Raw genomic sequence first — 72,089 nt, 5'->3', positions numbered from 1 at the left:
TGATACTTTCTCAAACTTTGTTTTTTCGGTCGCCTTTCCATAAGAGAAGCCTAGAGATATGAAGTTTTGACGAAAACTTAATTTCTCTTCGAAAGTTCCATTTTGCAAACACCTCCTCTTTGGGGGAAGAGAGGAGTATTTTCAACTTCCCATTTAGGTAAGGGCTAAGCCTGAGTCTCTCTTTTTTGGGGAAAAAGAGATGAGAATTTTGTCGTTGACGTGTCAATTCAATGTCAAACAATTACTTTCATCAAAGATTTCAAGAATATTTTGCCAATTTGCTATCAAAAGTCATCGTTGATCTCAAAGCTTTCATCGCATAAAGAATTTCCTCCAACTACCTTTAGTATTATTTCCAAAAGAGCAAGACTTTTGCGAAATAAGAACTGAATTCAAAGCTTTTCTGTTGGTCAACCAAAAGGATGAAGAAAAATCTTCTATATGACCGGCAAAGGAAAATTGCAATGATGTTAAAAAGCCATAAGCGGATTGATATTGATCATAGCCATGACACATTTCTTAAAGATCATTCTTTCGGCAGTAAGCCAGTGGAAATATCTTGGGCAGTAAAAAAAGAACCTACCCAATCCATATCTCTTCAGTCATTCAAGCTGCAATCAAATATCCGCAAAAGGGATCTCTCAATTGTTGTCAAGATGCAGACAAATATGCGAGCTAGACCCCCGGGGCCAAAGAAGATTTGGATCATCTCCAAGATGAAAGAGTTTGTGAAGGATCCTTCCAGGGAACGTTCAGATCACTGCCAAGATGAAGGCGACTGCAATGAACCTCCCGACAAACCTTAAAAGATATTTGATTTCTGCTATCATCCAGAGATTTTTATTAATGAACCAATATCATCAAGCCTAATTTCTGAGCAAGAAAAAGAAGGATTAAAGCATCTCCAAGATGAAGGAGTTTGTGACGTACCCTTCCCCGAAAAAGAGAGAGAAGTCAGAACATCTCCAAAATGAAGGATAATGTAATAAGCTCCTCCCAAAAACCTAAGAAAGCTCAGTGACTCAAAAGAGTGCAAAAGATCATCATTGGAAAAGCCCCAGGATATCAAACTGCCCGAAACTGCCAAGAATCATCTTTATCTATGTGGAATTCTCTTATCAATATCTTTTCACTCAATCGCTTTTAGGAAGCTAAGAATATTTCATCTCCTTTAATATCGAGGAAATTGACATCTTCCTTGAAGAAGCTCAACAGTAACAAAATTTTGAATTTGATTCTTGATTCTACAGAGTTAGCCCAATTAGAGTTAATACTCTAGGTAGAAAGAGGTGATATTTACACATATGCATAATTCAATCATTTTGAATCAACTATAATTTTTGGCATCTTATTGGCAATATTTTTCTCGTTATCCCAACATGAAGTGAGAACTTGATGCTCGTTTTGACGTATCCTGATGTCATCCCTCCTTAAGACTGAAAAGTCCTTTCCTTCCGTCTGATCTGAGCGCTCTCAGATCTGCACCCTTCCCTGTGTTCCCCACTGTTCCGCCATAGACAGTTCCCGCTCAGGATAAGGGTTAAAGCTGAACTTTCTGCAAAAGGTCTGTTATTGTCAAAAGCTATTTTTAGTCTCAACAATGAGGTGCCCAAGATCAACCCCTTTTCAAGCTTTAGGGACCTCCATTTTTATCCTTTTGCAAACCCCTCTTGGACTTGTTGTGCAGAGTCTAGAGGTCCCATCATAGTTTCCCCATTTTTTGAGGATTCTGTATCCATTCAGGCTAAGGATTAAACCTGTTACCTTGCTCCTCGAGGTATCACCCCAAACCTTCTGCGAGAGGTCGTCCGTTTTTAAAAGCTGATTTAGTCTCAGCAATGAGACGCCTCAGATCATCCATTTTCCAAGCTTTAGAGAATCCATTATTTTTTTTCTTCTCGCAAACCCCTTTTGAATTTGTTCGTCTAAACTCCTAAGGTCCCATCATGGTTTCTTTATCCGAGGATTCCGTATGGTTGCCGCTTTCAGGTTAAGGGTTAAGCCTGAACCTCGCTCCATGAGGTATCTCTCCTTTCAGGTTTGGGTTAAACCTGAGTCTCGACTAGGTATCCTTTCTAGTTTCATCACAGTTTCTTCATCCGAGGATTCTGTATCGTCCCCCACTCAGGTCAAGGGTTAAACCTGAATCTTGCCTTGGCGATGCATTTCGTTGTCCCATCACGGTTTCTTCATCTGAGGATTCTGTATCGTCCCCCACTCAGGTCAAGGGTTAAAACCTGAATCTTGCTTTGGCGATGCATTTCGTTGTCCCATCACGGCTTCTTCGTCTGAGGATTCTATATGGTCGTCCCTTTCAGGTTAAGGGTTAAGCCTGAACCTCGTTTCACGAGGTATCTTCCTTTCAGGTTTGGTTTAAACCTGAACTTCGTTTCAACGAGATAATCCTCCCAGTCCCATCATGGTTTTCCCCCACAAAGGAATCCATGCACTTTATATATCCATCCAGGAAAGGATCATACTTAAGTTTGTCTCATGAGGCATTTCCCTCAAAAATGTCCCATCAAGGTTCACTTATATTCCTTTCTCCATTCAATTCATCTTAATATATCTTCGTCCCATCCAGGTTAAGGGCTAAACCTGAGTCATTCCAAAAGGCTGATCTTGTCTCACCCACGAGACTTGATCAAAATTCTTATCTTTCACCATTTTGAGACCTTTACCCAAAGTCTCATCACGATCTCCTCATTTCTATTATTCAGTCATATCATTTTCGAGGATTTCGTCCCCCCAGAACCATTCGGGATAAGGTTTTAAGCTTGAAAAGCCATGTTTTTTAATTCTTCCACACCTAGTTCAGGTTTGCTAACTGGGGCATTTTTCAAAATTTGGAGTGTTCTCTTTGTCACTAAGCTCGGCTTTTAACCGACTTAGTAGCAAAGAGGGGCATCTGTGAACACCCTAAATTTTTCAAAATGTTGTAAACATTTTCTTTTTACCCCTGACCCCATTTTCTGAGTAATCGAGTCAGTTTTAAATCTAAATTTCAGTTTATTTCTCAAATTTTATTGAAATTAAACTCACTCTTATACATCTGACTCAATTTCGGATCCGGATCCAATATCAAAATCCAAATCTGATCCTTGTTGTCCAATTTTCAAATTGTAATTACAAAAATACCAAAAATAGTTTTAGAATGGCTCGGACAGTCCATCCGGCATCCATTTGGATTCATTACTTGATATTCCTCGATTCGAGGTTAAAAAACTCGAAAATCTTCTAAAATTTGGAATCCAAACTCTTATTCTGAAGAAATCAAAACCCAAATTTTTAGAAAACCTCTCTCCTTATTTCCCAAAAATACCAAAATACTTTTGTTTTTGCTTAGATCTTTAGAATTTTATTCAAAATTACAAAAAAAAATTGAAAAATACAAAGAAAAGGAAAAAATAGTTTTGAAGACCCCCTTTTGGAAAACATATTTTAAACTAAAACCATTTTTTTGAAAATACTTTTGAGAAGGACCGCCCTTTTGAAAAAGGTTTTAACAAATTCACTTTAGGGTTTTTCGGACTCTCGCTCCTCTCTCCCCATCACACTCTCACAGGCCCTTCCAGAACCCTCGCTCTCCATCTCTGTCGAGGCATCCATCTTCACTTCCATCCTCCATCGCCAACCGTTTACTTCTTTTCCTCCTCGTTCGTCAATCTCCAACAGCCTCCAGGTCCTCGATTCTTCTTCCCTACTCTATAAAAGAAAGCAACAGAGAGGCAGAAAGGGGGGATCCCATAAACGCCATCATCAATTACGTCCATTGTTAGCAACATCTATTTTCCCTTCCTCTGGTGTATTTTCTTTCAGGAGATTAAAGATCGATCTCTCATCCGCCGAGTTACAAGGGCTCGCCCTCGAGGTCTCCTTCTGGCCTTCTGAAATGGAAAGTTCCCACCGTAGACAAAAGGGAAGGTCCATCCCATCCTTCAGAATTTCTGCAGAGCTACGGTGAATTTCCCCTCCTTTTCTCTGTTTTCTTTCTTTCTTCCTTTCATTCCTCTGGCTTTTCTCTTAATTTTCAATTCTGGCCCCCATCGACGCACTTTCGGAGGTGTTGAGTTGCTTGTGCAACATCAACCAGCCCATGTGCGACAGTAACGAAACATTTGTTCTGACAGTTCCCTTTTACGCTAATTAATTTTCTTTTATTTCATCTTTTTCTTTTCTCTATTTTGTAACCTACTTATTCTTATTTTATTTATGCCATCAGATTCAATAACCCTATACGGTTCATCTGAATCTTAGTTTGATCTTCCTGTTGATTCTCAACATCGCTTCCGTTTTGATTTCTCTATAAATTTTCAAGTGCTTGTTTATGTTATTATCTTTGTTTTGGGAATTCGATTCTCCATTTTCGTTTGACCCTTTGAGGTTTTGTTAACATGGTGATTCCCCCGACTTCTCATCACCATACATGACTATGCCTTGACACGAGTACGTGCATTTCTTTTTCTGGTATCATTAAGTTGTTTTTCATAGTTTTGTCTAAAGAGGTCATCAGTCTCACTTTGGCACTCCTTGTTGTGTTTGTCTTGCTATTGCTTTCTATGAGTCGATCTTTATATACTTCCATCTGCTTCGATTTTAGCTTGTGAATATGCCCAGTTTTCTTTTGTGTTAATGGCTTGTTTGTTGGTTTATTAATGGGTTTTGCTGTTTGATGAACTTACTTCCAATATTCTGGTTCTTGGATCATGGTGATGGTTGTCGATTAGGGGTACCTTGAATTTTAGGCCCATGCCTCTCTCTATGACCCTACCTGAAAATATCTCGATAATCATGCAAGAAAGAGAGAGGAGCCCCTGCGAACTCTTTATCATGTGTATCCTGACATAATTGTGTGATAAGTTGTTTGTGATGCTAGGCATGATAACCAAGGATCTCTCTGTGTAAAGATGGAAGTTGTGTAAGAGAGAAGCGTGGCGTCACCAATTGCAATAATGCATCATGTTGGGTTATCATCTGCTAAGTCCCGAGCAAAGACGAATCCACTGGTTAGAGCATTCTTTCATGAAGTGATGTAAGTCAGATTGGAATAGTAACAACAAATTATGTGCCTTGATTAGGTTTTCCTTTCTTTCATGTTTTAAATTAATGGGTGTAATGGCATGTTATAGTGGCACTTTTATTTGTCATCGTTTACTTTGCATAAGAGTTCGCCATACACTGCTAACATCCACTCTGTAGTCTTCTTCACTATACCCTACAGCAACATGATCATCGTTTATGCACTTGCACACTCATGAACACATTCCACTGTGCTCAGCACCCTTGCCACTCACCTTCATCACTACCCATCAATATGGGCGTTCCACTATCCATTTTCATCATCCATTACATTGGACAACAGATTTTACCATGAATCTGAATTAATTCATGATGAAATCAAGGCAATCAGATATTCCCTGTGGCTACGGAGGAACACTATCGAGATTATGTGAAATCCTATTGTTAGACAATATTTGGGGAATCTTGTGGTTACTTAATCTTATGCATTAATGTCTCTTGAGCATGCCTATGTCATATTCATTATGAATCAGATTTGCCCCACAGTGAATATACATTCACAGTGATAATTCCTGCTAATCTCATTGAACTTCATTGTATATAGTATGTACATTCAGCATTTGCATCCCCTGTACCTGTATATGTATTACAATGTCACTTGCATAGAGCACTTTCAATGCCAGTCACCTCTGCCCTTCACTGATTCATCTGTCGATTGTTGCATATCATGATTCAACATCAACTGGATCTCAACGCCTTCAATAGATCTCCTGTTGCATAATATCTCACTGCCATCCACTGTGGCCTCACCGCATATCATTCCAGCTCCACTACACTGAGCTCAGCACTTGCACCATCCAATCAACTCACCATGAAATCAGGGTTAGATTTTAATCAATTGAAATTTCTGTAATGCTTAAGTTTGGGGTTGACACTTCTTTCATAAGCATCTCCTGTTTTACCATAGCTTTTCCAAAATCACCTGCACATTGCATTTTGTGCACTCGCGTCTCATCATCTGTATCTTTTTGCACACTTCCATACTTCTGCGCTGGTGGTTCATTTGGCTAATAGGCTGAGTGTCATCTTTGAAGTTGCATGGATACTTGAGATTCATAATCTCTCTTCTCAAGATTTCTGATATCTAATGTTCTAAATGTTGCACCCTATGATGGCCTGGTTTGGTCTTGAAAATCTGTGTATAGGAATCTCTTAATTCTCAATATACACGTCACCGTCCATAGCACCTGTGCTATCTAGGCTCCTCCCAGCAAACACCCACTGTTCATACTCATCACCACACCTTTTTTTTACAGCACCTGCATCTATATTCTCCACTATCAGTATATCGTTCATTCATTCATACTCACAGTAATTCACCATCACTAGTCTCATATCCATTGCCTTCACACTTGCATAATCTCTCTATGTACTGCCTGCCACAACCATTCGTTATATCAATTGCTGTTTACTTTACTTGTTTGTGAGATTTTGTTTGTGCTATTTTGAATTTTGACTTAATTGCCAAAATAAAGTTATCTTGAACAAAGGGGCACAATTGGTTCAACTCTCGTTGGGGGGCATCAAAGAATTGAAAGACTCTTAGAATTTGTTAAACGTAGAGGCATTCACAGGTGGGGTGAATCCCATGAAGGGACTTCCATTTACAGATGCAGTTTTGTCCAGCCTTGCAGTGGACTGTCCTGTTAAAAAGGGTTGTGGGATATATCTTTGACAGAGATGTTGCCTTGATAACGTCCTGGGCATTGACAGATGCACCAAGAAATGGGTAGATATATACGTATATGCATATATATATATATATATATATATATATATATATATATATTAAATCTTGGATGTTTGTTTTATAAAATTGGTCATCTGAAGGGTATGTTCCCTTTTCAGACAGGTATCACAAATTAATTGCTAATATTGATTACATGCACAACTTTGTTATTGATTGTGGTGTCGGCCTCTCGGTTAAAGAAGCAGAAAGGTCGGTTCTGGTCTCAATGTTTTGTGACAGTATGACTTGCACTATAGTTATAGAGAGGTAAAGTATCTGCAAAGTTCTGTGAAATTCGGCTTTCTACAACATATGCACTATCTGACAGCTTGTCACATGTAACTGACAAGCCCCTATGCTGTCCACCTCCAGCTTCCCTTCATCCATTTGCAGCAACTCTTGCTATCACCACCTGTATTTATGTATGCATTATACAACACATTTCATTGTTCCCTACCTGTCCTACACTTTCAGCACCATTTATTGTCATCGTTTCCAGCATGCATCTCCCACTTTCAACTTAATTTCATTTCTGTAGCATCACTCCTCATGTACAACCAAAGCACCCCCTCTACCCTGTCTTATAAAATCCACCTCATTTGGCTCTCATTGGCTTCATTCTCAGTCCATCTACTTGTCGCACCTTCCTGTTGTTTACTTTACACCACATCTTCTGGCAGCCATGCTGTCATTCACCTGTATAACCATTGTTGTATTCCTGCACTTCCCTTGTACACAGCCCATAGATCCATCTATACAACACTTTGCCTCTTTCCACTTCATACCATCTGCTGTAGGTGTCTCAACAACACCCTGCTGTTGCCCATTCACAAGCACTGTAAAAACCATAGAGCTAAAAGTTTTTCCAAGTAATTCATAGAGAAATATTGTAGTTTCTCTTCCTTATGGTAGTTCACCAAAATAACTACCATAAAACTGTGATTTCTCACAGTGGTTCACCAAAAGAACTGCCATAAAACTGTTATTTCTCACAATGGTTCACCAAGAGAGTTGCTATATATCCTTCATTCCTACAATGGTTTACCACAAACTGCTATGGCCATTATTTCACAATGGTTCGTCTTGGACCATCCTGGCCCTTGCCTTCACTCATTGCATGTAGATGTTCATTTAACTATGGCATTGTCTATATATATATATACATATATATGTATATACCTATATAGATATTTTCTAACCAATGCAGGGTGTGCCATATGCCTTTTACATTCACAATGAATAAAGCATCTTGTGTGAGATTTAGAATAGTCATTTACATTCATATTTTTTTTAATTTCCCTTTTGTGCTAATTCTTTCTTGCAGGAATAGGTGAAAGCTTGAAATAGATTTTTTTTCTTTCTTTCTCCAAGTGTTGTAATAAGCTAGATATTTAATGAAAATTCTACATTACTAGTCTTATATTAGAATGGATGAGCATATAAATAACATTTGTTTCATTATTTTTCTTTGTTTCTGAAAACTCATAAATGGAAACACGAATGACTCGTGCACGATTCTAATAGGAAGTGATTAATCCTAAGTTGATGATTTGCATCAATGACCATAGTCAGGATGTGAACAAAACTTAGAATTTTCATCTTTTATTTAATAACATTGGATCCACACTGGACCCTCTTTAAAAATCATCATATTTTCAAATATTTTATTCTTTCATTAGAGTTTACTTTAAAATTGGCTCAAAATATATATCAATGGCCATAGTCAGGATATATTGAGAGTAAATTTCATTTTAAAACTCTATAAAAGCACCAAAATATTGTTTTATTCTTCATATGAATTTAAATACAGATTATTATATGATACATTCAATGGCCATAGTCAGGGATGCATTATATTTTCAATCTTATTTTAATTCATTTTAAGAATGAAATATGATTCTCAAATCCATTTTCAAAATTCTTCCATCCATTCATCATTTAGGGAAGAATTGCATCATATTTTCAAAATTATTTTTCAAAAACCCAAGTGATTTTGAATATCTTCTTCATTCCTCAAATCAATCCTTATTCATAAATTCAAATTCAATTTTACCTCATTTTCAAGACTCAAAATTCGATTTCAAGGTCCAATTTGACCTTGAAATTTCATATTCATTTTGCATTCAAGCTTCAAAGAATTGGCTAGGAATTGATCTAACTTCCTAGTCAACTAGTCAACCTTGGTACGCAATTCTAACTCAGACCCAACTTCGAAAATCCCTACTTTCCTAGGACCACTAGACACATGTGTAGTCCTATCGAGTCGTGAAGACAAAGCTTGATGCATCGTATTTTCACTCAAGGTCTCAAATAGAGACCACGCCTCATCCTCACTGTTGAGCATAAAAGTGCCCCTACAAGACGAATCAACCATTTGACGGTGCTTCTCAGTAAGCCCGTCATAGAAATACTGCACCAACTGCCAACGAGGCACCTAGTGATGGGGACACTTGCGGAGAAGATCTTTCAATCTCTCTCAAGACTCATGAAATTGTTCTCCCTCAATTTGAGAAAAACTGGTTATAGCTTTACGAAACTGATTCGTTTTACCAATTGGGAAATACTTTTTGAGGAATTCACGCTGCATTTCTTCCCAAGTAGTAATACTAACCGTATCAAGAGATTTTAGCCAGTGCTTGGCTTTATCCTTGAGAGAGAATGAAAACAAAGTCAACCTCATAGCGTCGTCTCCAAAGTTATTGATTCCCACAGTCAAGCAAATCTCAAGGAATTCGTCGAGATGACAATATGGGTCTTTATTGCTAAGGCTATAAAACAAGGGTAGCATTTGAATCACACTGGCCTTAATATCAAAATGGCTCGCTCATACATCAGGTCTCGTGATGCAAGAGGCGGGATTATACGTATTTGGCATGAAGTACTCCCTTAAAGGGCGGATCAAATGATGATCGTCAGCCATTGCGTACAGCTTGGAGTAGACCGGTGTAGCACACATCCAAATTTGGGTTTTCTACCTAACTAACGCACTAAGTGGTCAAACCACGCAAACCACAAAGCGAGTAAACTAAAAACAACTAAACAAACACCACGCAGTTGCACATAACAGAGATTATGCAAAGAAAGTATAAAATCTATGTGTACGGTACCAATCGTACACCGTCACCTCTAAGGGAATCCTAGTAGGTGGGCTGTGCAGAAAAGTAAGCTCGTCTCTAAGATATGCACATACGTGGTTCTAAACCTAAATGCAACAAACACTAGGCAATAAAGTGAATACTAATATTACGTCGTTCCCCGGCAACAACGCCAAAAATTTGGTGTGAGTTTTGAAAACTGCTTTTTAAAACAATATTTTTAATAAAAACAAGTGTGAAAGCCAGACACCAAATAATAAAAACGGGCTCACACAAGTGGTGGAGTCCGGGTCGATCTCAGGGAACGAGAAATACTTGTATTCAAACGCACAAGCTAAACTACTCTTTATTGCCAAAATAAAAAGAATTAATTAAATAACTAACTAACTAACTAAGAGAGTACGACCCTACGCAGAGGGCTTAAACAAAATAATTAAATGGTTTTATTACAAACCCAATTAATAAAATGAAATAACACCCTAATCTAAAAAGAAAAGAAAAGGCTTCAGTGCTTCTAGTCTTCTTGTCCCTTCTTGAGGTAATGTATGTTTTCTTAAACTTTTGTTTTTCTGAGGGCTCCCTAAGGGCACTTCTGAGAGTCAAAATTGCTTTTCTCGCACGTTTACCGGCTTCCCTGCAAAACACAAAACAAACGCGAAGCAGAAACAAGAAATCTACGAAAAATATCAACAGGACATATGCCAAAAATCACAAAAATACAAATGAATAACACGAACTAACTATAATACTAATTATAACAACTACCCTAAAAGACACAATGGAAGAGCAAACTAAACGTTACCTACAACAACATAAAGAAGTTAACAGTGAACCTATACGGTGGAAACACTAAACGTTTGGGGAAATCACTCACGACTAATGAATAGGAAAATGACTTACCATGAATATGACTATATTTACGTGACTTTGTATGGTAATAGTACTAAGTTAGAAAACTAATCAAATTTACATCTAATGCAATGAGATGACTAACGTCTAACTACAGTGAGTGAACTAACTAGGATAATAACTAGTTAATGAAATATATGTGGACTATTAACCAAAACTTAACAACTTAATCAAATTGACAACTAAGTCTAATGCCATATGCTACTAAAAATTTAATACACTAAGATTAATGCAAACCGAATAAACGCTAAATGCAATGAGTTGTGAAACTGCTATGTGGAACAACGACTAACTAACACAGAAATACCAAAGCAAAGGACGTTGATTCAAGAAAACTAAAACAATTTAAGACCCTATATGCAAAGACCGACTAATAATAATCAAAATTTTATTAACAAAAACAATGCTACATGTAAAAGACTACACCAGCTGAACAAAGAAATAAAAAAAATGTAACATGCGTCTATCACGTTGATTGTCAACAATGGTGGACAGGAACACTAACCCAATGTACTAATAAATAACTAATGCCTTTAGCAAATAATGAACTAACATAATGATGAATCAATAAAATGAATCCAGAAAAGAAACTAATGCAACATTTAAACAATGACTAACTAATGCAGCTACGTCAATGCAATAAAACAAAACAGAACAACTAATGTATGCCCAACACAGAAATCAAATAACGCTGTTGTATGTCCAGCAGCGTCAATCACACGTTGTATGTGTGGTTGACGCTGTTAGGTAAACAAGTTTTTTTTTCTACAGCTTGAAACGCTGTAATTTTTCTTTTGTAAAAACCTAGACCTCTACTAGATCATGAACGACTCAAATAAACCTATGACAAAAAAAAAATATGTAGCAACTGGTTGAACAAAGTAACGACAAAAATGCAGAACATCACTTAGAAAATCTATTCTTTTCATCTACTATCTAAAACGATAAAAGAAAAATTAAACACAAGAACACTCTACGCTACGGAGATGGAGGAAAAGTAGTTTACCTGAGCAGCTGGATGGGTTGAGGAAAGAGCGGACTCTCACGATCTATGCCCGTCATGCTGCACCCCTTGATGATAGACGATGAAGAAGATGCCGGTGAAGAAAAAGGGTAGAGGAAGGAAGGAAAGACGTAGAATAAAGAAGAAGAAGAAGAAGAAGGGAAAAAGAAACTGGTTGGAAGGAGAGAGAGAGAGAGAGAGAGAAGGAGGGGTGCGTGAGCTTCAAAGGGAGAGACCCCTTTCTTCTCTCAAACATCTAATTTATAATGTTTTAATTTGGTTTTGGAAATTTTTTCAAAAGGGGTCTGTATATTTTTCAAATATTGCAAACAATTTCATTTTTTTGAAAGTATTCTCCAAAAACTTAATTAATTTCTCAAAAAGGCTCAGAAAGGGTTCACATTGCTCAATTTAATATCTGATAAAAAAACTTTGAAAACCTTCGCAAACAAGCATTTTTTAAGCAATTATTGACATGATTATGCCTGAAAAATATATGATTTTATGTGTAGAAATTATGCATGATCAAATACCCCCATGCTTATCGTTTGCTAGTCCTCGAGCAAATTGAAGCAAAAATAAAAAGGAGAAACTAACAAAAACAAAAACCTAACTCACTTTGGTAGGAATCACGGTTGCATTTAGTGTATGCAACAAGCCCTTTCAACCCCTGGGTTACCTCAGTGGACGAGTAAGGTCTCGTGAGGGTTTGCAGTGATGCTACCCACAAACATCTATGTCATGTATGCATAAAAATTTTAAAACACAAAGCATTAGGCAGTTAAGGAGTTTATTTTCACAAATATTTCATGCCATTACATTATCAAAACATGATTAGAGTATTTTACCTGCCACCACAGAATAACATATTTTCTTTCACTTTTCTAATTAGCATAATCATTTATGTTTCATTCGTAGAAAATCAAATATATATACATATTATTTACTTATCCTCACTCACATGTGTTCTGCACATGTTTTCTCAATATTTGCTTCTAAGCAGTGAACTTTTCTCTTTTTCGCTCTTTTCTTTTTCTTGATTTTCATTTTTTCACATATTTTTTTCTTTCTTTATTTTAATGAGCACTATATCAAATTTCCAGTTTTTGTGACCCGTGTAACGAGCTTTGGGTCAGTGACTCCCAGACCAAACGACCTTAGGGCACCAGATACAAAGTATCCCTCAGACTTAATTGCTCGAGTCACTAGACCTTCAATTTTTATAGTTTACGTATAGTCTACTTCTCTGTCATGTGTAATGCCAATACCTTTTAGGCTCTCTATAAAGTCCATGTAACGGGCTTTCAGGCCGATGACTCCCAAATCAGATGACTTTAGGGCACCAAGTGTAAACACCCCTCAGGCTCTACTTGCTCGAATAAAATAGGCCACAAATATCAACGTAGACAAAGAATTGACTTCCTTCATTATCCTTTTCGACATGAAACTCAAACACTTCAACTTGTGTTTAAGCCCAACTACTAGGAAGTACGAAGATATCAATCAACTAAATGTATGCTCCTTTTCACTTTTTGAGCTCATAAATGCAATATTGTTCATTTGCTTAGTTTTCAAAAATAAAACTGTGCATATTCATACTTGTGATTCAAAATAGACTCTAACATGCATCTATAATCATTTCTTTGAAATCCACATAAACAACCATGTTTTTTCTAGATCCGTGTTAGATTTTTTTTTTATGGGGCTTAAAAATTCTCTAAAAACGTTAGATGTTGCAAAGGAGTCATATAAGTTCAAACTCATTCTCTAAAAGCCTAATTTTAATGAGTTGACATAAAAATGCAAGTACAAAGACATGAAAAGTTTAGGTATGCAAACTACACCCTCCCCCATGCATGAATGACACTGTCCTCAGTGGCACTCCCCCATGCTGGCATGAAACTTAGTAAATGCATATGAGAATGAAAATAAATGGGAGAAAAAGGAGTAGAAGTCACCTAATTTATACTATGGAACCTTACCTGATACGACATGTGAATAGCTCTGCATAGGTTCCACCTGTCTCACAGTTTACAACTCATAGAAATATGCAAAAGAATGCAATGCATATATGATCTAGGCTTGACGCTCATGAAGGAAAACTACCTAAAAACAGAAAAATACTAAACCTACTAATGGTACATTATAAATATGGGTTGCCTCCCATAAAGCGCTAAGTTTGACATCCCCAGCCAGACGGATCTCTGAAAAAACCTTCATCGTCCATGAGATCAATGGACATGAAATTAGGCTCAATCGGGCTCTATGAAGAAAAGAGTGTCATCTGTGACACTACGCACTGTGTTTCCATCCCTTCTACCTCTAAATGTAATATCATGACTCTCTCGACAAGAAGAACGAAGATTAGTCTCATCTGAGAGACTAGTCAAGAAATGAGAGTCTAGGACCGACTGACTATCAATGAATGCAACTTCAGACAAGTGGTGAATATGATCTGGCTTGACTTGGTCAAGCACCTTCTGCATCTGCACCTCTTGCTTACTAAAAATCGGTGATCCTAAAGGCTGAGAGAATGGGGCTTTATGAATATGTGAAGGATGTAACAACTGAAAGCCTTGCCCCTTCTGTTGAGGTATAATGGAAATCGACTCATCAGTAGAAATGATATGGGGCTCATGAGTTAATTCTTGAATGGAATGATACATCTTCTCGCTCTGAAGGGATGTAACAGATTTGACTTGCTCATAATGTGAAGCAGTGGGTTGCAAGTCAAATGACATGGGCTCCTCTCCCTTGGATGTGACAACAGACTGACTATGAAGGTTCCCCTGGTGTTGTCTACTCAATGTCTAAGCTAACTGTCCCATTTGCGTCTCTAGCTTGGCTATCGACTGCGTATGGGAGCAAAGAGTGGCCTTGATATCAGAAAAGGCCTCTAACATCTTCTCCTGAAATGATGAACTTAGAATGGGATCCTGAAGAGAAGGTAGACTATACTGGGGATGAACCTGTAGAAATATAGGATGCAAGTAACCTTGTGAAGGGTTACTGTGTCTGGGAGGGCTGATGGGATGGGGAAATGGACTGGTTTCGCCAACCTGGGTTATATGATGGTATAAATGAATCAGGCATGGGTCTAGCGAAACCTTGGGCAACATTCACCTGCTCCTTAACGAATTAAGGATATAGCGGTGTTGTCGGACACTCTGAAACACAGTGTGCAGGGCTAACACATAACTCACACACTCTTTCTACTGGACTTCTCGAAGAATTGGCTAGGAATTGATCTAACTTCCTAGTCAACTGGTCAACCTTGGTACGCAATTCTAACTCAGACCCAACTTCGGAAATCCCTACTTTCCTAGGACCACTAGACACATGTGTAGTCCTATCGAGTCATGAAGACAAAGCTTGATGCATCGTATTTTCACTCAAGGTCTCAAATAGAGACCACGCCTCATCCTCACTGTTGAGCATAAAAGTGCCCCTACAAGACGAATCAACCATTTGACGGTGCTTCTCAGTATGCCTGTCATAGAAATACTGCACCAACTGCCAACGAGGCACCTAGTGATGGGGACACTTGCGGAGAAGATCTTTCAATCTCTCTCAAGACTCGTGAAATTGTTCTCCCTCAATTTGAGAAAAACTGGTTATAGCTTTACGAAACTGATTCGTTTTACCAATTGAGAAATACTTTTTGAGGAATTCACGCTGCATTTCTTCCCAAGTAGTAATACTAACCGTATCAAGAGATTTTATCCAGTGCTTGGCTTTATCCTTGAGAGAGAACGGAAACAAAGTCAACCTCATAGCGTCGTCTCCAAAGTTATTGATTCGCACAGTCGAGCAAATCTCAAGGAATTCGTCGAGATGACGATATGGGTCTTCATTGCTAAGGCCATAAAACAAGGGTAGCATTTGAATCACACTGGCCTTAATATCAAAATGGCTCGCTCATACATCAGGTCTCGTAATGCAAGAGGCGGGAGTATACGTATTTGACATGAAGTACTCCCTCAAAGGACGGATCAAACGATGATCGTCAGCCATTGCGTACACTTTGGAGTAGACCGGTGTAGCACACGTCCAAATTTGGGTTTTCTACCTAACTAACACACTAAGCGGTCAAACCACGCAAACCACAAAGCGAGTAAACTAAAAACAACTAAACAAACACCACGCAGTTGCACATAACAGAGATTATGCAAAGAAAGTATAAAATCTATGTGTACGGTACCAATCGTACACCGTCACCTCTAAGGGGATCCTAGTAGGTGGGCTGTGCAGAAAAGTAAGCTCGTCTCTAAGATATGCACATATGTGGTTCTAAACCTAAATGCAACAAACACTAGACAATAAAGTGAATACTAATATTACGTCGTTCCCCGGCAACAACGCCAAAAATTTGGTGTGAGTTTTGAAAACTGCTTTTTAAAACAGTATTTTTAATAAAAACAAGTGTGAAAGCCAGACACCAAATAATAAAAACCGGCTCACACAAGTGGTGGAGTCCGGGTCGATCTCAGGGAACGAGAAATACTTGTATTCAAACGCACAAGCTAAACTACTCTTTATTGCCAAAATAAAAAAAATTAATTAAATAACTAACTAACTAACTAAGAGAGTACGACCCTACGCAGAGGGCTTAAAGAAAATAATTAAATGGTTTTATTACAAACCCAATTAATAAAATGAAATAACACCCTAATCTAAAAAGAAAAGAAAAGGCTTCAGTGCTTCGAGTCTTCTTGTCCCTTCTTGAGGTGATGTATGTTTTCTTAAACTTTTGCTTTTCTGAGGGCTCCCTAAGGGCACTTCTGAGAGTCAAAATCGCTTTTCTCGCACGTTTACCCGCTTCCCTACAAAACACAAAACAAACGCGAAGCAGAAACAAGAAATCTACGAAAAATATCAACAGGACATATGCCAAAAATCACAAAAATATAAATGAATAACACGAACTAACTATAATACTAATTATAACAACTACCCTAAAAGACACAATGGAAGAGCAAACTAAACATTACCTACAACAACATAAAAAAGTTAACAGTGAACCTATACGGTGGAAACACTAAACGTTTGGGGAAATCACTCGCGACTAATGAATAGGAAAATGACTTACCATGAATATGACTATATTTACGTGACTCTATATGCTAATAGTACTAAGTTAGAAAACTAATCAAATTTACATCTAATGCAATGAGATGACTAACTTCTAACTACAGTGAGTGAACTAACTAGGATAATAACTAGTTAATGAAATATATGTGGACTATTAACCAAAACTTAACAACTTAATCAAATTGACAACTAAGTCTAATGCCATATGCTAATAAAACTTTAATACACTAAGATTAATGCAAACAGAATAAACGCTAAATCCAATGAGTTGTGAAACTGCTATGTGGAACAACGACTAACTAACACAGAAATACCAAAGCAAAGGACGTTGATTCAAGAAAAGTAAAACAATTTAAGACCCTATATGCAAAGACCGACTAATAATAATCAAAATTTTATTAACAAAAACAATGCTACATGTAAAAGACTACACCAGCTGAACAAAGAAATAAAAAAAAATGTAACATGCGTCTATCACGTTGATTGTCAACAATGGTGGACAGGAACACTAACCCAATGTACTAATAAATAACTAATGACTTTAGCAAATAATGAACTAACATAATGATGAATCAATAAAATGAATCCAGAAAAAAAACTAATGCAACATTTAAACAATGACTAACTAATGCAGCTACGTCAATGCAATAAAACAAAACAGAACAACTAATGTATGCCCAACACAGAAATCAAATAACGTTGTTGTATGTCCAGCAGCGTCAATCACACGTTGTATGTGTGGTTGACGCTGTTAGGTAAACAAGTTTTTTTTTCTACAGCTTGAAACGCTATAATTTTTCTTTTGTAAAAACCTAGACCTCTACTAGATCATGAACGACTCAAATAAACCTATGACAAAAAAAAAATATGTAGCAACTGGTTGAACAAAGTAACGACAAAAATGCAGAACATCACTAAGAAAATTTATTCTTTTCATCTACTATCTAAAACGATAAAAGAAAAATTAAACACAAGAACACTCTACGCTACAAAGATGGAGGAAAAGAAGTTTACCTGAGCAGCTGGATGGGTTGAGGAAAGATCGGACTCTCACGATCTATGCCCGTCATGCTGCACCCCTTGATGATAGACGATGAAGAAGATGCCGGTGAAGAAAAAGGGTAGAGGAAGGAAGGAAAGACGTAGAATAAAGAAGAAGAAGAAGAAGAAGAAGGGAAAAAGAAACTGGCTGGAAGGAGAGAGAGAGAGAGAGAGAGAGAGAGAGAGAGAGAGAGAGAGAGAGAGAGAGAGAAGGAGGGGGGCGTGAGCTTCAAAGGGAGAGACCCCTTTCTTCTCTCAAACATCTAATTTATAATGTTTTAATTAGGTTTTGGAAATTTTTTCAAAAGGAGTCTGTATATTTTTCAAATATTTCAAACAATTTTATTTTTTTGAAAGTATTCTCCAAAAACTTAATTAATTTCTTAAAAAGGCTCAGAAAGGGTTCACATTGCTCAATTTAATATCTGATAAAAAAACTTTGAAAACCTTCGCAAACAAGCATTTTTTGTGCAATTATTGACATGATCATGCATGAAAAATATATGATTTTATGTGTAGAAATTATGCATGATCACCGACTACCTCCGAAGTCCGAAGGGCAAGTTCTCTCTCTCCCATTAGCATCATAAAAAATCGTTGCATCTTTCTTTTTTTCCTTTTTCTTTCTCACCCTTGACCCGTCCCTTTGATTCAAGGCGAAATGTTTTCTTTTTCTCATTTGGGTTTTTTTTTCTGCTATTTCATTTTTGCTTTTTTCTTGCTTCTTTTTCTTCTTGATTCTCGAATGCTTCTATGATTGTTGACCTCTTGACAGTTGATTTGGAGTAGCTTTTTTCTAGGTTAGAAGCAAATTGTTCAAAGGCTTTGAATTGTACAAATTGAGAAACTGATTTTGATCTGTCAGCTTTCAAAGACTTGAAATTTCATATCCCAATCAATTCAGTCAGCACCTTCCATCTATTTTCATTGTTCAATTTTTTGTAGCATGGAAAAACCAAAAGCAAATGCTAAATAATGTAGGGCCTTTACACATGAAAATCTCAAGTTTTAGGGGTGATATGTCCAAGAAAAGCATCAATATAGCAGTATTGTTAGAATAGTAGAAGGCTTAATTTGGCATCCATGGATACATACATGTGCACACCCACAAACATGTGCACAAGTGCTCATATACGCATAGACAATACACAGAGTTCACTAAATTTTCTTGTATTAAGTAGATCTTAGTAAATATTAGACCTTTTTAACTATTGGTACTTTGCAAATTCAGCAATTTGGTTCTGATTTTGGTGTGATTCTGATTTAGCAGGAATTAGAAAACTAATAGGTATGACCGGTCATCCATGCATCATGCTGACTTACAACTTTTGTTTCATAAATAAAAACATTAAAACAATGTTCTGCAGAAGTTGCTTTCATGAACTTAACTGGTCAGCTGTTTACTTGATTATATAGAACCGTGCTCATACTATATGGTGAGAGAATTTCTTGGTCAACTGCTACTAGATTAGATAGATTATCTGGAAGTAGGTTATTTAATTACATAGTAGTTGACAAAGATCCAGTGCATACAACTCAATAGTGTAATTTGAGGTTGTTCCAATACTACCAAAATTCCAATGTATCTTACCGAATAGCTATGATTCATTTCTTCATTCATTTGTCCATACACTAAATTTCCAACATTTTGACAAAACCTTTTAAGCAACTTTCTGAAGTTACTACCCTATGATTTCTTCGCATTTTATCCTTAACAAGCTTAGCTTGCATATCCGAGAATTTTATGACTCCCAACTTGTGAAATTAAGGAATCTAACATTCAAACAGACACAACAACAACAAAATATCTCAAACACTTTTAGTAAAGGAACACAAACATGGTCATTTCTTTTTCATGGCAACTGCTTTAAAGCAAATTTGTACAGTGCATGACTGGAGCTCATGCTGAAAGATATTGAATCCTCCTTTGCATGAAAAAGAACCTAAAATAACCTGGATTTCAATATTTTCTTAATGTAGAGTTTATACTTCAAAATTAATGTTGTTAGGCTTCCAAAATATTGCATTTAACCTATGTCACACGGACTCGTCTAGGGAGGTGCCGCACCCGAGTTGACACACCCCGACACGGGTGCAGCTTCGGACTCGGCCTGGACTCGGTCAACACCGAGTCAGACTCGGTCAACGCCGAGTCAGACTCAGTCAATGCCGAGTTAGACTCGGTCAACGAGTCGAGGCTAAGTCCATCCACATTTTAGACTCGGTCAACTTTGACCGAGTCAAAAAATGTCCATTTGTCCCTAAAAAACAAAAAATTTTATATTTTTTATTTAAAATAAATAAATAAAAAGAGTCAGTGCACAATCTGTGCTGTGCTGTGCACAGTCTGTGTTGTGCACAGTGTTGTGTTGTGTTGTGCATAGTGCTGTGTGTGCTGTGCACAGTGCTGCAGTCACAGACACAGACGGTGTGTTTGTGCACTTTTTAAAAAAACAATATATATATATATATATATAGCCGAGTCCCGTGTCCAAAAAATTTAAAATTGCGCCGCACCCGTGTCACATCCGCACCCGCACCCATGTGACATAGCATTTAACTGATATCTTACAGGAGAATAGTTGTCCTGCAAACATTGTTTTTAATATGAAAGGACAAATATGTATAGTAAGAATAAAGGACAGCAAAAGTGAGGCCCACTGATCATCCATATAGGTATCTTTATGACCAACAGTTTTAAGTTGCCTATTTTCCACCATTGTAAACAAGCCAGCCTCTGGCTCATGCATTTAATGCGAAGCCTACTTCAGCTAGCTCACTTTGATGTTCCAGATCTTGCCAGCGCTTCCATATATCATGAAAATATCAGAATGTCTATGAACATGCTTCTTTGCTACCTCTTATGGGGTTATTGGTTGCCCTATTTTTGGTGCTGGTTTTTGTGGGTTTAGTGGGATGGGATCTCAATAGAACATGCACAACACTATGGCTTCTTCTATCGAGTCATTGAGTACCATCAATGCGTATCTGCACTGGAAGTTGCAACAACAAAGGATGGAGATGCTGTTGAGTAAAGGGCATCACAAGGAGATGAATATGAGTATCAGTGGTTCTGCGGTTGAATCCCATCATGAAAATGACAATCAACAGCAACAATCACAAATATGTGTTGAAAACCACAACAGTGTGAGAACTGATGGAGTTTGCAGTTTCAGTGGTACCAGAAGATCAAGCAGTGTTGTACAATATCGTGATCTGAGGGAGACTACTAGTGAATGGGTTTTTGGGAACTTGTGGCCTGATTTAGATCAATAGAGTTCATTGCCTTAGCGAAAAGAATCAAATTGCACTGACATTTGCATTTGGTTATTTGTGTTCTACATGGACGAACATATGACTTCTGTATAATCTTTGTAAAAGCCTAAAGCTTTTTATAGGAAAATGGATCCGAGAGTGCTACCTGATGAAGGTTTCATACTGCTGTTACACAAAAATAGGCATTCATTATTGGTTTCTATTTCTGTTCTCAAATTGGAGTTGCCTTTGTAATTCTAATAGTATTTACTTATGGAGTTTTTGTATCTGATTTTGTTGCCAACATTTAACCAGACGTATTACTTAAAATTCATGGAAATTCTAGTGTTCTATTTTTTGCTATAAAACATTTTTTAGTAAAGCAAGTTATTACGATTATTCGAATGTGGTTTGGGTAAAAATATACATACTCGAGGCAAAATCCAATTAGAAATTCATATTCGGGACAAAAATCCAATTTGAGATTCATATTCCGGGAAAAAATCCAAATTAAGATTTATATTCAGGGCAAATATGATTTTGTGGCTTGGGTAAAAATATACATACTCGAGGCAAAATCCAATTAGAAATACATATTCAGGGCAAATATCCAATTCTAGATCCATATTCGAGGCAAAAATCCATATTGGGGACAAAAATCTAATTTGAGATTCATATTGGAGGCAAAAATGCATATTAAGGGCAAATATCCAATTCTAGATCCATATTTGAGGCAAAAATCCAGTTTGAGATCCATATTCAGGGCAAATATTTATATTCATGGCAGAAATCCAATTTCAAATCCATATTCATGGCAAAAATATCATTCAAGATCCATATTCAGGACAAAAATTCATATTTGGGGCAAAAATCCATTTTCAAATCCATATTCATGGCAAAAAAGCATGGTTTTTAGATATAATTTCATAATTGGATCTATATCTGGGCAAAAAAACATAATAAATTGGTTAAAATGTGTCAAATGGTGGACGAATTAAGTCATACGATCCAAAACAAAGTAATTCAACGCATTATCCATGACTATCCAAGTTGTCCTCACATCGTGATCAAACAACGGACATTTGGAACATAGCATTTGAGTACGGTTCAAACAAACGTTGGACTTGGAACACAGAACAAACAGAACTAATGTTTTGTTCCATCTTTTTGTTCATTTTGTCCAACCCTAGATAAGTCATCAAACATACCCTTATGGTCACCACATTCACACTTTTTACCATAGTGACAAAAGTTAAAAACGTTGGCAGGCAAAAACTCGTGAGAAATTGAATTTGTTTTTTAAATCTCATAATTTTTGGCAAAATCTTAGCAATAAAAATTAATTTTTAAAAAAGAAATATAAATATAAATATTAAAAAAAAGCACTTTTTTTTCACGATAAATAGCCGATAAAAACATAAATATTATGTTTGAAACACGATATTTATATTTTGGGCGAAAAACTATCAAGAAATTACCGCTTTTAACTTTTGGGTAATTTCTCGCAATATTTTCATAAATCCCGCGAGATTTGTCACTACGCTTGTTACCACAACCAAATAACTTATTTATTCCTACATATTAATGAGTTTCATAATGGAATGACTCTCGCTCTCCCCCCTCACAATTATAAAAAGCGACCCACTTTTCCAATGTAAAAATTGTTGGTTTTCATAACAGTAAGGCGCACTATCAACAAAATAAGCAAAAATTGCATTTTTGTTTTTATTTTATTGTTGCCTGTCTTCACAACATATGCACTCTTTTGCAGACCAGATAGCCTTAACTTGGTATTTGCCAATGTTCAAAAAGGGGCTGAAATAAAAGGGAATTAATCATGTGGTGAGTTCATTAGATGAATAAGAAATCGAGGGTTTGGATGACACATCTTTCATCTTTTCTATGATCAGAATATCATGACAACTGAAAGAACCACTCACGTAGCATATTACCAAGGTATTTGATGGTTGGTCCCTTGAAATTAATTTTTTTGCAAGATTACTAAGGTTTTTTATATATATTTAATTTTAAATGTTTAGTGAATTTGGTATATTTTTTTATAATGTTATTTTACACTATGTTATTTCCTTTGCATGGTGTTCCCTATAACAAAAAATTCAAGGATTTAATGGATGGAGAGCTACTGATGATTGGCCGATTGTCTAAGTTATTATTTATAGGTTTGTTGTATTATTGTCTCATCTTTTTTACTTTTGTTACTCATAATAAGGGAATTATTCCTCAAGTACATAGCAAGTCACTGATCCATTCTATGCGCTCTTTCAGACACCCTCCCGCTGGTAGGACGGAAAATGGATTGGATATGGTTAGATATTCAATCCAAGACTAACATGTTATTTTCGTAAATTAAACTTTTAAATAAAATTTGAATGTGCATTCAGGTCGGATTCGGATCTATTCAATCAGGTTACTTTTGGATTCAGGTCTGATTGAGATCAGCATTTTAAGTCGGATCTAGAATTGATTTGAACCAAAATTTGACCCACTTGTATTTTTACATGTAAATAGCTTGTTTTTGTTCTATTTTTTTATTCTTTATTACCACATATATTTCAGATTCAGGTTCAATCTTACCTCATCGTGTCTAATTTGGATCCAAATCCAGTTTTGGATCTACTGTTTAAAAGTTGGTTTTGGATTCAGATCTAACAACATCCGACCCAAATCAGTCCCGCTTGCAAGGCCAAAGAATAGTGTTGGTGGATTTGGCTCAAGGTTCTTTGCAAAACAAACTCTGGTCTAGTTGGAGCAAACATGACCAGATTGAGACCTCGGTCAGATTGGAATATCTCTTAGCAGATCCAAATTCGATTAGATCCCTGCCCTTACTGGATAATAGTGGAGCAGAGCTAGCTAATCGGTAGCATGAGTCTTGATGTAGATCTATACTCATTTGGATCAAACTTGATGCACTTTTACCATTTCTCAAAAGGGGTTTTATTTTAGAGTGAAAAGTGAAACTTCTATATAAGATTTCTGGTCTCATTCAAAAAGGGGACCTAACATAAATAAATAAGGAAAAATTCCTGGCCAACCTTTTGCCCTAAATTTCAAATATGGACCTCATGTTTCTGAAATCCAAATATGAGCCAATCTTTTATTGAAAACAATACCTCAGGTCAACATACATCATATTTGGAAAACGTGAGTCCTTTTTAGTTTCTTATATTGTCCCTTGAAAATTGAAGAGTACTCATTCATCCTAATAAAAAAAAAGTAAATGATTTGAACTCTTAATGATGGTCACTGTTGCAATTTAACTTATGATCTAACCTGAGTTAAAGGAGGATAATATAAAATGCAGGCCCTTGTTTGACAGCTTTCAGGAAAACAGGGGCCCATATTTGAAATTTCAGAAGGTGTGGCCCTATCTTGGTTTTCACGAAAATTTTTCATAAAAATGTTATTTCTTTTAAACATATTTCATAAAATATCTGTTATTTTGGAAACATTGCATTTTATTGCGATATTAATGCAATAAAAACAGTTTTTACAATACTTTTCATGACATATATTTCTATTTATATTTGTATATATTATGCATTTTTATATGTTATGCCCATGAGGGCTCCACTCAGGTAGAGGCGACTCGTAAATGCCAACAAGCTTAAGTGAAGTCATGAGTTCGAAACAAATATAAATAGAAACATTATATATTTTTATATATGCCAACATTTTCTGAAGATTTTCCCGAGAAAGACCATTTGTCTTTTAAATGTTCTCTCACTGCAATTTTCCCGAGAATGAGATTTGTGACATTGGTTTTAAGCAACAAACTGTCACACAGGTTTAAGGCATTGTTTCTTCCATTAACAGGCACCACAACCCGGTATGCTACATTTGAATTATCACAAACACTACACTGAAAGTCCAAATGATATCAATGACACACACACACACACACACAAGTGCTTTGCGTGCTTGGGAACAAATATACACAGTAAAGAAGTCATGAGGACTTCAAACCTTTGCAAAGGAAAAGTCATCATCACCATTGTTTTTATGATCTCTTGGATGCTGCTGTGCACTTAGCTGGATGCCATGCTGCTCAGTCTGAGGAATTAAAGCAGAATCAGATGCTGTTCTTGGTGGTTCGTCGGCCTCTACATCAGACATCTCTTGGTCCGAGTAGTATGTCCTGGATGCGCCCAAGCGTACTGAACGGGCTGTGTGGCCAGTAGTCATGAAACGTTGAAGTGGGTGCGCAGGTGATGCCATTGGAGTCTGATTTGGAGACTTCCCCTGGTTCTTCTTCGCAGTCTGTTGCCACTTCTTAATGGCCTTTGTCGTCTGCTCGTCGAAAATGGATTTCTTCATGTGCGAACCCATCTGCAAACAATTCAAGGAAACTAACCTGATGATCTGTGCATGCCATGAAAGATCATTGGCAGAACATGAACTACTCATTAATACAAGAAGTTCATATTATTCCATAATTATTTCTGATTGCTGAAACTATATATTAGAGTTTAACTCCCATTATCAATCCAAGACCAATGAGCCCAAAGCTTCGTTCATGACTCCTGGAACTTCTTCACAGCGGCTCAGTTCCATGCCTCATTTCTTAGGAAAGTTCAAAAGGTCTGGGAGAAAAATAGAGATGCCTCTTACATTAACTGTAATGTATGAAATGAAGCATCAATGTAATTTCATAGAGTTGACTCTGTCCCTCAAAAATTTTTAAATGTAAAATATGAAAGATGAAAGTAAATCAAGAAAGACTAGAAATGTAAAAAAAGTCTTAGGAAAAGCATCGTGATGGTGGCTCATTTTCAGTGAATAATTGAATAAATAGAATTATGTATCCATGTTTTAGGGAATATATAGTAGGTTATTATATTACAAAGTGAGACTATAGAAGTTAGCTGTTTGATTCTTGCTTTCATGCTGGATATGACTTACTAATGAATAGAAGTAATTACCTGAGTCACCAATGCATACAAAGGAAGAGTGATGTAGCTACACAAGAACTGGACAAAGACCCTGCAGAACAAGAGAAATGTCAAAATTATAGTAGTAAGAATCTCTATCACCACTCTAAACAAAAGGTCTACACCAGCCTTTTGATTTGTAAGCGGATTGCATTTCAAACTTATTTCGGTTTTAGGAGCTTAGAAGCACAAGTAGACATTAATGAACTTAGCCAAAAAGAAAAAATCATCAGGTATAAGGTGGGATTAAAAAAACAAAAAATCTAAAGTGCTCTGTTTTGCAAGATTGGATGTGCTTCCTACTGTTAAATTTACATATCTGATTTTCCTTTTGTAAGATTGGATTTGCTTTCTACTGTTAAAATTGCATACTTGGCTTTCCTGTTTGCAAATTGGATTTGCCTTCTACTGCCAAAATTGCACATTTGGTTTCTACTGTCACCATTGCAATTGATCAATTATGTGTGCTTAAATTACTAAAGGCATAAAAACTCTTTAAGGTTTACTTCTCAACAAATAAACCAGTAGGAATGAAATTCTTAACCATAGAGGACTCCAGTATTTATATTTCATAATATATTCTTGCACCTTTTCATTTTCCTCTCAGAGACAACTAAATAAATCAGAATTATTTCATTACCCTTACCAAAGCAAAAAATCATATGAAAAATATGAAGATTTGTATGCATACTTTAATATGAGCATGACCTAATTTGCTTCGCCAATTTTCATTTAAGCAAAATCATACATACCCCATACATACTCTCACAATTACGAGCCCAAATTTTTCGTGGAAGCAGGAATTCAGCGAGAATTCATACTGTCAGCAGAAAGTTAAAAGGTTGAAAACTTGATTAGTACCGACGTGAACACAAAAACTGAAAACGTACACAAATCACAGATGCACCACAACTACACGTATGAATTCTCATGAGAAAAACACACAAAAAAAAAGGTAGAGCCTTACCCATATCCAGAAGAAATATGTTATCTGAAAAGCATTCTGCATATTTCAGGTAAATCATTCAATTAATCTTTCAACAAGATAAGGAAAACATGAAAATTGACAATCCACATTCACTAACATGGTAAATCCACAAGTCTGATGTTACAATAAAATTATTTGGCATACAAATTTCTTCTAGAGTTCTGGTTGACTAATATATGACAAACCTATTAAATACCTGAAACAGTGTAAAATGGATGAGCGAGAGTACCAACTGTGGTTTACAAAACCAAAAGTGCTTGTCACTGAGTTGTACAAGAGGCATCCCTTGTACCACAGCATGTCTCTCTTGGATTTCAAGTGCCATTTGAGCAATGATTGCTTGTAATTTAGTACCAACAGCCAACAGTATCTGTAACATTTGAAAACATCTGACTGGCTGCTGTTGAACTGAAAGAATGCCACATAAACTTGGGTCTTAAGGATGCTTACAATTAAGGGAAGAAGGGTTATCCAGAATAATGCATACCACTCTGTGGAGAGAAATTATAAGCATGTCAGTAATGGAACAAGTTGATAACTTTCAACTATTTAGATCAAATTGAAAATTCAAGGAACTTACCCCTAACATTGATAAGCAAAAAAATCACAGCTGATGCCCAGAGTATAGGACTGTTCAGAAAACATAGCAAATTAATATTGGTATGGCACTAAACAGAAGATTTAAAATGCAAATAGGAGAATGCAGCACGAGACAAAGGGTTTTCCTTTATGAGACCAAGGAAGCTGTTACGGATCGACCCAGTCCAAGATCCAGACCCATCCAAGAGCCTCAATTGGCCAGCCCTGGAGGACGTCTAGCCCTCTTCAGTTTCTTGCTTTTTGGATTAGTTAGGATTCTTGTTATTTTATGCTTCTTGGTTTCTTGGATTAGGACTCTTATTTTCTTGGTTTCTTGATTTAGTTATACTTCTTAGTATGACACTCTATAAATAGGTATTGTATTCTTTATATGGGATTAATGAAGATTATTGAGAGTTTCTCTATTCTTCGTTCTTGATCACCGCTTGAGGGATAGAGAGTCTCCCTTTACACATCCCAGCACAACTCGTAGAATAGGAAGGATTGAGCTTTTCCCTCCTTCCCTGCAGCGCCTTGCCTAGGGAATTTGTGCCCCAGACCAGTCGACCCTCAATTTTCTTTACCGCAGCGCCGTGTTTTAGACGTGCCCTCTTATTGCCCCTCGGTCCCTTTGTAGAATCCGTTCGGCAGATTTGCATTCTTGGTGCTTCATCAGATTCTTTTCTATACCAGCAAGGGCCCACGCCCTTCACGTTTCCGACCGAGAGCGGTCTAGTTCTGTTCTTGCGATTTTTGCTGATTCTTCGGTACCAATCTTGAATCTGCATGATGACGCGAGCACAAGAACACATTGAGGAGCTTGATACAGAGGTTCGGGGTCATGAAATATTCAATGCGATGCAGGACAAGATCAGAGAATTAAGTGGAAAACTGGACAAAAGATTACAGTAGGTACTCCGGATTTTTGGATGGTATACGAAACCGTGAGGCACAAGGAAGCACCTTCAGACGTCCCGGAGGATCAGGTAGTAACGGCACAAATGGGGGATCCACGCAGGGATCCTTTACCGCATACCAGCCTCGGTTGAACTTCCCTAAGTTCGTCGGAGACGATTCTACCAATTGGGTTTTTCGTGTCGAGCAATACTTCAAGATTGCTAAAACACCCAAGCAAGATCGAGTCGCCTTTGCCTCTATTTATCTGGAAGACGAAGCCATCCGTTGGTACCACTGGCTCAAGAGTCAAATGGATGCCCTTCCTTGGGAAGCCTTTTTTTAGAGCTCTGATTATAATGAAATATGCAAAAATACAAAACAAGGGTCTTAAGGGCTTACAAGATCATAAACACAAACTGCACATGCACAACACAAGTTTAGCTAAGGGACAATAAAAGAGCACAAAGGCATTACACAAGCACTAAGTGCATTCAAGACAAACAAGAACATACAAAATATATACGTTATTGAGCATGAATGCTTAAGAGAAGCATTGAAGAATAAGAGGGGCCTCACCCCTATTTATACACGAGGTACTCTCAAATAGAGTTGTTAGACTGATGAAACTATTCCAACAACTCTATTGACTAGTCAACTCTATGTTGACTAGTCAAAAAAGAACCCAACAACTCTATTTGGTCTTTGACCAAATAGTCAAAAAGGACAAAAAACAAAATAAAGTAAAAGTACTAATGTGCTCCTAATGGGCACAACCTATTATAAGGACTCAAATGATCAAAATACCCCTAATGGGTATTTACCTATTATATCATTATAAATACATATATATATTGTTAAAATGTAATATATATATAGGGGATTCTCCCATTTGTAAATGTAAGCTTTAGTAAAGCTCTCTCACTTATTCAATAAAGGTTCTCTTTATTTTATGCCTTTGTGCATTTGTATTATTTTGTGAGTGTTCATCTTGTGCCTTTGTGCACACATTTCATATTGAGAATCTAGTGCCTTTGTGCACAGTCTTTTTGAAGACATCCGGCATGTCACAGGTGCGACAAAAATCATCCACTAGGTTTTTGCCCATCGTTCAAGGGGGTCTGCTATCAGGGCACATTGCTCCCTTTTGTCTAAACAAGCCTGCGGCTCTGGTAGGACAACAACAACGGAGGCCTCAGTGCAAGACCAATGAGCGGGTCTACGCGGCGACAACAGCCTACCAGGGCAAGCAGACTGATCTGATCGAAGGTATCTTCTTAGTTGTTGAACACTTTGCACGTGTGATGTTTGACTCGGGTGCAACCCACAACTTTATTTCTTCTTCGTTTGCAAAGTTGCTCGATTTGGTTCCATCTAGCCTCGAAAGGGCTCTTGATGTGATGTCACCTATGAGTGCATCCTCTTCTTGTGGGGAGTATTTCCCAACAGTAGGCATTGTGATAGAAGGCCATGAGTTGTTCGCCGATTTGGTCATTTTGGATATGACATTTTATGATGTCATTTTGGATATGGACTGGTTGTCCAAGCATAATGCAACCCTCCAGTGTCGGGGCAAGAAAGTAACCTTGGAGCGTCCCGAGTTGTCTACGTTGTTTTTCTATTCACCGAGACCGACGGACGGTGAAGATCGTCTCAGCTTTGAAGATCTCCAAGTATCACAAGCAGGGTTGTGAGGTGTTCTTGACAAGTGTATTCGTGCAGGATATAGTCAGGCAACATCCTTGGAACAATTAGATGATGTCTGCGAGTTTCCGGATGTCTTTCCCGAGGACTTGTCGGGCTTACCACCGCATCGAAAAATTGAGTTCTCGATCGAGTTAGTGCCTGAAACAACACCAGTGTCTCGCGCTCCGTATCGCATGGCACCAGTAGAGTTAGAGAAACTGAAGAAGCAGTTACAGGAGCTTCTTGACAAAAGATTTATTAGACCAAGTGTGTCCCCTTGGGGTGCACCGATCCTCTTTGTTAAGAAGAAGGATGGTTCAATGCGGCTTTGTATTGACTACTGGATGTTGAATCAAGTAATGGTGAAGAATAAGTACCCTTTGCCTAGGATCGATGATTTGTTCGATCAATTGAGAAAGGCAAAGGTATTCTCGAAAATCAACCTTCGTTTAAGATATCATCAGCTCAGGATTAAAACTGAGGATATTCCTAAGACAACTTTCAGGTCCAGATACGGGTATTATGAGTTTTTGGTGATGTCTTTTGGACTTACCAATGCCCCTGCAGCGTTTATGGACCTGATGAATCAGGTCTTTAGCTTATGGCTGGATTCATTTGTTATCGTGTACATTGATGATATTCTTATTTACTCGGAGAGTGTAGAAGAGCACCAAGAGCATCTATGGATTGTACTATAGACACTGAGGGAGCATCAACTTTATGCTAAGTTCTCAAAGTGCAAGTTTTGGATTGATCGGGTGATGTTTCTCGTCCATGTGATATCCGAGAGGGGCGTAGAGGTGGATCCAACCAAGGTGGAGGCCGGTTTGACATAGGAACAGCCGAAGACGGTTGCTGACATCAGGAGTTTCTTGAGATTGGCGGGCTACTACTGTCGATTCATTCAAGACTTTTCATGTATAGCTGCCCTAATGACTCGGTTACTGCAGAAAGGAGTAAAGTTTGAGTGGTCACCTCGATGCAATGATAGTTTTCAAGAGCTAAAGAAGAGGTTGACCATGTCATCAGTTTTGACATTGACTTCTGGGACAGGTGGTTTTGTAGTGTAAAGTGATGTGTCGGAGACTGGACTGGGTTGTGTTCTTATGCAGCACGAAAAGGTCATAGTGTATGCTTCCCGACAGCTGAAGGTGCATGAGAAGAATTATTCCACGCATGACTTGGAGTTAGCGACAATAGTTTTCGCACTGAAGATTTGGTGCCACTACCTTTATGAGGAACAATGTGAGGTCATGTCCGATCACAAGAGCCTCAAGTATATTTTTACTCAGCGGGGCTTGAATTTGAAGCAACGTAGGTGGTTGGAATTCTTGAAGGACTACGACTTCTCCATCGCTTACCATTCGGGTAAGGCAAATGTGGTGGCGGATGCACTGAGCAGAAAGGCGTCAGTCACAACAGCTAGCTTGATTGGACGCAATTGGGATTTGGTCAAGGAATTTGTCAAATGGCAGCCTTTTTCGGACGACTCCGGACGCATCCTTTGTGCCGAGATGCGGGCACGACCAGAGACCATAGACCGAATTGAGGAACTTCAATCAGTAGATCCAGATTTTGAGAAGTTATACGAAAGTGCCCAGAAGCCAGAAGCACAGTTTCGCCAAGAAGAGCACGAAACCATCATGTTCAGAGACAGATGGTGGGTTTCGAAGGCGTTGCAGAAAAAGCTGATGAGTGAAGCTCATAGGTCTAAATATTCCGTTCACCTTGGTTCCACCAAGATGTTTAAAGATCTTCAGAGGACTTACTCGTGGAATGGGATGAAGTGGGACATCGCGGAGTTCATGTCCCGGTGTCTCACCTGTCAACAGGTGAAGATTGAACACCAGAGGCCTGGTGGACTTCTGCAACTATTTTTAATGTTGAAATAACTGCAAACATCCCTAATCTATATAGGGCAAAGAAGAAAAGTAAAAATCCCTAATCTATATGCACCTAAGCTAAAGAAGAGGTAGAAAAGAGTGTACATTTCGGTATCTCCGAGGAGCTTGGGGGAGAATAGAGCGGTCTATATCTGTTCACGCATTGGCTGCTTTCTTTTCGAGTTTAAATCCATAAGGTTTACCATTCCCTTGATCGCACATCGCCTTTTTTGTCGAGCAACGGATATGGGAGAAGTGTGCAGGAGAAAAGAGGATACCGGCTAGGGAGAAAGAAGGGTTTGGCCAGCATCATGGCAACATCTAGGCTGGAGAGTAGGCTCCGATGGCATAGAAATCGAGGTATGGCATGGCGGCACCTTGAGTAAGAAAGCGAAAAGAGGAAGGAGAGGGCAACAATTCCAATGAGGCAAAAACACCTCTCCCACATCCCATCATAGCTTAAATAAGCTATTCTAGGGTTAGATAGGTAGTTTTGTAAATTTATTAAAGAAAGGCTTATTTTTTCAAAATTTACAAAACACCTAAACTCAACAACTAATTTTTAAAACAATGTTAAAACCTACACTAATTCAAAAAGGTGGTTGACACCCCACTAGGGGTATTTAGGTATTTTAGGCCCTCTAAAGAATTGATCAACTCTCAAATTTTGGCTAAGTCTGGTAGAAAAATCGTTTGAGGTTTGATTTTTAGACCAATGTCTTTGAGTCTAGGCATGACCCAGGTCTTGTCAACAAGGTCGAGGCGAGCCAATCAAAGTGTAGTAAAGAGTTTTAAATTCGACCATTAAATACAAGCAAAATTTGAGCGAAATTCGGAATTTCATAGGTGTGTCGTATGTCGTTGGATGTGTCTCGGAATTCTCAATGCAACGGTACTTTATTTTCCTCGGTTTGGGCTACGGTTGGCCCGAAAATCGCGTTTTTACAAAAAAAGAGCAGTTTGGATCTCGGATCTGAATTTGGATCGGATCGGATCCAATGGGTTTGACCCAAATTAATATGGATCTGGACTCTTATTCAGACCCATATTAATCTGGTTTTGGTTTTATCCGAAATCCATTTGGATTTGGATCTTTGCTCAAGATCCAAATCCATGTCCAACAAAATTATAACTTTAAATTCAGTTAGGGGCTTTAAATTGAAGTTATTTTCATATAAAAAGTCTTCCTAGTCAATATGACCAATTTTGGAAGCTTTTAAATATTTAAGAATTAATAAATTCAAAAAAATAAATTATTTAATTTATTAATTTCGGGATAGAGGTTAAGGAGGATTAGGGTTTAGGTGAGATAAGCCTATTGCTTAACTAAAAAGGAGGCTAAAGACTTCCAAGAATATGAGAAAGTCAAAAAGTCAACAAAGAGGAAGTTAAAAAATTTTGGAAACCTCTCTTAGAGAGAGTCCCACTTTTGGGAACTCTCTCTAAGAGAGATTGCTGGAGATAGGGGGTATCACCCCCTCTCTCTCTTCTTTTATTTAAAAAAAAAAAGAGAGAAAGAAAGGGAGAGAGAAAGAGAAAGAGAGAGAGAGAAGAAGAAGAAGGAAGAAGGAGGAAGAAGAGGAGGTTCAGAAGCCATTAATCCTCAGCCCAAAGCTTGTTCCACCATTGATTTTGTGTTTTTCATCAAAGGTACAGATATTTCTTGGTGAACCGGATGAGAAATAGGGTGGAGATGGATTCCATGCATGTTTTTGATGAAAATCCATGGGGAAATAGTGGATCTATGATTCTACTATTATATATATGTATTTTTCTAGGTTTTTCTATTGTTTTTCAAAGAAAAATTATATGTATGGCATCAGATGGCACGGAGATGTCAGCTGACAGACCAGCCGAACTAGGTTCGGCTGGCCTGTCAGGTCGTAACCCTGGTTGTAGGCCCAGCCGAGTGATCGGCTCGGCATGACTTTTCAAAAAAAAAAAAATCTGTTTCTTTTGGGTTCGGTTGTTGGCTGGCTGGCAGGCAGAGCCAACAGGCCCAGCCAAGTGATCGGCTAGGTGCGGTGCTGGTTTTGGCAGGGCCGAAGCAAGCCCAGCCAACCCAGTCGGCTGGGTGCTGGCCTGTGATACAAGTAATACAAAAAAAAGAATTTTAATAAATAAAGTTTTTCTTTTTGCTGTGCTGTTAGGTCTGACAGCATACACGGGCCCAGATCCGGCCTGTGCATATGCTGTCAAACCCAGCCGACAGGGTCGGCTGGGTATGGGTTGAAACAAAAAAAAAATATATATATATATATATATATATATAATAATAATAATAATAATAAAAATATTTTTATGCATACAGGGTTGGTCTGGCTGTCAGACCAGCCGAGCCTGGGTGCCAGGTGAGCCAGCCGGGTGTTGGATGGGCATGGGTTGTTTGGTAAAAGAAAAAAAAAAGATATGTTTCTTATTTATACATTCATCTTTGATTTCGTTGAAGCGTTGACAGTCATGTGAATGTGCATATGTCGTACCATCATACCCTATTGTCAAATATAAATATCCTCTGCAATTCTGAAAATTTCATTGAAGTATAGGGATATGATGCTGTTATCCTTTATTGGAAAAAAAAAATATATGATTGTATAATATTCCCAAGGGTTTTGAATTTGTTTTTTATCACTTAATGACTGTGTTTTACTGTAATGAGATATGTAATGAGATATTGCGGAAATATAAAGAGTGCATACAAGCACTTACAACAATGAATAAAAGAGACAATATCACAAGTCCACAAAGGGACAATACAAGCACAAGCCTTTAAGAAGGCAACAATATAAAAAGCCTCTTATTGAGAAAAGAGAGAAGCTCTCAAGAATAAGAATATACAAGGGGTTCACCCCTATTTATACAAGAGGAAGAGGAGGAAAAAGGAGGGCCAAGGGGCCTCAAAAGGAGAGCCAAAAGGGGGCTCCCATAGAGTCGTTGAGAGCCCCCAACGGTCACATTTGTGACCGTTGGAGGCTCCAACGACTCTATGTTGGAGCCCCTTTAGGTTCATAAAAAAGAATTTAAAAAACAAAAAATAAAAAAATACATTTAGTCAAAAAGGAAAAAAATAGTTGTTTTCTAAAACAACTATGTGAAATTACAAAAATACCCCTATCAGTTATTGATGTAATATACAGCATATATATATATATATATATTAGATACATTTTAACATTTACAACTGTTATCAGTCATACACAAATACAGCCACAGTCGCTGTCTTGTGTATGTGCTGATAGGGCCAGCCGACAGGGTCGGCTGAACTGGTTTGACTAGCCGGCCAGTAGACTGTCCGGTCCGGGGCTGGCATACCCGCCCAACGGCTCAAACATGTGCTGAATTATATGTTTTGACAGAAGGAAATATGAATCTTATACATGCAGAATTTTATTTTTATGTACGTTATTGTAGTTGTGCAATTAAAACGTGTGGATGTTGTATTGTCATGCATTGCCAGGTCATTGATGTTTTATATTTAATACGAGCATGCGCACTTGATGGGAATATGTACTTTCATGTGCACACACACACTAAAGGGAGTATGCATTGGCATGGATATACGTAGGTTGATGCAAGATTTCACAGGGCAAAGATGCATATGAATTAAGCACTTTCATGCTTATGAATAGTTTTGTTTTGCATGTGTGCACGTGCATTTGGAACATGAGTCTTGTACGATAAATGACACAATGTTTGGTTTTGGCATGCGATGCATCGATGATCTAAATGCACCATCATCAGCCTGGAAAGCCGTGAGCTTGGTTGTTTTTCTTAAATATTTAATTGCATAGCTTAAATCACACTTGTTGGTACTGCACACTACTGCACTGTTCTGGTTGTCCTCACGGGCGAAAATCCCGTGATGGTTCTCGCAAGGGTGCATGCGAGCTTTTGCCTTTCCTTTTGTGTGTTGAATTGCAAACCTCAAATAATAACTTTTAATAAAGGATAATAATTAAAAACAGTGTAATATACGTTCTGGGATCTCCCATCGAAAGAATGAGAATCTTAGAGATCCGGTCATGGAGAGACTGTGAGTATACAAAAACTTTGTGAGCTTTATTTTGTCTCCTGAACCTGATATTGAGGTTCCTTCTCCTGATGATGATTATAGGGAGAGTCAGACACTTGACCTGGGGGTGGTGTGTTGAACACAGTTGTTGTTTTGGTATACCAAGAAAGTGGTACTTGTGGGCGTGGGGTGTCGCTTGTGTCCCCGACATTACATGTGGAGGTCTAATGTTCCGAAGGTGATTCGGTCAAGGACTAAGAATGAGACCTAGTAAATAAATTATAACTTGTGTGCTAAGCTACCCTGAGAACCTAACTTGACCTCGAGAATTTTACCCATTTGGTGTATCCGCGAGCAATGTTAATTAAAAAGAGAAACTTAAATTGTATGTATTTAATAGGGCATGCATATGAAAAAATGAGACTTAAATGAAAGATAATACAAGGATTTATGCATTGCACTTAAATCATGTATTTTCCTGCTATACATTAGAACATGCATATTTTACTTGTTTCCTTAATCATTACGTGATACTGAGTGTATGTTATTTACTTTCTTACTTGACCTCAAGGATTTTACCCATTTGGTGTATCCGCGAGCAATGGTAATTAAAAAGAGAAATTTAAATTGTATGCATTTAATAGGGCATGCACATGGAAAAGGAAAACTTAAATAAAAGATAATACAAGGATTCATGCATTGCACTTAAATCATGTATTTGCCTGCTATGCATTAGAACATGCATATTTTACTTGTTTCCTTAATCATTACGTGATACTGAGTGTATGTTATTTACTTTCTTATGCATGTTGAAAGCCTTGTTTACTTAGTCCTTGCTACAGGCTACTACTTTAATGTTTCTTCATGCTTAGCATAAGTAACCTATTGTATGGATGACTACTTAAATGCTGTAAATTGTCATATTTACATTTTTCTCAAATTATTGCATGAAATCTTGTCTATACTCTTTATCTCACTTGTTTCACAAAGAAATAGTTGTGCTCAGAATTCCGGTTCTGACACCTTACTTTTTTGGTTTTTGAAGATACAGATGATCAGTGAAGTCGGCTAGCTCCTAGGAGAGCACGAGGATCACGCTTGTTTTAGACGACTTCACTTGGGGAGAGCGTGACTTTTCTTTTTGTTTCTTTTAGTCTCGTTTGTTTCTTTCAGTTCTTTTGTTTAAGTTGGTTGCTACTTTACTTTCAGTTGAGTATGAAACTGGTATTGATTCATAAATAAAAAAATGTTTGGTTTGACTCTTAGTGGATGGTAAATGTAAGTTCCTTTGTGGTGTAGTTGGCTATCCAATTGGAATTGGAACTGTGAGGACCCCGGGTCTTTGAGAAGTTTTTCCGCACTGGTTTTAAAAAAAAATCTGCATTTTCAAGAGGTATGAGTTGGGGTCGTTACACAAAAAATAGCCTCTATGAGAGTAGGCTACCTCGATACCAAGTATGTCAGATACTCCAAGTCTGACATTTCAAACCTTTCTTTTAAGGTGGCTTTAATACTTTTGATGCCCTTTATGTTACTACCTGTTATCAACATATCATCAACATACAACAGTAAAATCACAATTCCTGCATAGCAGTGTCAGTGTAGCATGAAGTAAAACCATCTTGAACCATTATTTTATTAAATCGATCATATCAAGCCTTAGGGGCTTGTTTTAAACCATAGACAACTTCTGCAAATGAAGGACTTTTCCTTTTGGTACGTCCATGCTAGAAGGAACATCCATGTAAACTTCTTCATTAAGGTCCCTATTTAAAAAAACATATTTAACATCTATTTGGTAAATGTTCCATTTTTTAATAGATGCAATGGTGATCAAACATCTTACAGTGACCATTCGTGTAACAGGGGCAAAGGTTTCTTCGTAATCAATGTCGTATTCTTGACTATATCCTTTTGCGACAAGACGAACTTTATATCTTTCAAGAGTACCATCACTCTTGGTTTTGACTTTAAAAACTCATCTACGGCCTATTGATTTCTTTCCTTTTAGAAGATATTGAAAGACCCAAGTTTGTTATCCACAGCATCCCTATACTCTATCATTTCCTTAGCTTCTTCAAAATTCCTAGGTTCTTGATATGAATGAATGGCACTAAGACATGCCCTATGTTTCAGAGAAAAAGACTCATAGGATATAAATCTAGAAGGATTTTTCCTAGATCTTTCGGTTCTTGGAGAGTGGTTGGAAGGTTCACTAAGGTCACTATATTTCTCTATTGCACTTCTAAAGGTACTTTTATCCCTACGTGTATAGGTAATTGGTTCAACTATCATTTCTTCTTCATGTTGGATGGGTTGAGGATTACTTTTACTTATATCCTCATTCAATTCATCATCGCTAAAAAATCCTCATTTCTAGATAATAATTCAAATAAAAAAGAGTAATCGGCATTATCTTCATGAGTTTTGTGTTCTTCAAAACCACTCATGTTTTCTAAAAAGGTTATGTTTCTTGAAACATATAATTTGTCATTTTTAATATCATAACACCTAAAACCTTTTTGTGTTTTTGAATACCCCAAAAACGCACAAGGAATAGCTTTGGGAGATAGTTTAGCATTCTTGTCGGTGAAGACAAAACATTTACAACAAAAAATTCTTAGTCTATTGTAATCAGGTTCTTTTTTATACAAGGTTTCAAAGGGGGATATTTAATTCAATTTTTTGGATAGAAGTCGATTTATGAGGTAAATCAATGCAAGAGCCGCTTCGGCCCAAAATCTTTTTGGATTTTTTTGAGAAATGAGTAAGGTCCTTGTAGTTTCTATTATATGTCTATGTTTTCGTTCCGCTAATCTATTTTGTTGAGGCGTTTTGGGGCAAGACCTTTGATGAACAATCTCATTATTTTCAATATAACTTTTGAAATCATTTGAAAGATATTCTCCCCCGAAATCGGTTCTAAGAATTTGTAATTTACTATTGAATTGATTTTGTATCATATGAAAAAACTTAAACGTAAAGAAAACCTCATGTTTATGTTTGAGGAAGTATATTCAACTATATCTTGAGAAATCATCAACATAAATAACATAATACAAAAACCTTCCCTTAGACATTACGGGTGTCGATCCCCATACATCCAAATACACAATTTCAAAAGACTTAGTTGAAAACATAGTTCTTTGTCCAAAAGGTAAGCTTCTCATTTTACCAAGAATACAATCATTACAATTGAAGTTGTCTTTACATAAAGTTTTAATAAAATGTAAATAAGAGAGCTTGACAATATTTGGATGCCCAAGGCGTTTATGCCAAACATTTATATCTTTATGTTGAGCAACATTACAAAAAAAGTGTTTTGGAATTTGAAGAAATTCCATAAAGTATATATCTCCCTTTCTAGAGCTTTCTCCAATCAACTTCCCAGACCGACGATCCTATATCCAACATTTATTTGATGAGACGGAAAGCAAATTTAAATTTAGTTTTGGGATAAATCTAACTTTAGGAATAAAAAAACCTTGTCTTTCAAAATTTCCAATTCCTTTTATTTCAAGAGAAGCCCCATCCGCGGTAGAGACAAAAGAGGGTGGCAAATTTTTTTAGTATTTAGAAAGTGCAAAAACATTTGGAGTCATATAAAAGGATGCACCCAAGTCTAAGAGCCAAAGAGTCTTACCGGGAGGAGAGAAGGTGGTCATGGCGACTCCGAAAATGGATCCCTTGAGAAGAGGTTGAAGAGCTTCCATGATTTGATTTAGAGACAAAGTAGCATTGTTGAAAGTTGATGGTCCTTCCTCCTTGGTTGGTTGGAAAGTTGTAAACATAGCCACCATATTTTTCCATTTAGGACACACTGGTTTAATATGTCCCAGTTCTTTGCAAAAGTGGCATATGATTTTACTATAATCTCTTCTTCCATATTGCCCACCATTTTCTCTTCCTCCTTGATTTTTGTTGAAGTGAGGGGATTTATATGTTTTGACATTATTCTCCGGTCTTGAAACAACATAAGCACCCTCATCCTTATCCTTAGAGGGAACGGCTAACGCACTTAGATTTATTTTATTCATCCCCAATCTAGTTTCTTCTCCACTTAGTTTGGTCAGCACATCTTCCAACGAAAGAGAAGAGAAATAAGACAAGAGAGAGGACCTATTTTGTTCGAACTCGGGTCTAAGCCCATTTAAAAAGTTGAAGAAATGATCATCTTCTAGTTGTTTGACCCTCAATTCAATTGCCTCTACACTCCATTTAAGTTCTTGGAGAGCAAGTTCATCCCAAACAGTGGATAGCTCGGCAAAATATTTTCTAACGGACATTTTTCCTTGTTGAAGAGTTAATGCCTTCTTTTGAAGATAATATTTATGGGACAAATCTCTTGAAGTATACATTCTTTCAAGATACTCCCATACTTGAAAGGCTTTCTTGAACTTCAATATATTGGCATTTATTTTTGTTTCAACGAAAGAAAAAAACTATGAGAGAATTTTGTAGTTTTTCATCTCCCATTCTTCACGCCTTTTGTTGTATTCTTCGAAGGCTTTTTCTCTCTCTTCACCATCAAGAACCTTTATTTCATCCTTCTCAATAATGGTGATCTTAGGTTTGGGTTTGGGTTTGGGTTTGGGTTCGGGTTCTTTGACATATCCCCAAAGACCTTTCCCTTTAATGTAAGCCTCCATATTACTGGCCCAAACATGGTAGTTGGAGCCATTTAATTTAAAACCAAGTGAAAATGAGACTCTTTTTCACCCATTAGAGAGGAAAGAATGAAGAATTTATACGTACCACAAAAAGACTTTTAAATCTTACTTGTCGTAAAATCCTTCTAAGTATTAAGGGAAGAGAAGTCCCCACTCCAATCACCAAGAAGCCAAAGGCACACTTTTCGAGGCACAAACAATCACACGATCTTCAATCTTCAACCTTGCTTTGATACCATGTGAAAATATCTCAAAAGAGATAATGTGCAAAATAAGCTCTACCTCCACAAAGGGATATGTGCACAAAGGCACAAAAACACTTGGAACAAGATGTACTAAAGGTACAAACAGAGAACAGAAATGCTAAAATATAAAGAATTTTATTGAACAATGGAGAACAATGCTCCAAGCATTGAATAACATTTAAGAAGGGGGTTCACCCCTATTAATACTGGAGAGGAAGCCTTGGAGGGGATCCCATTAGACGTTAGAGGGGTCCAACGTCTAGTGTTGGACCCCCTCCAAGGAGTTGACTAAGTCAACAAAAAGGAAAAAGAAAAAAGGAAAAAGGAAAAGAGAAAAGAAAAGGAAAAAGAAAAGAAAAGTTACAAACATATTCACTAATGTGGATATACGTAAAAAGGGGAAAAGACAGAAATACCCCTGGGGTTATATGATGTGAAAATAATATATATTTATATATATAACGATAGATACATATACATATATGTATATGCATCTCTCTTTATATATATATATATATATATATATACAAAAAAAGAGATACAATTTAACAATTATCACCAAGTCAAATTATGAAGGCTCTTCAACCGCTTCTCAAGGGATCCATTTCCAAAGCTGTCATATCAACCTTCTCTCCTCCCGGTAAAACTTCTTGGCTTTTAGATTCGGGTGCCTCTTTTCACATGACTCCAAATATTTTTGCTCTTTCCGAATACACAAAAAATATATCTTCTTTTGTTTCAACCGCATATGACGCTTCTCTTGAAATCAAAGGGATTGAAAATTTTGAAAATTAAAGATTTTTTATTCTCAAAATTAGATTTATACCAAAATTAAATTTAAACTTGCTTTCGGTCTCTCAAATCTCGAACCATGGGTGTGATGTCAAAAGATAGCCGACAAAGAGATTGAACCAGTTTATGTGCCTTCAGAAGACCAAGTTGCCGATATGTTTACAAAAGGTCTTACAAGTCATCGTTTCTGGTATCTGAAGAACAAGTTGCACATGGTTCAACCCCATGCACAACTTGAGGGAGGGTATTAGAATGTGGAATATGGATTGGATATGGATCCGATATCGGATCCATATCCATCAACGTGTTTTGCTTTAGTTGTATTATAATGTAACACGTGTTACTTATAAGGGGCAATTTTGTCCTTGTAAAAGTTAATTGTAACCCTATACTAATGAAGCACTAGCGCAGCAACCAAGATACTTTTGGGCTGCCGATTTCCCAAGAAGGGTTCCCTCTCTCTTTCTCTCTCTCTCTCTCTCTCACGTGTTTTCACACCCGTGCCTAGTGTTTGACCCCGGAGGTGACAAGGATCGGTTGCTGCAACAGTTTTCGGAGTTCTCGCCTGGAGGACTAGGTGAGTTTGAGAGGGGTGGATTGTTATGGACCGACCCGGACCTGACCGGGTCCAAGATCTAGACCCGCCTAAGAGCCTCAGTCAGCCAGTTGACCCTCCATTTTCTTTACTATTTGTGTTTTAGACGTGCCCTCTTGTTGCCCCTCGGCCCCTTTGTAGAATCCATTCCCCCAGGGCCGGATTCTAACAGAAGCTTACATAACTGATATTAATTAAAATATAAGCACAAGATCAATGCCCTTTTAGTTATTGAAAAGGCAAAAAATCCTTGCAATATTTATGGCTAACAATGACTTCAATCAGTATGCAACCTTCTCAAGACACATTCTATCTTACTTGAACTACAATAAAACAAACAGAAAAAAAGTCTCAAATAGTTAAGCTTTGAAAGGGTAATATATGACTGCCATTATGATCTTTCCAACATACTCTAGAAAATTATGACTTGTTTGGTATATAATTCTGCTGTATTCCCATTTATTGAAAGGATACCTTATGTACTACACGGAATCCTCTATATACAAAGTTTAATGAAGAATTTTGTCTTAGCTATTTTTCTCCAAGTTCAAAAGTATATTAGACAGAATTGAAGGTGCTAGGGTTGAACTTGTTTTGAATACTTAAACTTTTCATGGGACTAAACTGTCACATTTACAGGGGCTGAATATAGGGATGGCTTACATGACCAACAGGACCATATGGCTTCTCTTAAATGTTTCAACTACAGCAAATCTTTAGGATTCAAAATTTATTGGAGATAGTAACTTCAACATTAGAGAGCTATGTGCATCTACAAGTGTACAGTGGTTTGTGTGAACAGAAATGCACATAAACTTAATAAACCTTTCATAAACAAAACTATATATTCGTTTTGGATCAGGCAGTCTAGTCTTGTTGTATTGTACAACTACAACCCCCTAAAATTCTGATCCCACCGATACTATTGAACTGAATAGATAGCTCCTTGGGTCACTACAACAACTAAATTTAATAAAGATGAAGAGGAAATAAAGGAAGAGTGGAAGACCAAAGAAAAAAAAAACACCACACCGGAGCTCTGGTGTCTTGATGAATGCATAAAATTGAAGAAGTTTAGGCACATGCACTAGGATGATGATTATAGTGTGTAATATCATAACGTACAGATAACTTAGAAAAGGAAAAAAAGCGCTAAAGTATTTCTTAGAAGACTTCTTTTTACTACCACCAAAACTACACATCAACTCTGCACTCCCACTCAAACTACACATCAACTCCGACAGTGGACAAGTAGCCCCTTAGGTAAAAAATGCATCGTCAAACCAATATCTACAAATATGCTCTCTCTCATGTGTTTTGATGAAGCACACAGCACATTGGCCCTAATACACAATGTTGGCAAACTAATTACTCTTAAATGCAATTGATTTTGATTCACAAGCTTTCAATAACTACCCTGCCTGACTTTCATCAATTTTCTCAAGACAACTTGAAACAGAAAACAGATGTGAGCACAGTAGAAGCAGCAAGAATCAACACATAGTTTCGAATAGAAAGACCAATGGAAAGGAATCGGGGGCAAGATACAGAATTATCATAAGTGAAAATGGGAAGTTCATAGGATTATTAACACATGAATGACACTGTATCATACAAATTGCAATCAACAATTCAACATAGTTATTAACAAAGCAAAAAACTCAGTCTCAGGCTCGATGTATATGTGTACAACATTTACAAGGGATACATTAATAAATAACAACGGAAAATCTAAAGAATGACTTTGGACTTTGAGGAAATATTTTTTTGGAAGTAAAATCGCATACCTGATCCCCACAATAACCTTGAAATCATCTTCCAAGGACCTTTTAATATAGTTTTGAAAATTAAACTTAGCACCAGGAGATACATGAACCTACAGAGAAGAAAAAATTATTAAAGAAAATAATCGTGCTTGAGCAGGTCTATGTAAATTACAGAAAGCAGTAAAAGGGGCCATGTATATAAAACTCACAGTCACAAAGCCATGACGCATCGTCAAATAATCTACTTTTCTGACTGACCTGAAGAATTGGTGGAAGAAACATACCTGGAAAAGGAATTTGGGATGGGCTATAATTAGTATATCTCATTTCTACCACAAAAAATCAAAGTGCCTCTAGATAGCTACATTCCCAATGTATAATGGTGTATCCACAATAGCTGTAGGCTATTGAAAGAAAAAGAGGGGAAGAAGGCTTGTCATAAGTTATTGAAGAAAAGATAAAAATGCTTACAATATAGAATAAGAGAGGCATTCCAGTCCAAAAATGTGCATGCTGTCTCACAAATGATGTTTCATGAGTAAATCTAAATCTTGATGGATCTGTATTCAACATATTGAAAAAGAATACTTAGGAGAAAATATGATAGTACAATTGAAAACTGAGCCATATCACAGGTGAGTGTAATAATATCCAAAGTATTAACTGCTGGAACTCAGATGGAGATAAACGTCATTTTAGTATAAAAGAAAAGGCTTAATTAATGAATAAACTACCATTGGAAAATTCATAGTTTTGAGATGAAATTTCTTTCTCCCACTCCTTCCATCTACGAATCTGCATAGAAACACATTCAAGCAAAGAAAAAAAAGAAAAAAAAGAAAATTTGATTTCTATTACAAAATTGAGTTCGAACAGCATAAACAATCCCAACAAATAGTGATGTACTTCATTGTCTCACACACCTTTGCTCTCCCAAGGGCCATAGTAGCAGCACTGTATGCCACATGAAACACTGCCAGGAAAAATATGAAAATGTGCAACTGATGGATTGCACTTGCAGAAATAAGTGACACTTTTTCCTGTTGATAGAAATGAAATCACAATCTGTAGTACTCTAGTTATAAATCAAACAACATAACAGTAGAGACTGTTTCCCCAGGACAAGATGCTTATTTACAAAAATAATAGAGGTCCACAAATCAACAAGTATCTTATTGCTTCCAGTTACCAGTATTTTGATCTGATTATTCATTTACCATAGACACACCTAGTTCACTTTATTTTCTTATAAGATGCAAATCTCCAATAAAGAAAAAAATGGGTCAGAACAAAATGAATAATAACCAATAAACGGGAAGCATGTCAAGAGCTTGATCCATACCTCTAGAAAACACTTGTCTCAAGTTTACATAAATCACTATCACTGTTAAAGAGACCAAGATGCATGACATATTGTTTTGGTATGATCCTATAGCTAACATTTATCAAGACTCAACCTTGTTGCTACTGCCATGACAAGAGCTTGCTGAATTAGCTGTAGAATAGGTTCAACATTCTACAGGGAGAAGTGTACAGTGTAGAAGCTCCTTGGAAGAATTGGACCACATGCACTTGGGTGTAATTCATTATCAAGATCATACAGACGAAAGCAAGATCAATAATGGTCTGGCATTAACCCTTAGTCAAATTTGTGACTACAAGAACGTGATGATGCTAAAAGTTATTTGACAGCATGCACACATGGACTAGCAAAAAACATGTTATCTTTTAAACACCAATATACTTAGCAGGATTTGTAAGATGGTCTAGATATCACTGTGAGCAAGTTCTACTGCCTCAACTATGCCAAAAGAAACAGCGCCCACCAATGAAGTGGACTTCACCTGAGCTATAGTGAGCCACTCCATATAGTGAACTCATGGGTTCAGAAAGGTTCTTATAGAAGCTTCAGATTGCTAAATGATAAGCATGAACTGATACCAGTTAGCTCATGTAACAAATTTCTCAAGTTCATCTTTTATTTTCTGAAAAGCATGAGAAAATAAGCATGCATTTTCCAGACCAATGTCTATTAATTTCATCAATTTTTTGTATGACTTCAACATGAATTTTAAATCATATGTGCATTCTGAGTTGTGCATCATTGGCATCACATGATTCTCAGTTACTAATTTTCTGGGCTGCATAGAGACACTTACTGGTGGACAGGAAACTGCACCTCCGTCAGCAGCTAACCTTCTATGAGTTGCCGCAATGCTTAGAAACAGAGAGTCCAATAACTTTCTATGATCAGGGTCAGGGGTATGAGTTTTTGATTCACGACATGGCAGCATCACTTTTTCCAGACCTTCAGGAACACAAATTTTGGCAATGTAGTTCTGTCCAAAAGTGAGCAGCAAGGAGATAAACCCAAGAATCATAAGCTCTGCCAACAATCCAACAAGAATTCAAGTCATAGTTATTGACCTGCTAAAGCACATAGGCAATGTCCCATGCAAAAGAAATTGCATTTCCTGAGCATGAAAACAGTATATAAACAAAGAATAACAGATATAAACATACCAGACTTAACCTTCTCCAGAGCTTCATATAGAGCGTTCTTTTTTTTCTCTGCAAACCACTGCACTTACAGCATAACAAAATATAAGTACTACGGTATTCTTCTATCCAAGCCAATAAAAAGGAACTAAACAAAAAAATACATTATTTACCTACGGAAAAACATAATAGAGCAACAGATTAAATATCCCTAACAGCTCCTCACTCCCTTTTCTAGGTAAACAAGAATGAGAATGGACAGTGCTACTTCTTAAAGAGATAAAACAGAAACAAGTACGCTCCAAACCTTCAAAACTGAGAAATAAGTTCAAGGGGAAAGAAAATCAGATAGCTTGCATTAAGTGCCACTAAAATCAAAAGCAACAAACAAACAAAAATTCCAGGAAGAGTGGAACAAAGAAGCTAAGTAATTTTTATCTTCTTTTTCACTGTTCGTATCTTCTTTTCTGCTGTTTACAATTTGTTCTTGGATGAACAAATTAAATAGATAGAGAAAAGAGGGAGAGAGAGAAGCTCAAAAAAAAAAAAACTAATCATTTTTAATAAGCACTCTCTGAAACCCGCCGATACAGATAAAGAAGACCAGATTCTGGACAGACACGTATGAAACTTCCAACAGATCACCCGAATAGACATTTCTACTTCTTCAATTCGCTTCTCTTTCGCAATTCTGTTTGGAAGAACAATTCAATAGCTAACACATAGATAAACATGAAATTCTAAATAACCCACTCCCAAAACCATCGACTTTCTTATCATCTTTTCTCCTTTTCGTCTTTCATGTCCTTTCTGTTCCCTTTGAGCCTAGGAGTGTCTTTCGATTAGTGAAATTGGTTTCCAATACCATCGAAATTCACTCTTCCCCTTATTTTGAGGGAGGAACTTTTGAAAGAATTGGATTCCAATTCCATCAAACCAAAGCCGAGATCAATCGTCAGGAAAATTCAAAACCCACGTCAGAAACTCAATTCAGTCTTCTCTATCACTTTCTGCCTTTCACAATTTCAACCATTTTCTGGATTCCACAGAGAGATTCAAGAAAAGGAAAAAAAAAAGAGCATCAAATTCTCAAAGAACCACAATTAAAGTAGCCATAAAACCTACTCCAAAATGTTTCTAGCTTTCCCTCTTCCCTTCCAAATTACACTCTCGTTCTTCTTCCCAATTGAACCAAAAACTAAACAAGAGCAATATATACCAACAGAATCTGAAGAACAGTATATAACACACCAAACAAGACTAAAAAAAAGCAAAAAAAAAAAGAACACAAACATCATTCTTTCTCTCTAATAGAGAACACCAACATGGTTCTTTCTGTCCCATACCTCTCCAAGACGATGAAGACCCTTCTCCAACAGCAGGGAGATCACTATGATGACAGCACACACAGTAGCCACTGCCCATGTTGGTGTGAACTCCAAAGTCCTAGAACCAGAAGCAGCAGGACCAGCCATTCACACCCCTCCAAACCAAACCAATCTGAAGCAAACCCAGTCTCACAAAAGAAGAATAGAAAAGGAAACCGAAGCCTCTGCAAATCAAGAAGCTACAACGGTACAGAATATGACAAGAATGAGACTTCAACATGTAAAGAAGCAATCTTCGTGTCCTCTCTACCATTCAACTTGATTTTATCCATTAGAAAAAGAGATTGCAGAAGTCGGGTATGAAATCAAAATATCTTATATTAAGTTGGATTTTCTTATTTCGACAATATTAAATACGAATTGATGCTTGATAGAACTTGTGTGGGGACCAACTAGGAAACGGTTTTTCTTTTTCCAATGCTTTTACTATGGCAGGGAGGACTAATGAATGAATAAAATTTGACTAACTGGCAAATTAAGTTATCAACAGTATTTGGAGGCTTTGAGCACACAGTTTAAAAAGGTTCAATGGCCTTACACTTTGGTTTCTGGATCTGATTTTTTTAGACAGAAGTGGGAATGCAAATGGGTCGGATCCAAGTAGGAGGTTTTTGCCATTTTTAGTTGTTCCTGATCCGATTCCGAACCCCAATTCCCATGTATTTAGCTGTTCCGAATCGGAACAGTTTGCATCCTTAGACAGGAAGGTTTCCACTCTTGCTTGATTTTCCAAACGATCACCTCCCATCTTGCATTTTCTTATGTCAATGGGTTGGATTTGGTCTGGATTTGTGCATTATTAGGCCGTACAAATCGGGTCTAGCTTAATTGGATTCATACTCGAGTGAATGAAGGCATTGGTTCATTCAAATCTAATAGGTAATAGGATATGCAGTTTGCTCGTATTTAGTAATAGAATATGCAGTTTTCTCATATTTGGATTTGGGAATGTCTCAGATCCAGGTTCAGACTTGGACTTGGATTCAGATTCAGATGCGAGAGAGAGATGCCGCAAGTCTAGCTGTTGGAAAAAAAACTTGGTGTTAGAAAACCTTTAGGTATTTTTAAAATTCTGGATTTCTTAAAAAACTAAAGAAAACATCCAAATATAACAAAACATATAAGTTATGTAATTATAAACAATATAAATGATATAAAAAGAATTACAAAATCTGTTTCTATTGCATAAGATCACAAAACAAGATGTTTTTGAAATAGGTGATATCTTGAAATACCGCGTTTTTTGTTACTATATTGTCATCCAATTATATGGAAACAAATAAATGTTATTTTCAAATATATATCCACAGGAGACTGCCATGCCGCAAGGCCGAAGCTGGGTGTACCCGAGAGCAACGCACTTTTAGAAAAGCAATTTGGCATCCTCACAGTCCACAATGTACACAACGATCATGAGATCCTTTGTGGGATGAAGCAATGGACGGTGAAGATGTCAAATCACTTTCTTAAAATGATTTGGCAGATCACCTGATCAACGGGCAGCCGAGGATGGAAAGTTTTCCATTGGCCTAGCCAAGTCTAAGATATAGAAGCAATATTGTTGCTCCAATTGGAGTAACAGAGCTTATAAATAACCATTAACCATTGCCCATCTGCCAAAGTAAGGTTCAAATAAGGCATACGTCACAGGGACACGCATAGGACCCTGTGTAAGTACGTGATGCAGCAAGTAGACATGATAAGTTCAAAGTTCAAACATCATAAAACTATTAGATTACCCAATTCAGGGGGACATAGTTGTCTGTTCTGGTCTGAATACTTTATATAAATGTTCTACCTTTTAAAAGAGGGGGCAGCCTCCTGAATAGTTTCCCCTAGTTGGGCAGAACACTGGTATCAGATTGGCATTTTAGGGGTACCGACCCTACCTCTAAATGTAATATGTTCCTAAAACAAGGGCAATTAAAGAGTGATGACAAAAGATGGGAGGCACTTTATTTTGGGCCATGGATCTTTGGGGAGAATTTTAAAAAAATATTTGATTTTATTTAGGTCCTTTTAAGCTTTTATTAAGAAAAAAACTTAAAAAACAGAGAAAAATAACAAAAATATGGTTTTAACGAAGCTATGAAACTATTTTAATGTGATTTGTTTGCTAAGGATCAAACCTTAGATCATGATTTTTTCATCTACAAAATATAATTTTTTGAATCATAAAATTCTAGTGCATTGTGACTATTGATTTTTGAAGCCCTTAAAAAACCTGCTTACATGTTACAATCACATGATTCAAAACCCATTTTTTATTAAATAATCTTGTAGATACATCTACAAGACCTAATCTACAAAAAAGTTGAATAATATAAAAAAAGTGATTTATACACAATAGTTTTGTGCTTTCAATAATACCAAAAATATTAATTATTTAAAAAAATTAATTACTTATCATAATCATATAATTCAAAACAAGTTTCCTACTAAAAAATCATGTACGTGTGTCATTGGACTTACAAAAATTAAAAGTGATTTCTACTGGTTAGTTTTTAGTAGGCTATATATATAAAAGAGGGATCCGGAGCAATCAGGGGGTGGAGGTACATATGTGCCAGGGTGGGCACGACTTTGAAATCCCAAATAAAGGGTTTTAGGTCAAGTCTTGATGTGAAGACTACGCTAGCTTTATGGCAATGAGGGCAGGGATAAATGCTAGTGGACCCCACCATTTAATGCTCTATGACATAGACACGCTGATTCAGACACGGACTTTTATTATCTTTGTCCTCGTGTCCTCGTATCTTTGTGACAGTGTCTAGCATCAGAATTCGGAAATACCTGCTGCCAAAAAAAGAATTTAATTTAAATGGAAAAAAAGGGTTTACTAATAGGAAGTTTAGAGGTGGATCCGAGGATTAAGTATACCCCCCTCATCAAAATAAAGGATGGTAAACCAACAACAGATTGAGGCATTTACGTGAATGAATTTATTATACCACGATCAAAAGATTGAAAAAGCTTATAAAAAATAATCATCGTCCTTATGATAAAATATCCAAACCATAAAAACATGCACAAACTTCCAAACTTTGAAACAGATAATTTAAGCAAAACATTTAATAAATGCCTCAACTCTGTGATAAACCAATTTTTTCAGCTGAATTATTTTGAAATCTATTCATAAATGGAAACCATGCTGCAAACAAGAATTGGTTGAGCCAGTGGGACCAGGTCTTCATTTCGGGGTTCTGGGGTTAGCCGGACCCGGTCTTTGTGTCGGGGTGTTGGGCTAGCAGTGTCCGGGTGCTTGGGTGTAGGGGTGGCAATCGGGTCGGATTGGCGGGTTGGCGTGTCAGCATACCTCAACCCAAACCCGACCCGTTTATTAAACGGGGTCGGCTGTGGCAAACACTAACCCGACCCATTTAATAAACGGGTAACCCGACATGACCCGCCAACCTGTTTAATAAATGGGTTGGGTCGGGAAAATGGGTTGACGGTTCGGGTTGGTGGGCGGATTGACGCGTTGGTGGGCGGGTTGACGGGTTGGTGGGTTGGCGGGTCAACGGGTTGGGTTATCGGGTTGGCGGGTTGACCCGCCCGCCTAACCAGTTTATTAAACGGGTTAGCGGGTTGGCATACTCCCAACCCGAACCCAATCCTGATCCGCTTAATAAACGGGTTAGGCGGGTCGACACTTTTATTAAACGGGTTGGCTTAAGCCCAACCCAAACTTGCCTAAGAGTAGGGGTGGCAATCGGGTCGGGTTGGCGGGTCAGGTTGGTGGGTTGGCGTGTCAGCATACCTCAACCCGAACCCGACCCGTTTAATAAACGGGTAACCCGACATGACCCGCCAACCCATTTAATAAATGGGTTGGGTCGGGTAAACGGGTTTTCAGGTTGGCGGGTCGGGTTGGCGGGTTGACGGATCGGGTTGGCAGGTAGTCAGGTTGGCGGGTTGACCCACCCGGCTAACCCGTTTATTAAACGGGTCAGCCGGGTTGGCGGGTTGGCATACCCCCAACCCGAACCCGACCTGTTTAATAAATGGGTTACGCGGGTCAACCCGTTTATTAAACGGGTTGGCTTAAGCCCAACCCGAACCCGCCTAAGAGGCGGGTTGGCGGGTCGTGTTAGAAATTGCCACCCCTACCTAAGAGGCGGGTTGGCGGGTCGTGTCAGGTTTTGCCACCCCTACTTGGGTGTGGTTTTTTCGGGTTATAAATGGAAAAAAGGATGTATGAACAAGCCGTTTATTAAACTAAAGGTTGATGACAGAATTGAACTTTCTTTTTTTGTTGAGGTCACGATGATTGAGCTCTAGGGTCAACCAAACAGTTATTGCCAAAGCATTTTGTATTTTGAATTTAAAAAATCAGCTCCTGCTCTTGACCTTTTTGAATAATTAGAGATGCAAACAGGGATGTCAATAAATCAGTTTTGAACCTATATCCAACCCAATTCAATTCCATTTAGATGCATTTGGTAAGGCAAAACCATATCCGATTATAATAGGTTGCGGATATGGTTTTGATTTTTTGTTACCGAATCCAATAAATATATGTATCTGTTTGCATGTAAAAAACAAATCTGGTATGAGTTTTTCACCATCTGAATAGGAATCCATTTAGCCAACACCCAATTAGTCGAATATGGTATTGGCCATATCTGATCCGAATCCAAACCGTTCACATCCTTAGATTCAAAGCCGATCATGGATATGAACCTATATTCAAATATACCCTCTCATTTAGATCCAAGATTTTCATAGTACCTTTTAGTTTAAATAATTGTGGAATTTGATTGTTTCTGAGTTGGGTCAAACGTGCATTAAATAGCAGTTTAGTAGGGGCCAGATGAGATATCAGGATGGTTAGGTCACAGACACTTGAGGCGTCTCCCAATCACATTTGCTAAAGGCCTTTTTTGTGCCGCTGACCGTGCATTCTTTCAGAGAGGGTTACACCCTTCTCTCTCCACACACACACACATATATATATATATATATATTGAGAGAGAGAGAGAGAGAAAGTAATGGGTCTATGCTAAACTAATTTTGTGCTAAATCGCATGTTAAATGGGGGTTTGGGGGCTTCTTTCATTTTATATTTAAATTATGTGATCTATGTACTTGATTTTAGAGAGATAAGCTCGTAAAGCGTTTGATTCCAACACATTGGTGGAATTTTTATAAAGTTCAAAAAGTCAACAGTCCAAAATCTATGTAAATTTCAAAGGCTCCAAACATCATTTTTTAATTTAAAACACATGATCTAGGCGTGGATTCTTAGTAAATAGACCATGCCCAACATATTTATGGGACTGGAACCGCATAAAAAGCATCGAAGAAGCTCGAAAAACCCATTTTGCATGTGATTTAGTATATACCCATTCTCCTATATATATATATATGGTAAATATTGGCTATTAATGAAGGTATAATTTTTTGTAGATCAAATGTTACCGATGTAGGAAACTTATTTTGAATTATGTGATTATGACAAGTAATTTAGCTTTTAAAAGGGCCCGAAAATCACCGGCCTACAATATACCAAAATTTTATAACTCAAACAATCACATTTTTACATAAGAAAAACACGATCCAAAGCTTAATCCTTAGCAAACAAACCATGTTAAACACATCTATGCGGTTATATTGAGTCAATAAAACTTGCATCTATGATTCCTAGCTCATTAGTTTCATGCTTTCCTTACTAGCCAACATTTACATATGAAAGTATTATCAAACGCCACCTCGTCCAATAATGGTAGACACAATTCAGTTATATATATATATATATATAAAAGAAAAAATGCTATAGTTTTGCTTATCCATGATAAATATTGTACTAACACATATAATGACTCCTTGTTGTTTTCTATGACGAGGAACCCTCATTTGTCTCCTTGCAAAGTAAAACCCCAGGTGAGGTCACCACCGACTCAGCCCTTATGGAGCCCACCATGTAATTATTCAGAATAATTGTTGTCCTGATATCATATTCTTCAACCATATAATATATTCAATTAGTATCATCAAATGCCCAAAGAGTATCTACACTGAAAACAATATATACTTAAAGTTGGTTTCTTTTCCCCTCAACTTTTGGTTACGGCGAAGGGGATGAACTGCCGAGTTTTCTTTCTTAAACTAGTGGACATGCCAAAATTGGGAAGCAATATGAATATTTTATTTCTCGAGTTGAGTTAACCAACACACCCTTCAAAACAATGATATTTATGAAAATGCATTGTCAGTTTTACAATTTACAGTTAATAAAGCGGCTTTCACTTCTTGAATTCAAATCACTAAAATAAGCAACGTATTAATTGAAAAATATTTATCTTTTTCTTTTCTTTTAAAACTAAAACTCTAATATTAGAAGTTAGTATACATTTTAAAAATATATAATGCTCCGGTGCACCTACTCCCACCTAATAGAAACTATATGTGTAAGTTATATCTTTTCAAGAACATTTCGTAGATGCATTCAACATAGTTTATTTAATAGGAATCACACTTTGGATCATGGTTTTTGTTAACAAAAATAAGATTTTTTAGGTTTTGAAATTTCCGTACATTGTGGGTCTATTTTTAAAGATCTTAATAAACCTACATATAGGTCACTTTCACATGATTTAAAACTTTTTTTCTACTAAAAAAAGCTTGTACATCACACACATATATAGTCTGATCAACAAAAAGCTTTAAAATTTTTGAAAAATTAAAGCTTTCTTTAGGTGGGAGTAGGTGAAGCCGTGGCATTGCTATTTAAAAATATCATTGCTCTTAAGGGTGTTTTAATTATTTCAATCAGCTGGAAACTACTAACATTAATATAACTAATTTAAAGTTAGATAAACACACACACACACAAGCTAGAAGGGAGACTATTCAAACCAAAAGAGTCTAAAATATACAAGTAACCCTGATCAAGTGGCTCTTGATATACATCTTATAGCTATTTATGGATCAAATAACACAATCTTGATTTTTATAATTTATTTAGTAAATAACATGTTGTAGTGTGTATACTTTGGTATTTAGATATGTTTTTTAATTAATAAAATTTAGTAGCACACAGTGCACAAAATTTTACATTGAAAAATCTCGTAAAAAAATACTGAAAAAGTCTATTAAAACAGCTCAATTCAAATCATGTTTCTTGGTAAAAAAGAAAAACATACTAAACACATCCAAAAGGTCCCACTAAGTGACCAACGCCATGATGATTCATGACAATCATCTTTTGTTGTAGATTTTGAACTTTTCAATATTAGATGGTCACCCTATTTTATAGGAGCCCCATTTGTCCACATATCAAAAGGAGATCAAATTAGGTGATCTGTCAAATCACTTTAATCTTCACCTTCCATTATTCATCTAATAACGACCTCAGTCTTTGTGCATATTGTAGATGGCGAGGGTGTCAAATCACTTAATTTCCTAAAAGTGATTTGGCAGATCACCTGATCCGCTCTCTATCAAAAGGAGATCAAATCATTTTAATCTTCACCGTCCATTATTCATCTCATAAGGACCTCAGTCTTTGTGCATTATTGTACATGGCGAGGGTGTCAAATCACTTAATTTCCTAAAAGTGATTTGGCAGATCACCTGATCCGCTCTCTATCAAAGAGAATTTGAGCAGACCATGTGAAATGTGATTGTACTTTTTTTAGTGTGCTGCTGCGCCTGATCACCCACCGTCTTTTAGATACAGCTTGTCAACTGTGGGGCCCAATGGTGCGTGATCATATGCAGCAGCACATTAAAAGTGTGCAATTACATTGCACCTGATCCTCTTTCCGACTATGAGGTCATAGATGTCAATTCATCTTGAGATGAACGGCATTTGAAAACTCCCTGGATATAAATGTGTTTGGGCGCTTTAACTTATGTCACATGGATACTCTAAACTTACTCCCACATCATATCCCCTTATATATTATATTGATAATGAAAAAATTACACAAGAGGGGGCGTGTCCATCACAGTCATGTTATGATTTATGTCACATGGACACAACAAAAAAAAGAATGCAGGACATGTCATTCTTGTATATATATATATATATATATATATATATATATATATATATATATATATATATACAACCAAAAAAAATTCTGCTTTTTGTTATCAAGTCAAATGTCCATGAATTGAAGGTTTATAAATAAATATATGATAGGTGGATCACCAATATAGATTTTAGGGTTAGGACAAAATTGAAGTCTTTGTCACTCTTGTCATATCTTTTTGTACTATGGCGTATGTAAGAGCCCATGCAAGGCCATGGTGTCAACTTTTTGAACAATTATTAACTTTTTGAATAATTAGGGATACGATGGTTTTCGGGTATGGTATTGGGTTTAGACTTGGGTCTAAATGTGTCCACTATAAGAGAAATCATACCCGGACTCGATAAGAACTACATGAACCAGAGTCAGACTATACCTTGTAAAACAATAATTTTTATCATTTTTACATTGAAAAATTGCAGGTCTTAATCAGAACTCAGGTTCGGTATAAAATTTCACAAACTATACCCAAATCCATGTATTAATCAGACCTTCGGCACTGGACATGAGTCTTCTTATTTGTCACCATACCCGGACTTTATAGGGTTTGGTCTGAGTTTACCCCACCCATTGACACCCCTAGTGGAGATGGGTTATTTTCAACTACATCTTTACAAGGATGACAACTTGAGCCTCATCTCTCATTTTCTTCTTAACTTATGTGATGTCAATAGAATATCTTTGTGAGATATATTTTATATAATAAAAATAAGTCTAAGACATTCTTATGAGACCAACTGAACAGAAGATAAATATATGAACGAAGCAAGGAAGGACTATAAGCTATTATGTTTGCAAACTGTTGTGATTAATTTAATGGACTTAACACAACTTCCTTACTCTTCTTTGAAAAAGTAACGACTCCACATATTATCGAAGCAGGTTATATGTTCCCCCCCCCGAACAGGGCAGTTAGCTACATCTCATGTTCGGGGGTCCCAAGGAGCACCACGTATGTAAGCATGTGTGTCTCGTATCCCCATGTTTGTCAGCATTAATTAGCGTTGGAGTTTGATGCGATTGCAAAGACTTAAGTACCCTCTCCTCCATTGGTGCAAAAAAAAATGACGATTCTTGAAAAGGAGTGGTTGTAAAGACTTAAGTGCCCCGAAGATGATTATTTAAGACCCAGTCTCTGCACTGCAGGATTATCTGAGAAAGAAATCTCCCCTGGAGGAGGCCATGAATATCAACCCTCTCACTCTCTCTCTTCTTTCTATTTCTGCTTCTATGCACATCCAACAAAAGATCTTACATTGCTCCATCAAGCACCAGCTGACCTGCACATTGACTGTTGTGGAGCCTGATTCAGAGTTTTTACCCTTACAGGAGGAGGGTTTGGGGGCTCATCCCAGCGTGGGTAGCATCATTCAACTAAATGAGTTGTAGATCCTGATTCAGAGTTTTACCCTTACAGGAGAGGGGTTTGGGGGCTCCTCCCAACGTGGGTAGCATCATTCAACTTGAAGAGTTGTGGAGTCTGATTCAAAGTTTTTACCCTTACAGAAAAGGGGGGTCTGAGGGCTCCTCCCAGCGTGGGTAGCATCATTCAACTTGAAGAGTTGTGGAGTCTGATTCAGAGTTTTTACCCTTACAGAAGGGGGGTCTGAGGGCTCCTCCCAGCGTGGGTAGCATCATTCAACTTGAAGAGTTGTGGAGTCTGATTCAGAGTTTTTACCCTTACAGAAGGGGGGTCTGAGGGTTCCTCCCAGCGTGGGTAGCATCATTCAACTTGATGAGTTGTGGAATTTGATTCAGAGTTTTTACCCTTATAGGAGGAGGGTTTGGGAGCTCCTCCCAACGTGGATAGCATCGTTCAACTTGATTCGTTGTGGAGTCTGATTCTGATTTTTTGCCCTTACAGGAGAAGGGTTTGGGGCTCCTCCCAGCGTGGGTAGCATCGTTCAACTTGATTCGTTGTGGAGCCTGATTTAGAGTTTTTGCCCTTATAGGAGGGGGGTCCGGGGACTCCCCCCCGACACGAGTCCCGGGTGTCGTGGTCAAAAAATGCACAGGGTGTCGTGGTGAGAAAGACATATGTTTGTTCCAAGCAAGGTTGGAAGAAATCAATGGAAAATCCAACAGGGAGCATGCTAGAATCAAGATGTGGATGTCAAGCGAGAATGGTGTTGTGCAACTCAAATAACACAAAATAATAAGGGTCTGATTTTTAGTTAAAATCAGGAATGAAATGACAATAGAAATTGCTTAAAATTTACAGAAATAAACTAGACTCAATAACGAAGACACCATTTTTTACGGATTTTGAATTTGACCTCCGGTTAGGAAGATATGGCCCTGACAAGTTGGTTCTAATTCGGGTAGCAATTTACAGCGATTTGCTTACTGAATAGCACTATAAATCGCTATAGCGATTTGTGGAAGACACTATAAATCGCTATAGCGATTTGCGGAAGACACTACAAATCGCTATAGTGAGATTCAAAAATACTATAAATCGCTATAGCGATTTGCGGAAGACACTACAAATCGCTATAGTGAGATCCAAAAACACTATAAATCGCTATAGCGATTTGCGAAAGACACTACAAATCGCTGTTGAAAAGCCAGATAACACTATAAATCGTTGTGAGGCTCGTTGGAGACCCGAAAATACTACAAATTGCTGTTGGAAGGCCTCAAAAAAATTTCGTCCGGAGGGCGCTCCCCCCGAACCCGCCAGGGGCAGGATCCGCGCCGGGGGGGGGGGAGCCACCGAACCCTCCTCCTGTAAGGGAAAGAACTCTAAATCAGGCTCCACAACGAATCAAGTTGAACGATGCTTCCCACGCTGGGAGGAGCCCCCAAACCCTTTTCCTGTAAGGGCAAAAACTCTGAATCAGACTCCACAACTCTTCAAGTTGAACGATGCTACAGTCAGTGTGCATGTCAGTCGGTGTTTGATGGAGCAATGTAGGATCGTCTGTTGGATGTGCACAGAAGTAGAGAGAGAAGGCATAGAGAGTGAGAGGGTTGATGTTCATGGCCTTCTCAAGGGAGAACTCTTTGCCTCCCTTGATTTCTTCTCTAGAGAGAGAGAGGGTTTTACAGTGTTTTACGGAGAAAGAAGAACAAGACTTTGAAGAGTCAATATCATCCTCGACTTTCTGGATGGAGGGCATGTTTGTCCTTTTTTTGAACGGAGAAAGAAGAAGAAGACTTTGAAGAGTCAACATCATCCTCGACTTTTTGGATGAAGAACATGTTTGTCCTTTTTTTGAACTGTTTGTTTTTTCTTTTTTGAATGAAGGACATTTTTGTCATTTTCTCAAACCATCACTTTATGAGAAGAATAGCAAGAAAGGGTACTTAAGTCTTTGCAACAACACCAGAGTCTGATGCAAAGTTATGTCAACATACACGAGAATATGAGCCCCATGTGCTTGTATACGTGGTGCTCATTCAAAGCACCAAACACAGACGTGGGATTCAGTGAATCATCGGGGGGGAACATACACCACCCTCTCACATATTATCAAGGAGTCATCACACTAAACCAACGGGGGCTCCACGTGGTTGGTAGGAGCTGTCAGTGCACGGGTCGGATGTTGCAGGTTCAAAACCCAGTGGTACGTTGAACAGTAACTGGTGGGGTCTACCTAACACCAACTCGCCTTAAAAAAAAAATCTTTGTACTATACAACTCATGCTTTTATATCCTCTTCCTCTCATAAAAGGTGAATGATTTCTTGAGTTTAGACGACCAACTTAGTGGTTAGAGTTTGCTTTTTCTTTCTAGATTTTTGTCTTCTCGAACCCTATTGGGATGGGAAAAGACTTGTTGATGAGGTTTACAATGAGTTTTTAAATTTTCTTTTGGGTAGTCCTTATCATGTCTTGACTCGTTTGAGTTTTAAATATGTTTGTTCCTAACTGGGGTAAACATTTTGTGTAGTTAACAGTAGATAATATCTAGAGGAAAACATGATTGTCACAACTTTTTTATTCTTTGATTTTAGATTTGACTCCACACATATGATCCACATGATTTGCTTAGTTTTTTTTTTCAAAATTATACAGGAAAACCATCATCAGTTGAGAGACCTGACAGGAAATTCCAGTACGCCATCTGATAAACCATCTTACACTCTTTCTAGCATGTGAAGGGCAGCTTTTAAGTCGGGTCAGATTGCAAAGGTTGGGATATCATCTTGCAAATAAATGCTATCTCTGTGGAAAAAGAAAAGAGTCGTCTCCTGTTCAACTGCTCAAACAATGTGGTTTAGACTCTGTAAGATGTTCGAGAAGAGGTGTAATGTTGTGGGGACCTTATAGGAAGCCATTCAATAGCGAAGAAATGTTCCCATGCAAAATAGGAAATTAATGCATTCAACAATGGAGAAATGTTCGCATGCAAAACAGGAAATTAATGCATTCAAATCGTTTGGAGATGGTGTAGTGCAGGTCTGTGGTCATCCCCACCAGATCAATGGCTAAAGGTTAACCTATACAACATTTATCGTCGTTCATCGAAGCAGATTATGTCCCCCCCAAGGTGCGTCTTTGAGGGTCCGAATGAGCGCCACATATATAAGCACGTGGAGCTTGTATCCCTGTGTGTGTCGGCATCACTTAGCGTCGGAGTCCGATGCAATTGCAAAGACTTAAGTACCATTTTCTGCCATTCTTGTCATGAAACGATGATTCGAGAAAAGGATAAAAATGTTCTCTATCTAGAAAAAGGAAACAATGGTTCGAGAAAAGAACAAAAAATGTCCTCTATCCAGAAAAGGAAAGGATGATGTTAACTCTTCAAAGTCCAAACATTCTGTTTTCATCCTAAGCAGTAAATGTTTGCACAATCTGTTGTAACAAGAACTCCCTTCGACGACACACCCTTTGTCGTCGTCTGTTACCACCGGAGCACCCTTTACCATTGTTTGCTTTCGCTGAAGTACCCTTTGCCGTCGTCTGCTGCCGTCAGAGCAACCTTTGCCATCGTATGCACAGTGGGAGCATTATTGCCATCATCGGTTGCATCTACCTTTTGGGTGTTTCTCCTCCACTGTCGGATTACCAAAACTCATGTTATTTCGATGAGTTTTATCTAAGGTTTCGTTATGTAAACAAATCGATTTGTAAATCTGAATGTTAAATCTTACAACTGGTTATACTATTCATACTAAATAACACCTATTTTCATACTGAAAAAAAATGATTTGTACCTATCCACCTTCTGGGCGTCGAAAAACAGTTAGCATGATTTGTTCTTATGAAGGCCAAACATTACAACGATATGTACTTATGAAGGCTAAATTTCTACAATGATCTGTATGTTGGAATACAACAATGATTTATACATTTAGTGCAGTAGCGATTTGTATGTTCGATGCAACAATGATTTCTACGTTTGGAGCAGTAACGATGTGTATTTATGATTTATGAAGTTACCACGATTTGTACTTAAGTTGGCTAAATCGTACAACAATGTTTACTTATGAAGCCCAAACGTTACAACGATATGTACTTATGAAAGGTGCGATTTCTACAACGATTTGTAAGTTTGAAGCATGAACGATTTATATATTTAAATCAGTAGTGATTTATACGTTTGAAGCAACAATGATTTATACATTTGATGCAGTAGTGATGTGTATTTATGAAGTTACCTCGATTTGTACTTAAGTTTGCTAAATCATACAACGATGTTTACTTATGAAGCTAAATATTGCGATGATTTGTAATATTGGTGATTGTATAATGAATGTGATCATTTGTAATAATATATACTAGGTGAGACAGTTGTAATATATAATGATGTGGTTAAATTTATGTGTTGTGCAGGTTAGCAATGACTAAAATTCGTAAGACAAGAAAGCCTCCGTCGTTCGATGGGATGACTATTGAAAAAATTATCCGTCAGTCTGATATATATGAGCGTTATGAAAGATACCAAAATATAATAAAGATTAAGAATGATAAAGATAGGGACAAAACGTTGAAATTGTATAATGCGGAGCATTATCCATCAGATATTGAGGATGAAGAGGAAGGCAAGAAGGATGAGAAAGAACTAAAGATGAAGAAGAAGAAGAATGATGACGAAGAGAAGAAAAAGCAAATGAAGAAGGAGGAGGAGAATGAAAAGCAAATGAAGAAAAGGCAAATAAAAATGAAGGAGGAGGAGAGGGAAAGACAAAAGAAGAAGGAGGAGGAGAATGAAACGCAAATGAAGAAAAAACAAATGAAGGAGGAGGAGGAGAGGGAAAGGCAAAGGAAGAATATAAAGAAAGAGGAAGAGAAGGAAATGCAATTGAAGAAGAAGGAGGATGAGGATGAGGGGGGAGAGATGGAAAGACAAAGGAAGAATAAGAAGGAGAAAGAGAAGTAAAGACAATTGAAGAAGGAGAAGGATGAAGAGAAGGAAAGGCAAATGATGAAGATGGAAGAAGAAAGGCAAAAGAAGAAGCATCAGGATGAGGAAGAGAAAGAAAAGCAAAATAAGGAGAAGGAGGACGAGGAAGAGAAGGAAAGGCAAAGGAAGGAGAAGGAGGATGGGAAAAAGAATGAAAGGCAAAGAAAGGAGAAAGAGGACGAAAAAGAGAATGAAAGGCAAAAGAAGGAGAAGGAGGATGAGGAAGATAAGGAAAGGAAAAGGAAGGAGGAAGAGAAGGAAAGGGAAAGAAAAAATAAGGAGGAGGAAGAGAAGGAAGAAAAGGAAAAAGAACTGAAGGAAGAAGCAGAAAAGCAGATGAGGGAGGCGGTGGAGCGAAGGAGCAACATGAAAGGCATAGGAGGAGGAGAGAATGAATGGGGAACAAGAAAGGCAGAGGAAGGAGGAGGAGGAGGAGCGAATGATGGAGCAACAAGAAAGGCAGAGGATGGAGGAAGGAGATTAAGATGAGAAAAGTGTGACCAAGGTACGTAAATCACTCATGTCTTTCATGATTTACTGTGATAGGTATTATTATGTATAGTGATTACTATATATAAAAATTAATGTAATAGCGATTATTATGTATAGCGATTACTGTTATAGCAATTACTGTGACCTATGTATAGCGATTGCGTAACAATTTACTGTGATATATATTATTATGTATAACGATTACTGTGATAGCGATTACTATGTATAGTGATTACTGTGATAGCGATTACTATGACCTATGTATAGTGATTACTTTGATATCGATTATTGTGTATACGATTACAGTGATAACGATTGTGCAACGATTATTATATATACCGATTACTGTGTACAACGACGTGTAAAAGTACAAATGAGACTAATTTTGATTTGATACGAATAATATGTTATTTTGTGTTATAGGGAGGTTAGAAGAGAAGTAAAGCACCAGGTAAAATACTCAGAGGGTGTAAACACCCCAAATTTTACCCTCATCCAGTGTTTGTCCATTTCATATGTCATTGCATATCATTGCATGCATTCGGCATACCATCTCATTGCATTGCATAGCATTGCATGTCATTGCATCTCATTCTTGAGATCCAGCACTCCTGTTTTCAAAATATTCAATCCAGATTTGAATTTTAAAGCTTTTATTTCAAAAATCCATTTCAAAACCTGGGTTTTTATTCAATACTCTGTCATTTTCCAACCCCAGGACTTTATATTTCGAAATATTTTCTCAAGAAAACAATCTGGATTCATTTCAAATTCAAATTTTAATCGATTTCAATTCACAGATGAGACCCATTGAGATGGTGTCGCTTCTGAATTTCTCTATTCATCAAATTTCTCAAAATTTTGAAAGTTTCAGTCCGATCAAGACTCTGTCCCAGAGTCCTAGTCCAGTCAAGAGTCTGTTTTTAAGTCTGTTTTTATTCCATTTTCATTTATTTCTATTTGTTTTCAAAAATTAGGTCATTTTGTAGAGTCCAGTTAATTCAGGACTGTATTTCAGAGTCCTAATCGAGTTAGAAGTCTAACCCTGACTGTGTTTTTGACTTATTTCATTAATTTTTGATAAAATCTTTCGAAAATTCTTCCATTTGAATTCTAAAATCTAAAATCTCAGAGTCCTAAGAGTTCAGGACTCTAACTCGGAGTTCCAGTTCGCTTGAAACCCTATTTTCAAAGATCTTGAATTTCAAATGTCAATTTTAACCCTTTTTCAAAGCCATTTTCAGTGTTTATTTCAAAATTTCCAAAACTCGATGTGGGTCCACTCAGTTGGCACCATATCCAGAGGAGTTCTAACCTAGTTAGGACCCTATGCCATTTCAAAAATTCTAATTTTAAGATTGCTTTTGAAAATCCTTTTGAAAACTCCTTCAATTTCAAGTTTTAAAATCGCTTTTTGAAAAACTCAAGTAGGGCCCACTCGGGGTGGCGCCATATTCGAGTCAGTCAGGGCTAGACTAGGGTTAGTTGATGTCTTGGTTAATATTAGAGGTTTAGAAGAGTCAAAACCATTTTGAAAAACTCATTTTGAAAGTTAGTTTTTAAAACTAGTGTTTTTAAAGGTTTTTAAAGGTGTTTTAAAAAGCCAAATGTAGAAAATGCCAAGTGACATTACATTTGGGGATTTTTTAGGAAAGTCTAGGGGTTAATTAGGCATTAGTTTAGATAATTTAGGTTTGGGGTAGTTAGGTCTTTCCACCCAAAAATCGCCCCCCCTTGTTAGAGTCCAAAAGAATTCAAAATTCCCAATTTTTAAACCTAAAAAAGTTCTATAAATAGTCTCCATAGGGGGTCGATTTTCCCAACTTGCTCTCCTTGGGATTCTTGGAGCTTATCTCTCCCTTCCAGCCCTTCCTCCATTGCTGCAACTCCAAGGTATGAATTCCTTTGTTTTTTTTATATTTTATTTAATGATTTTAATGTTCTAAACCTAGATCTAGGCTTGGATACCCCTCCTTATGGAAGATCAATCATGATTTAACCTCAAGAACCATCAAGAATCAGCAAGAACGATCCAAGAAGGTGATCTAACCCTGTTTTATGTGATTTACAGGAATTTTAATCCATTAAAAGTGATTTAATTATGATTCTTTACATTATTAACCAATAAAATACATGATTTACCCTTTTAATGGGTTAAATCTATGTTTTAAAGGTGATATTGAATTCCAGCCATTGATTCCCTGTTTTTATTTTATTTTTTATGTTTATTCATGTTTGTTTTACGTTATATAGCATAGAAATAATTTTTATTTACAGTTTTATGGTTTATTTTATTGATTTACATTAGTTAATGCATGGTTTTTCAAGTTTCTTAAATTTCTGTGTGTTTTAGGTTTAGAACAGTAAAGATAATGTTATTTTGGATTGAAGTACTCATTGTTTATTTCTGATTTTTTTATATATGATGCATGCATGAGTTATTGAGTTACTGTAGAAAAATCAGAGGTTTTGGATCTCAGGAACCCTGTCAAAAAAATCAGACATCAAATCGGGTTTTTAAAGCTTTAAAATCGTGGTTAAAATCAAGAAGGTAACTTGATGTGATGATATTTCTCTCATCTTATATCTGATTTTAGATCTGTAAAATGCTATGGATTTACATTTAGCAGATCTGTCTACTGTGAAATTTTCGGATTTTTTGATCACTGTTTAGTATTTTTCCCCTTTCAGAGAATCTGTTTTTAAATTTAAAACTCGTTAGGGTTTACCAAAACCCTAATCAGACTTGTGTTAATCATAAATCCCAAACCACAGATCTGATTCATGATCTGTAAAAAGTGAATATTTTTATTTTTATGTCTACTATTCACCACTAAAATTTCAGAGATTTTTGTTTAGTATTGCTATTTATTTCTGTATTTTCAATCTGAAGTAGTCGTTTTAATCCCTGTTAAAAGTGATATATTTTAGCTCAGATTTTCGGAAGGGTTTATCCCTAACCGGAGATGCTTTTTCTGATCTGTAAATTGGGAAATCTCTATTTTTCTTCTTAGTTAGTCTCTGTAAAATTTCATAAATTTTCATGGAGATTTGACCCCTAATTCAGGTCTTGAATTGAAACTGGTTGGTGAATTAGGTCAAAAATAGCATATTTTTAGGGTTTAATGCAATTTTCGGATTAAATTAATGCAAAAAAAGTTATTTTTATAATTTCAATCCGATATTAGGGTTATAAAAAGTGCAGGTACCAATTTTGAGGATTTTTGGAATCTGATTGATGGCTGAATTAATAAAATTGCAAAACAGGATACCTGAAAGATCCAAAAACACTGTTAAAATCATATTTTTTGTGATATTATTGGATTTTCGGGCATAAGCATATAGTTTTAGGGTTTTATTATATTCATAAGCATCTTAGGATACTTTAGGTTTAATTTCGTAGCTATTTGATCTCATTTAGGTCATAAAACCCAAATTTTTGCCAAAACCTATTTCAGAAAACCTTGATTTCAAGGCCATAGTCTTGCTATCGGGGGCAATTTGGTCATTTGACCTCAATTTCGAAATCCCTAACCCTAATTTTCATATTTTTGATCATATCATATCATATCATATTTGAGTTAATTTATCCTCATTTGAATTTCAAAACTTGCATTTTATCAAATATCTTTTAGAAAACCCTAATTTCAAGGCCATAGTCTTGTTATTAGGGGTATTTTGGTCATTTTGACCCCAATTTCGAAATTTCAAATTCCATTTTCATATTTATTCAATTTGATTTCATATCTTTATCATTTTTATTTAAGGGAATCAAGAAAAAGGCTTATATCTAGCAAAATCCAGTAATTTCTAGATATTACTGGATAAATCTAGAAAAGCCAACATATTTTCATTAACCAAGTTTTCTAGTTTTGCAGGTACATTGAAGACTTTATTTTTCATGTATTTAAATTTCAATAGTGATGTAATTTGTAATTAAACTTTGGAATAAGAATTTACATTTCCTGCTTAGCTTAGGCTGCATTGCATATAGTTTATTTTTTTAAATAATGTTAATGTGTGATGGATGATGATTCATGCATATTCAAACTCACTATGGTCTACACAAATGGCACATACACTAGCTTTTATGAAGTTTATAAACTTGGTGGAATTCATATTTATGGCCATAGTCAGAATATGAAGGATATCTAGATTTATGATCTTCACATTAGCCACATTCAGTCTACACTCTTAGGCTAACTTCAAAAATGCACTGCATTTCTCAAAAATACAAAAAGATTTTCTCAATTCCTCAAAATCAAGTATCTCAAAATCATATTCATTCATTTCATGAATTTTCCAATTCCAATTCCAATTCAAATTCCAAGTCAAAGGAATCAAATTCTTCAAAATTTCCTAAGTCATATTCAAAATCGATTTTCTCAAAATATGGATTTGCCAATGATATTTCAAGTATTTCCCAAGTTCCAAATTCGATTTTATAAGTTATATTTTCAATTTCAAAGTTTGAAATCAAGTTTTTCAAAGTTATTTCACATTTCTCAGAATCGATTTTCACCAAATGTCAAGGATTCCTCAAAATCGATTTTTACTTTTCTCAGAAGTACATTTCAAATCCCAATTCATGATTTTCCATATGATATCTATTCTAAGTGTTTCAGTTATTCAAAGCAAACATCATGTTTTCAAATATGCATTTTTAGAAATTCATAGCACATGCCTGATTCTATGTGCATTTAGGAATTAGAATATGGTTTAGACAAGTTGAACAAAGCAAAGCATTTGATTGATCCTTGGTTCAATTACCCCTGGTAAAGGTGCCAGGAACGGTTGAACCTCGTACCGACAGGCGAGTCCCATTCTACGGAATTATCCCGCATTTTAAAAACGGAGGCGAGTTATTTTCAAAATCTTTTTCAAAGGTCAGTTTGAAACGCAAAAGTAAAATTTTGCGATGATAACAGGTTTGGCGACCGTGATGGGACCCGTCTTCGCCTGATCAATCTAATGCTCTACTTAGTTCAAATTGTCAAAATCGATTTCCATGGAATGTCAGCTTTGCTTTATGATATCATGTGAACCTAGGAGCCTAGACTTGAACCCAGCAGACATGGAATGCATATAGACTAGGTATGGTTTGGTAGAACCATATTGAAGAGAATTATTCATGCTCACATAGACTTAGGTCTAATACAACACTCCTCAATTTAGGAATTGTATGAAAACAATGTTTGCTTCTTCAAATATTTCAAAATTCTATCTCTTTAGGACTTAGAGCCTTCTGATTTGATTGCATGTGCTCATATTTTTTAAAAACCACCCCACCTATATTGTCCCGGTCTTCACGTTGCTGGGCTCTCTTCCAGAACCATAGTTCGGGGCAGAGCCTCACAACTGGGCCACCTATTTGGGTGAAACCCCCCCTGCCACGTACCAAGGGCCATAGTCCAACGTATATCGGCAGGTACTCAAGGATGTTGGAAAACTTGAACCTAGAACCGGAGAAATTGATTTTATGCCACGTACATCGAGCCTTGGCTTGAGTATATAGGCATAGCATGATTGGACACAGTTGATCTGAATCTTAGAGTTAGGATTAAGGTTCTACAACCATTTCAAAATTTGTGCATCTAGAGTCAGCTTTTAGGGAATGCTGTATGTGCATACTTGTTTATGCAAAATGTGATTGAATGTGTTATTTCCTTTTTATTTTCCATATTTTCCCCAATTTTCTAAAATACTGGACGATTTTCTCAAAATTTCCTAATCTATGTCCATGTACTGTCCATGTTTTAAACCTTGGACGATTTTTCAAATACTTCAGTTTCCATTTTTCATCAAACCCTGAACGATTTTCCAAATTTCCCTTAATTTCCTTCAAAACTCCAGATGATTTTCCATCCTCACTTTCTTTTGGATCTCAAATTTCTGCTTCATTTTATCCTGCCTGCATTTTCCTCAAATTTTCTGTATTTTCCCAAGTTTTATTCCAATTTCCATGTCTTCCAGTCCGATGGCATCCAGTTAGCTTGATTCAGTCTTCCCTGAGGGTCACATCTCCTACGAGGTGCGACAAAGTCTTCCCGAACATCGAGTCCTCAGCACCGAATCCTTCTTTCCCCGGTGGTACTATTCATGGTTCAAGAACTTCTCTCGTATGTTTCTGGACCATCTGGACGAGTGTGGATTGGAACTGGCGTCCGCAGTGGGAAAGCAGACAATCAACGGCAACTTGATACATGCACTAGCAGAGCGGTGGAATCCGAGCACTTCTACCTTCTGGTTTCCGTGGGGAGAGATGACAATACTGATGGATGAATTTTCAGAGATTATGGGATTGCCCGAGCCAGCCGGTCAGCCTGGAGATCCATTGGAGAAACAGTTTTTGATTAATGTCAAGGGTCTGGACCCTAAAGATGCCTTAGCTCGCATGACGGGAAGCAAGTCTTGGCCTCTTATTGAAGAAGATGGAAATGAATATGTGGACCTGCTCGAAATCTACCGACAGTATGGGACATTTGTGGAAGTCAGCTCGTTGTCCAGAATAGCTCGAGAGAGAATTCAACACGCGATGGTTCTGTGCACGGTGGGATTAGCTTTCTTTCCCGACGGACGGAATTACATGGATATCAGAATTGTTCAGCTTATGAGAAGATGGGGAAGTCGACAGACCAGCCACCTCTCAATAGCCATGGCCGCACTCGCCTTTCTATACCGAGAGTTGACTCGTTTCGCACTCGGAGAATCGATTCTAGTCGAAGGGTGCACCTATGCCTTGCAATCTTGGTTCCTCCGGCATGTGCCAGCCCGAGCCAGTTCATTCAGATACAATGGTGAAAAGCTTCTTCCAGTTGCGCGATACCGGTTCTTGATCGACAACCTTCAGGAGGAAGAAGTCGTATGGGACTACTTTGATCGTCAAGAATCACCTCCCAGATACACTTATGCATACGGCAAGCGGTTTAGATTACTTGGTCCATTCTTCTGCGCATACTATCATCCAGAGCGGTGCGTCAGGCAGTTCTCTTAGAGGCAGAAGCGCGTAGAGATTCGTCCACTATCAGAGGTCTTGCCAGAGTTCGATCTCACATCAGATCAGTGGTCCGGAGCATACCATTCTGCCAGACATGGCTGGGATTCCTTTGTTACTTTCACTATTTTTCCTGGTCCTCGAGTGTCCTTTGATTATCCGGAGTGGTGGAAAATTGTCTGTCCCCCTCCCCTCTGTCAAGTGTATTATTGATGAAATCATGTTTTTCCCCTCAATAAAATTCCTTTATTTTACATTTCACTTTGGTTTGACGACCTCGCCTAGGTAACAAGGCATATTTCCAGTTGTTTATTTTGCAAAGAATAGCAACGCAATTGTCGTAATCCTAGCGACGACTCAATCCCTAGTAATGGGATATTATTTCAATTGTCTACCAAAATTCTCTATAAATATTTTCCTCCAAACCAAATTTCCTTCAAAAGCCTAACCATCAATTCTGCCCTGCAGAGAGCGTTAGCAATCTTCAGAGAATTGTCGTGACATTCAATGGTTCATACAAGGTCCGGAAAGAAAACCACATCAGTTGAAGGTGTCGCGTACTTAGTAGCTTCAGAAGAAGAGATGGACTCGCTCCATAGCCAAGGACAGCAGGTTGAGGATGACGTAGATCCCCAGATGTACGCCATGTTCAAGAAAATGATGACCAGGATGCTGGCAGAGCAAGCTGAAGCCAGCACTGAGCAGAAGAATAAGGGTCATGCCGCCAAGAATGTGAAAAGTATCAAAAAGCAGAGTCGTCATGAGGAAGTATCTGATGAGTCAGAATTAGCTGACGATGCTGACAAGGAACGTGAAAATAAACATGAATTCAAAAGGTCGACTCAGGGTCAGGGGTCGGCTTACAAATCCAAAAATCAGTCTGTTGATGACCCTACCCAGTCACAATTAAAAGATATGATGAGAATGGTCAAAGATCTGCAGGCCCGCGACGAGGGCAAGAAAGTCTTCACCAGCGAAGACTTCTATGATGGTTTAGATGGGGACGACAATCTGGATAATCTCCCCAGAAAATTTATCAAGTTTGATGGTTCTGGCGACCCTAAGGCTCACCTCGCCATGTTTTTCGCTGAATGTTCACGATTCAAGCGTGACAATCAGGCACTCTTCCTTTGCTTCCCTCGCAGTCTGGAGGGAACAACAGCTAAATGGTACTCGGAGCACATCAACCCTATAGAGCTGAAAGAATTTGATAAGGTGGTGAATATGTTCATTGAGCGCTTTCTGTTCAATGCTGAGGCGCTCCCGACCCTCAGCCAGCTCTGTGGCCTGAAACAGAGAGAAAATGAAAAGGCCCGAGATTTTATCCATCGTTGGAGGTCAGCTTGCAATAAGATGAGAGACCCCATATCAGAAGGGCATGCTTTGTCCTTAATTCTAAGCAATTTCTCGCAGCCTCTAAAAGGCCTCATCTCCACCGCACCATCCAGAACCTTTATAGAGTTAACAGAACGAGCCGAATGGCTCGAATTGAGTATGTAGAATGGTTTCTACGAAGGTTTCACTTTCATCAAGAACAATGGCCAGAACGAGTCAAAGAAGAAGACTCATTTCACTAATTCTGTCAGTAATAATAAATGAAATCATCGCAAGGGGCAAAATAGAGACTTCTGTTATGAGGCAGGAGGTTCAAACAAGAATGACCAGAAAGGAAAGTCGATCCCGCAATTCAGCAAGCCGCTTCAACTAGAGCAGTGACCAAAACCCCGAGAGAAAGTGAAGCACGAAGGATGGAGCTATGAGAGGAAGTTCACTCCATTAGATCAATCACTCGAGACTGTGCTCGAGTACCTGTTGACCAAGGAGATGGTCAAATTGCCCAGGCTGGTCGATCCTTCCGCTCCTATGGGAAAATTCAAAGATCAATTCTGCAAATTGCATCGAACAGTGGGGCATAGTACTGAGAATTGCTTCGTTCTGAAGAACATTGTTCAAGATCTTATTGACAAGAATCTTCTGATAGAAGGTGCCGAAGATGAGAATATAGAAATTCTGAAATAACCATTTCCCCCTTATAATACAGCGGTCATCTCTAAAGGA

The 72,089-nt window shown here is 37.4% G+C and overlaps 1 protein-coding gene across 2 annotated transcripts; it reads right to left on the bottom strand.

Moving 5' to 3' along the window:
* Positions 1 to 24,955: 24,955 nt before the first annotated feature.
* LOC149832684 (MLO-like protein 9) lies at positions 24,956 to 48,441 on the bottom strand. Of its 2 annotated transcripts, none has more exons than XM_090014649.1 (15): positions 48,110 to 48,441; positions 46,788 to 46,845; positions 46,424 to 46,650; positions 45,188 to 45,304; positions 44,999 to 45,059; positions 44,736 to 44,824; positions 44,474 to 44,548; positions 44,286 to 44,374; positions 27,723 to 27,772; positions 27,593 to 27,633; positions 27,339 to 27,512; positions 27,122 to 27,157; positions 26,907 to 26,974; positions 26,146 to 26,206; positions 24,956 to 25,552 (listed from the first exon to the last, which is right to left on the bottom strand). In XM_090014649.1, exons 1-15 carry the CDS (start codon positions 48,236 to 48,238, stop codon positions 25,184 to 25,186), a joined length of 1,644 nt encoding a protein of 547 aa, XP_089870775.1. In that variant the 5' UTR covers positions 48,239 to 48,441; the 3' UTR covers positions 24,956 to 25,183. The 2 variants fall into 2 exon arrangements, with proteins under 2 accessions (XP_089870775.1, XP_089870776.1); XM_090014650.1 differs by having other exon boundaries at positions 27,372 to 27,512; positions 48,110 to 48,439.
* Positions 48,442 to 72,089: the final 23,648 nt, after the last annotated feature.

Source organism: Nuphar pumila, chromosome 7 (genome assembly GCF_984573655.1).
Source record: "Nuphar pumila chromosome 7, dmNupPumi1.hap1.1, whole genome shotgun sequence".
NCBI classification, from domain to species: Eukaryota; Viridiplantae; Streptophyta; class Magnoliopsida; order Nymphaeales; family Nymphaeaceae; genus Nuphar; species Nuphar pumila.
Note: the sequence above shows the minus strand (reverse complement) of the source record. Positions and strands in the feature narration are given on the sequence as shown.

Excerpts from the sequence above, each read along its gene's own strand:
- LOC149832684 (XM_090014649.1), bottom strand. The coding sequence starts at position 48,238 with ATGGCTGGTCCTGCTGCTTCTGGTTCTAGGACTTTGGAGTTCACACCA. Across the intron at positions 44,549-44,735 it reads TGCCTCTCTTATTCTATATT|GTATGTTTCTTCCACCAATT; the intron begins GTAAGCATTTTT and ends TTCCTTTTCCAG. Across the intron at positions 27,634-27,722 it reads TTTGCTTATCAATGTTAGGG|AGTGGTATGCATTATTCTGG; the intron begins GTAAGTTCCTTG and ends TTCTCTCCACAG.